The sequence below is a fragment of the Zeus faber genome (genome assembly GCF_960531495.2).
Source record: "Zeus faber genome assembly, chromosome: 19".
Classification (NCBI taxonomy): Eukaryota; Metazoa; Chordata; class Actinopteri; order Zeiformes; family Zeidae; genus Zeus; species Zeus faber.
In genome coordinates this window covers 6403963-6459666 of record NC_137206.1, presented here as the reverse complement: position 1 = coordinate 6459666, position 55704 = coordinate 6403963, and the positions used below count along the sequence as shown (strand labels likewise).

At 42.7% G+C, this 55704-nt stretch overlaps 1 protein-coding gene across 1 annotated transcript; it reads right to left on the bottom strand.

Moving 5' to 3' along the window:
- Nucleotides 1–10258: 10258 nt before the first annotated feature.
- Nucleotides 10259–47468, bottom strand: snx7 (sorting nexin 7). The gene is made up of 9 exons (XM_080020629.1): nucleotides 47286–47468; nucleotides 44219–44419; nucleotides 41354–41464; nucleotides 39837–39995; nucleotides 37758–37956; nucleotides 35357–35556; nucleotides 33631–33714; nucleotides 24550–24702; nucleotides 10259–11047 (listed from the first exon to the last, which is right to left on the bottom strand). The coding sequence occupies exons 1-9, from the start codon at nucleotides 47385–47387 to the stop codon at nucleotides 10973–10975; spliced, it is 1284 nt and encodes a 427-aa protein (XP_079876755.1). The 5' UTR covers nucleotides 47388–47468; the 3' UTR covers nucleotides 10259–10972.
- Nucleotides 47469–55704: the final 8236 nt, after the last annotated feature.

Here is a 55704-nt window from a genome sequence, read left to right as displayed (position 1 = left end):
ACACACACACACACACACACACACACACACTAGTCTAGATACATTTTTGTTGAAATGGAAAATGACATCCATGCAGTATCTTACGCACAATAGTCTATCACACTATGCCACTGACATCTTTTGTCCATATTTTCACACAGACACACACACACACACACAGAGCAGGATAATGTAAAATGACTCCAGTCTCCTCTGCTGTCACAGTAGAACTTGATTCACTTCCTCGGGTTTACTGGTGTACCTTTATATTTATGTGTGTGTGTGTGTGTGTGTGTGTGTGTGTGTGTGTAACAACAGAATAATATCACAATGTCTAATATGTAGGGGACAATATTGATAGAAAATCGATTTGGCTACAAAATAACCCACGGTGTGTAAATCATGCAGGGTTTTCAAATTGTCCTAGAATGCATTTCCCGAATGTTGCCTGAACATTATCCCGTCTACACAATCCATTAGTAAGTTTAGTAAAATTTAAAAATGATGAATACATGAATATGTGATGTAATTCATGTGGTATGGTACTAACCATATGTCAAACAAGCAAAGCAATGAAAGGCTAGCGGGGGAGATACGGCTCCCCCTTCGAATAGTAACAAGTGGCTCTGCCACTACAAACTTTGGCTCAGGATGGGATGCCTGTGAGTCGAGGACAAGCAAGGTTAGTGAGGAATGCTGTGTCCTCATCTGTGGAGGAGACAACCATTATTGGACGAGCAATATCAGGTACAGCGGCTTTGTTGGCTCTAACATCTCCTATAGAGATGGGGTCAAGTACATTAACGTAAACAACACGGTCCGTGGTTGATGTCGGCACAGTTAGCAATATGCTAAGCTAAAAGGCCACCCAGTGTTAGCCGAGCACTAGCCAAGCCAAGGTCCAAGTTCCAAAATCCGAAAAACAGTTCAGGCAAGGGTCAAAGCCAGGAAGTAGTCAGGATATCACAGTGTCAACAGTCTGAAATGCGTAATCCAACATCAGGTAAAGTTTGGAAACGATTCAACGAAGTAACGCACAGGCAAAGACGTCACCGGAACCGGAAGTGGTAAGTGGTAGCTTCCGGTTCCGGTGACGGTGTAATTCCGATTGCGAATGTGAAAAGTAATTGTGATTGTGATTATATTGAGTTCAATTAAACTGCAGAGGAGGTGAGGACAGCATGTGACGGTCACAGCCCATCAGTAATAAATGAAAGTGAGGAAATAAAGGTACTTCCTCCATCGCTAGTGGCTACTGTATGGATTGTTTAGGAAACTGTACACCATTAGTGTACAACATGCTACTGACCAGAGAGGTGAGTTTTCAGTTTATTCAAATGTATGATGGAAATTGTCCTCATGTCCTCGTGTAGATGCCAAAGAAAAAAAACAATAGAAACAACAAAAAAAAACAAAACAGTTCCAATGTAACCGGCTACAGTGGAGGCTATAAATTGTTCAATATCATCATGAGGAAGATAAAAGCTCCGCTCCTCCCTCACGGCTCATCTCCTTCCCGCCAAGGCCCCTTCCCTGGCCTCGGGGGTCCAGGGCTGACGGCTGATGACAGAGTGTTAGGTCGCATATCGATCTCGGTAAAGTGTGCCGGCAGTCGTCCGTGTCCAATCCACACTCCTCTCCTCAAATGGCGAGGTTTGTCAGTAGGTTCCGGAGGCTTGGGGCACGGGCATCTTAAACATTTTGATGCTATTGTGAGGAATTCACGCCATGTTCAGACGTAATCGCCTCAGCACAGATGTAGAATACGCTAAATATACATGTGGGGTGTCACCATTCCCAATCAAAATTGAAAAACAACCGAAATGAGCATTCGGAGTCACAAGCAGGTTCGCCATTCTTCCCGTATTTTCGTGGGTAATATTGTCCGACATCAATGTGATCTCTGATGTAACGTTATCTGAAAAGAGGAGCTTTGAGGGGGGTGGGTGGGCGCAGGAGCCCGAGTCGCAGGAGCCCGAGCTCGCAGCTTGTGCGTTATAATAATTTAAACAAAAAGTGTGCTCCGATTCAATAAAATATGATATATTTTACAATATGTCCACTTGATTTGTCCACTTGAGAGGGCAGAACAGGCAGCGGTTGGGAAGTGATGGTATGCGCTACATAAGAGTAGATAATGTTATTAACATGATTTGGATTATGATATCAAAGATAATAATGTTAAATGGAACAGCTCCCAAGCTTTTATCTATGAAACAGTGTGGAATATCGTTTTGGTGGCATTGCATCCATAATGCTTTCATCTGAATGATTCACTACGGTTTTGTACCTTATTTTCGGATTCCCTAAGAGCACAGATCGCCAACACTTTTTTCCATTCCTGACATAATCTGAATGGGTGCATCCCACACGACTTGGCTGGAGGCCGATGTAGGGACCCAGATCTGTTGTCACTGTGACGTAATGGAAGCTAATGACCACAGCCTACCGCTGGCCCTACATAGGCAGTGCTGAAAAAAAAATACATACGTTTAAATCGTGATCGTAAAATTTAAACTCGAATCGAATCGTGGATTTGAAGTGTCGTGACACCCTAAATCGCCACTAAACACCCCCTCCCGGGGGCTGGCACAGGCAAGGCAGTCCATGGTGGCTGCCAACCCAATGACTACACTTCCCTCACTGAGACTGATTGCTGGGAGAGAGTGGAGGGCATGGAGGCGGTGAGAAGCAAGGAGAAGTGTTTGTCAGGAACAGTTTTTTATTTTATAACGCATTAATTCCTGGTAACTCCTGGTTTTCTGTTATGTGAATGCCCAGTCTGGAAGAACACAAGTGTTATGGTGAAAGCAAATTGAATCTTTTTAAGTTGAAAATCCCAGTTTGCAGCCTTTTCAGTGTAAACATTTTTCTTCAGCGATTTCAACTAATGAAGGGACAGTCGGGACACATCGTGCAGTGTAGCTGAAGTGAAGTGCCATATCCATCATGGACTGGGACAGGCCAGACTGGACGAGTTAGAACAAGGCAATGGCGAGGGGATGCATTCATGCCTGTGTAATGCCAGCGTTGGGCTGTGGTCATTAGCTTCCATTATGTCACAGCGACAGCAGATCTGGGTCCCTACATCGGCCTCCCGGGCAAGTCGTGTGGGATGTTCCCATCCAGATTATGTCAGGAATGGAAAAGAGTGTTGCCGATCGGTGTTATAAGGGAATCCGGAAAGAAGGTACAAAAGCGTAGTGAATCATTCAGATGAAAGTATGATGGATGCAAAAAAAGATGTATTAATTCTGGCTAATTCTTGCTTTGGGGGGAATTGACCCAGTCAAACGTAGAGACGCTAGACGTCATTTTGATAGCTATCTTGAACTAATTCCGGTTGAAATTGAGTCTGACTGAGCGCAGTGCTCGTTTTGTCTGAGAATCACCTGGGTTGGGTTTTTTTTTTTTTACCTGCCGTAATTGAATTTAATAATTATATTATGGCCTGAAATACAAACATCTTAATAACAGTGAATCATAATGAAAATGTGTTAAAATGATGGCCATTACACTCGTCTGGCTATAGAGATCAACTACACTTTCCCTCTCGCATCAAATCAAACCACGTTTTTGCCGAGACTCACCTGATGTTCAGTTAGTAGAGTTTCACTATCCAAGCCACATACTGTATTCTTGAAATCGATAATCTGGGACAATGGGACAAATCGCTCTGCTGGCCCCCGAACTCGTCGCCCGTTTCCAGATTTTTCATGTGACCCTCGGCAAGAGCCAACAACACTGCAATGTTCCAGTCGGTCTGCCTGTGCAAAATCGAAATTGGTTGACACATCTAAGGAAGCTGCGCCATGCCCAAAAACATCTTTAAAGGTAATTAAAGTAAACCATTTCATTTTGTCCGCCCTGGATCTGCCAATACGTGCCTGTGGCTGCGACCTTTCCCCATTAGTAGACCTTGTACGTCATGAGTGTTGCAGACATTTCTGCCTTATGCCGAGGCCCCTGGTGAGTTTTACACTCTTGGGCAGTAATTGCGACGACACACAAAGGTTACCAAGATAGGTTCGTTCTGCAAGCTGCAAGGTAGATTTCTGGCAGAGGAGGGTTTTTCAATATAGGAAGACAAAGAGAGAGAAAAAGACAGCAATGGAAGGGTCAGACATTTTTTTTCCCATCCCTCCCCACTCACTCAATTTCTTCTCTATGCCCTACATAATGTCTTTCTCCTTTGCCAGAGTCCAGTTGACCAATTAAATCATTCTGCCTTGCTTTTCGAGGGTTCTGCGCTCTGCTGGAACTCGCTCGCTAGAGCCATTACTGAAGACCCCTCCAAGGCATGACATGAAGGGACTTCAGGCCTTCAGCCACAAGAGATCTATCTTGAAAGCTTTGTGAGTGTGAAACACGTACGATGCTTAGATATTCAGCAGAAAGACATGGCTATTGTTCTCACAACCATCTAATGCCGGGTATACTGTGCACAACGACTTTAGCTCTGATAGTGATTCCCAGACAAATGTTCAAGATCTTAAGGAAATTTATAAGGCAGTCTCATCTTAAGAGTCATTGAGTCGTTTGATTTGAGGGAGCGAGGGAGGGGAGGGAGGAGGGGAAGAGAATGTTGGTTTCATATTATCTTGTAGTCTTGAATAAGCCGCCTATAGCCTCCTATAGCGTGTTGTAGAATCCCAAGACGTATGGTGGCCTGTGATCACCCGTCCTTGCTGAATCCTATAGTGTATGCACAGTCTTAAATGCTCCATTGCTAGGATTTTAGAAGTATTTTCCAAAGTATTTTGGTGTATCTATCCCATAAACCAGACAAACTATTTCTAAAGAGCTATATGATGACTCTGCATTCAGGAAGAGTTAGAGGTTCATAAAACAAGTCCATCAATGAGAAGTTACTGTCGATAAAGCGCTAGCCAACAAGTAGTAACCACAGTGGCAGTTCCATTTAGCACACACCACCAAGTAGCCACGCTGAAACAAGCCCTGAGCAGATGGACCACATGTCATGACAACACATTTTCTCCTGTCTGTGTGTGTGTGTGTGTGTGTGTGTGTGTGTGTGTGTGTGTGTGTGTGTGTGTGTGTGTGTGTGTGTGTGTGTGTGTGTGTGTGTGTGTGTGTGTGTGTGTGTGTGTGTGTGTGTGTGTGTGTGTGTGTGGGGATTGGAATTTTTATACCTGTTGCTTGTTGATTGTTCTAACGAGCAACAGGCGTTCAGCCACACTGATCCTGGGCCCAATCACCTAGACCCAAGACAGGTGTGGCTGCTCAAACCACACCACCCCCACACCACACAACACCAGGCAGACCTGCGAATATAATGTGATTATGTGATCACACAAATGAATGCGAATTTGGCCAATTATTGCAATATAATTTATGAATTGGCTTGTTTCCTGCAATATGTCCTCTTAATATTAAGACATATTTAATAAAACATAAAAAATAAAAATAAAAAAACATCCTTGTCGCTGCAGAATTCCACTTTCTTTTTACCACTGCAACCTTCCTGCGAGATAAAGAAAGATGCAGCAAATCCAACTTGTGTCGCCCATTAATCCCCAAACCACTTATTTTTGTTGGCATAACTTACACCAGAGGTAATTGAAATGGTGTGAAGTGGTGTAAAGTAACAAAGTAAAAAGTGATTTGTTACTTTACTATTTCTGTCGACTTTTACATTTACTTAGCTACATTTAGCCCCCAAAAAAGAAAGTTTACTTTCACTCCAATACAGGTACTCCTCACTTAACGAGCGAGTTCCGTTCCTAGGACCAGGTCATTAAGCCAATTGGTCAATAAGCGAGGATCCGTGTTAATTCATGGTATGGGGGCGTGGCTGGTATATAAAGTGTATATCATGTATATAATATATATAGTGTATAAAGTGTGTATGTAGTGTATATAGTGTATAAAATATATAGTGTATATAGTGTATATAGTATATACTGTATAGTGTATATAGTATATATAGTGTATATAGTGTATAAAATATATAGTGTATATAGTGTATATAGTATATACTGTATAGTGTATATAGTATATATAGTGTATATAGTGTATAAAATATATAGTGTATATAGTGTATATAGTATATACTGTATAGTGTATATAGTATATATAGTGTATATAGTGTATATAGTATATACTGTATAGTGTATGTCGTATATATAGTGTATATAGTGTATATATTGTGTATACAGTGAAACTTGTCAGTAAACTTGTTGCTTATGATATTAGTGAAATTCAGTTAGGTTAGGTTGTGAGGTTCATGTTATTAAATCAAGGGTCATATCTAGCCAGTGAGCTAAGTGTAAACAAACACTCTCCAGCCCCTGTTCAGAGCGGCCAGGTCTGCGGTTTTCCCGCGGAGTTGGGATACTTTTGAAGCGTTGAAGCGGGTTGGGGGGGGGGTGGCTGGATTGGTCATGGAGACCTGCGAGACCCGCGTTGAGTTTTGTTTTTGTTGCATTGCTACTGAACAAGCACAGGCATGTCCCAGAGAGCCACAACCAGAGCAGCGTGTTGGAGAGCGACGACCACACAGCAACGGCCTCCTCCGGCGGTGAAGTCTCTTATGTCGGAGTGAAAAATGCGTTTTACCGAATGAAGTGCCTCACTGCAAAAAAGTCTGGCTTTTTCTTTTTCCACTGCATTTACTTTAACTTTTGACACTTAAGTACATTTAATACAACAAAATTACTTTGGATGCTTAAGAACCTTTAATGCCAACTCCTTTAAGAAAGAAACCAAGAAATGTTTTACTGAAGTAGCATTCTAACGAGTGACTTTCACTTTTATCAGAGATGATTTTTAGTAAGGTATCTCTACTTTCTCTACTTTGTCAGCCACTGTCCGGCCAATCACAACAGACCCTGGAAGTCTACCTTCCCGCCAAGGGTATTTGATATCTGATGTGTCAAATCCAGGCTGGAATATTTGCAAGGTCGTCGAGCGGCAAGGTCGTCAGGACCTGCGCCGGGTATCACTTTGGTGGAGAGAGGTCTATCTCTAAAGACCAGAATTTGCAGTACTCAGAACTCAAGGCGGCACAAAATGTAAACAAACGGAACCGTGGTTTGTTACCACGTTCAGTGCAACACTGGGTGTTCACAAACACCCAAGGACGAAGCTCTACATTTAAAAATAGGTCTTTGAGAAACTTGTGTACCGTATTTCCATTTTGCGCAACAACCCTCTGCATTCACATGGGACGACGGCGAGATTTAAGTAGGACGCGGCATAATTAATTTAGTCAATAATTGGGGAGGTTTCATGGATGAATTCATTAATGCATACCCACACGCATATTTATACCAACAGTCAACGCCTGTAGGCATCTCAAGAGGCTCCTTGATACTGCTATACTTGGGTTGCCTTTACCACACACGCACATGCACACACACACACACACACACACAGACACACACACACACACAAAAGCCAAGTATGGCGGTACTAGCACACTTGGCTTGAGCTCATCTAGGTTGTTGGAATATTCATTGCCATATGGCCACTGCCGGGCGTATACTGTAGCCACAGAGAATTATTTTGATTCTGCGTGGTAAATTATGGATCTTCCCCCTACGCCGTGGTTCTACCACAAGAGGAGGAGGAAGAGAGAGAGAGCGAGAGAGGGAGGCAAAAGGAGAACAAATGGAAGTCAGTGCGAACACGTTTCGCTTCAGTTTTAATGGACGTGCACTAATGCACTAGAGTGCACTATTCAACTGCTTATCCACGTACGAGCCTGCACATGTACGACCATGTTACTGAACCTATTGGACTGTACGTGCATGAAACAGACATGCGGCGAGTGCACTGTACGGTACTGCTGTTGTCTTCCTCATTGAATAGGGTGCAACGCAGGCGCTGCTTTATTTGAAGGGCACTACTTCATAGTTAATGTGGTTGAGACACGCAGGGGAACCTACTTTGCGGCGGCGGCAGGACTTGCCTCTGCGGCCGCACACACGTGCACATGCAAACACGCTCTAAACGCTCGGTTAAAAGTAGAAAAAAATAATAATTGTAATTGTTTTTATAAAAACATTTTTAGGAATAATATATAAAAGGTAGTTGGTAGTTAAGGATGTTTAAAAAAAATAGCAAAGAAAATGAAAAAAATTAAATAATGTGTCACACCCTCCATCTTTTTTGTATATCAGACAAATAAAAAGTATGGAAATAATCAGTACAATTAGCATATAAAATATTGTATTTCCAATTAGGTATGAAGCTTGATTTTTGCTATGCATGATTAACTTCACCAAGGTATTACAGTTTACGTGAATTGTTCATTTTATATTGAGGGACAAACTGTTTCAAGTGAACAACTAACTTCTATCATCAATTTGGCCACTTACAATTGTAATATCGTTAGTTTTTTTTTAACAAACACACAAAAGGTGTTATTGGGGTTGAAAAAAAAAAAGGCTCAAAAATGGCACAAAATTCTTGTGCACACTCAAAAACAGTGTTACCAAGACAGGTAGCATGTATTTGTTATTGTGCCCACGCCTACTCTGCTGGGTCTATCAAAAAACAACAACAGCAGCAACAAAAACCCATTTTGCTCAGAAGCCTCTGTAGGTGGTCTGTACCAACTATCGGTACAGACCACCTACAGAGTGACGACGGGGTCGGCGGTGTCAGAGATGTTGAGCTTGAAAATTCCAGTGTGGTAGAATTACAACCATAACTGTTGAATTGATTCCATCGAAAATGGGAAATCAGAAATGACTACGTGGAGACCTGCAGTAAATACACACCTCAAATAAAACCAATGCTGACGGTGTGTGTCGCCGTGTTATTGTGACGGTAGGGCTGCTATCTTGATCCGCCTCGACCCTTCCAACTTGGAAACGGGTGTTCCTTCGCGGTTTTCCCAAGTAGGAGCTCGGAGCTGCGACTTCAATGGACCGTAACATAGGTGATGTGCCGCTGCACCCGGCATGAGCCGTTATAGGGGGAAAAAATATATATATATAGCTTGGTTTCATGCCAAAATGGTTCAGAAGTCATGAAAGCAAACATAAGTACACATTTGGCTCATCTGTGGCGCTCGAGGGTTTTTTTTTATGTCAATATTGTGATTGTGGGATTAATTATGCAAATACTGTCCAACAATAAGCAGTATTTGGCACACACCAAAATTGGGGCTTGTAAAGCATTTTTCTTTTTTATGAATTCTGTGCAATATTTGTCGGATTGTTGTTTTGATGTACTTATTTATAGAGCTTTTCTTTTTTTGTTATAGCTGGTACATTGTCAAGTTACATTTACATTTACATTTAGTCATTGATCAGACGCTTTTATCCAAAGCGACTTACAATTGTTCAAACACCGACGGACGCAGCCATCAGGAGCAATGAGGGGTTAATTGTCTTGCTCAAGGACACTACAGCCTGCTAGCAGGAGGAGCCTGGGATCGAACCAGCGACCTTTAGATCACTAGACCACCAGCTCTACCGCCTGAGCCACCATCCCCCCTAGTTCTTCTTTACCTGTCCAGATAATGATTGAATCAAAAGAAAATACTCAAAATAACATCTATAGTTGTGCTTCGTAATGTAGTCCTAAAGTTTAGACTTTTTTTCTCTAGTCTCTGAGTCTTGAGACTTTATAGCAAAGGAAATTACAAGCGACGCATAAAAGCATATATCTTCGGTCAGAAGGGAATTTGTAGTGGTTAGAAAAGTTTGGCTCTAATTTAATTTGCTTTAATTGGTACAAGTCAGAACAGTCATTTTGGCTCTTGAGTCGTGAATGGAATCTTCACAAAAGAATGATTTAACCCCAACCCTAACCCATTAATTTAGGAAGAATTCAAAGAGTAAATCAGTCACATTCAGTATGAATCATGCCAAACCCCCTGCGTTCCAAGACTGGTATCTACACAGAAGCTTGGTCAAGCTTTATTAATTTTTAATGCACAATGGCACTGAAGACACATTTGTTGCTGTTCTAGAAAGAAATCAAATCCTCCGTCGCTTGTTTTAATGTTCTCTCCTTTTCTACAGCGTGGAGGGCCTTCAAGTGACAGGGATTGGTGGTGTACAAATCTGTGTACTGTATCTGTTCTAGTGTTAATGGTTTTACTTCACTCAATATTTTTTTGGTCTAAAATATATATATATATATATATATATATATTTTTTTTTTATGTTCCCCAAAATAAGTTTGACATTTAAAAAAAAGACATTGGCCCTGTAGTACCTCTGCAGACCCCCTACGGGTCAGGAACCCCCGTTTGAAGACCACTGCTCTTGACAATCCAGCAAATGCAGTCCACTCAAGCTCCTTGAGTCAAATCTGCCTTTAATTATTAAGCCATTACAGTATTGCATCGATCAAGGGAATCATTGCTTTTAATAAATTCAACAATGATAAAAGAAAACTAAAAAGTTGAACATTAAAGAAAAAAACAAAAAAAAAAAAAAAACAAGAAAACATTTCTCATAATCTCGTACTTTAGGCCTCAGCCGTCAATAACATTGTTGGGCCGACTGAGCTTTAACCTATTCTCCTGGAAGTTGGAGAGAGTGAGGAAAATAACAAAACAAAAAAAAAAAACACCCACCCTTTAGTGTAAAAATATTTAAGTATTTCTGCATAGAACTGTAGTGTTGCATGTTGATTCGTCTCGGTCTTGATCCAGGGTGAAGCTACTCCTAGATCCCAATCCCTCCCTCAAATGATTCGCGAGAATTTCTATTTGGAACGGCAAAAAAAAAAAAATTAAATAAAAACGGGCTGTCAAACTGAAGAGATAAGAGTCAGGAATCTTTGGCTTGTTTCCGCCCCCTGCGGACCGTGGGCTCCAGGCGCGTGCACCGTATGTACAAACAGGGCGTTTCCCAACTTCACATGGATGAGTCGAAGATTTTATTGTCGCTGAACACGGGTGGAATCAGGTGCGAGGGGGCGGGTCAACTGTGACAGACGAATGAAGAAGAAGAAGAAGAAGAGACGGACTTCCGGGCTTCCGGGCTTCCGGGCCCCGCTGCGCGACGAGCTAACAGCCCTCCTCGCCGTCGTCCCCCGGCTTCGCCCTCTGCGACAGGAGGAAGGACTCCCACACGGCGAGGCACTGCGAACGAGATAGAGGGCCACCGTGAGCTCTGGCTTCAACGCTTCAAAAACTTGCGACTGTCCGAGACCACGTTATCATCAGGTGCCTCTGGGATAATGCCTGGGAGCGAATCAAAACTGATTACACAGTAGCATATGGGCAAAAGCAAAAATCACAATATTTTTGACCAACACCTCAATTTTGATTATTTTAAGATATTTGGGGGGTATGATTGGTGGTTTCATAAGCTATTTACACACAAGAAAGACAAAAAGTCATCTAATCTGATGACTTTTTACTGCAAGTAATGCTAACTTAACTTGCAATAACCACCATCCCATTTGATATATAGTCTCATATCCCGATAGATATTATTGATATATTGATATACTGTATATCCGGCCCTCGTTATACCATCTGGGAGTGAACCGGACCAAGGAAGGCTGAGGTACCAGCCTCTCCTTAAAATCGATATTCTAGTGGAATTTACACAGAATGCAACAGCAAACTTCTTTGGATTAAAAAAAAAACATGACATTAAAATAACTTTGTTGTCAAACTATTGACACAATATCAAATTATTACTAAAACAGCCATAAAACAACCAAAACCAGTATATTTAATTTTCTATAACCCGGCTCAGATGGAAAACAACAAAATGTTACCATAATTATGCAGACAACACAAACATTTACATAATCATTTCACCAGGAGACTACGGTCCAATACAATCACTGAGCAAGTGCATTGAACAAATCAACGGTTGCATGTGCCAGAACTTTCTCCAATTAAACAAAAACAAAACCGAAGTAATTGTTTTTGGAGCCGGGGAAGAACCTCTAAAAGTCAGCGCTCTGCTTCAATCGGTGATGTTAAAAAGCACAAACCAAGCCAGAAATGTGAGTGGAGTCATAGAGTCTGACCTCAATTTCAGCAGCCACATTAAAACAATTGAAAAAGTCAGCCAACTATCACCTTAAGAACTTATCAAGGATTAATGGACTTATGTCCGAGCACAATTTGTAAAAACTTGGCCATGCATTCATCTTCATAGACTAAACGACTGTAACGGTGTCTTTACAGCTCTCCCTATTAAACAGATCAGACAGCTGCAGTTGATTCAGGACGCTGCTGCTCGAGTCCTCACTAAGACCAAGAAAGTAAATCATATCGCTCCAGTTCTCAGATCTTTACACTGGCTTCCTGTCCGTCAAAGAACTGATCTCAAAAAAGTACTGTTGGTGTATAAAGCACAGAATGTTTTAGGGCCAAAATACATTTCTGGTCTTCTGATACGTTCTGAACCCTCCAGAGCTCCCAGGTCGCCTGGCGACAGGTCTGGCTTCCGTCCTCAGAGTCAAAACTAAAGATGGAGAAGCAGCGTTGTTCTATGCACCACATATCTGGAGCGAGCTGTGAGAAAACTGCAGGTCTGCTGCGACTCTCAGTTCTTATAAATCAAGGCTGAAGACTTTTCTGTTTGCCTCTGCCTTCTACTAAACCTAATTTAGTTTTTATTTATTTCTTGCACTGCACTATAACTTTTATGACTTGATTTTATGCATTCTATGTATTCTGTTTTTTAACTTTAGGCATTCTATGTATTCAATTCTATCAAGTTTATATCAAGTGAGCTTTTATTTGAACTCTTTAATAATGTCCTTTAATAATGTGGTTCTTTTGCACTTTGTCTTCATGCCTTTGATGTTTTATGTAAAGCCCTCGAATCGCCTCCTTGTTGAAATGCACTATATAAATAAACTTGCCTAACCTTATAAAGACTGTGGTGTGGGGAACAATTGTTTGAAGTGTTCACCAAGTCTGGGATAACGGCGATATCGGATTCGATGTCGTTCTCGGCGTCGGAGAACGGACTATCACCGCGGAAAATGAACTCCAGTACGTGCTGCTTACACTGACTTGGATCTATCGCACTGGTCAGATTTTGGTCCGCGATATGATTTAGATCTTCCTCCACCCGCTTCTCCTAACCCATAACAACCTGGAGGCGAAAGTTTTCACAACCAAGTGAAACCGGATCCTCGTCTTGTTAACGGAAGTGATGTCAGCGTGACTTCTTCGATGGTAGACGTTGGTACACGCCCCCTCCACAACGATGTCTCCGTGTGTGTGTAAAAGCAGAACCATTTAAAGGTTGAGCTCTATCACATCACATGGAATGTGGAGGAATGATCTTCACCTGGACGGTCACTTTAAAGGAAACCATCGATCTGCGCTGTTCAGCGTCTCGGTAAGTGAACTGCGTTTCCCCATGGAATCTAACGGGAATATTTAACTCCACGGTTTAACATTTTTCTACCATTTATAAATCAACCTCGGTTTTGAAAATCAATGAGATTAAAAAACCCCCACAAAGGAACACGAATCTCGAAGAATCACATTTTCCTTCTAGAAAAGTCCCCCCCCCCCCAACCTATTTGCCGCGTGTGGCGATTTAGAAACGTGTGACAATACGGGTTTTGCTGCGGTGGGTCACATATAGTTAGCCCATCTCGTAACGTTGCCACCGCCGTCATGCGTTGCTTTTTGACCACCTCACCCCATGATTTATAGCACTCCCACCTCTTCTTGATCTGTCAGTTCTCCTCTACTCTTCTTGGTGTGATGCCTCTTACACCCATGGCCATCTCATCAATGGAGTTGCATTCTCACACTGACAGATGCACAAAGTGTGTGTGTGTGTGTGTGTGTGTGTGTGTGTGTGTGTGTGTGTGTGTGTGTGTGTGTGTGTGTGTCAGAGACAGATGTGTGTTTGTGTGTGTGTGTGTGTGTGAGAGACAGATGTGTGTGTGTGTGTGTGTGTGTGTGTGTGTGTGTGTGTGTGTGTGTGTGCCTGCCTAAGACTAGACTTAAACTGAGTTGCTCATTTGCGCCGTAGAGCTAATGATTCCAGAAACCTGTATGTGTATGTGTGTGTGTGTGTGTGTGTGTGTGTGTGTGTGTGTGTGTGTGTGTGGGTGTGTGTGTGTGTGTGTGTGTGTGTGTGTGTGTGTTGGAGCATGCTCTAATGGTCACAAACTTCCCTTCCAACGTGTGAACTCTGGTGCTGGTCTGTCAGCATCCATACATCAATAATGAAAGATGAAAATAAAAATTCTCCTTGGAGATAGCTTCCTGCAGGAAGGAGGCTGAAAGTCAATGAGCTCACAGTGCGTTTTCCGTTTAACTGGCAATTTCCGTCGGCGGAACTCCTTGACCGTGCGCCTCGTTGACCCGCCATCCTCATCTGTTTGCTGTTTGGCAGGCACAATGATGGATGTGGCAACCGGGGGCCCTGTCCAAATCCATTTCCTCTCAACGAATGCCGAGACAACTTGCCGCCCTCTATGTTTCATTTCTGCGTATGCACCTCAACCCCATCCAAACATAGCGGTCAAAATTTCTGCTGACTTCTATACCTTTCTTACGGTCTACGGTCACATCAAGAATTAGCAGTGTAAAATCCCTTCATCTATCTCTGCCAGTCGGCGGTACCAGTGCTAAAGCTATACAGTTGTTTAGTATGCTAGCTAGGTTAACGACAGATAGTAAAACAAACAAAAGGAAATAATTAGGGCCGACCTATATTTGAATTCCAAAGAACTATCGTATCGGTTGAAATTTCACCGATAAAGGCACTATCAATGGTCACTTTGGAGTCTGTTGCATAGGCGAACGACAAATCGCCACAGTCACTTTATTACATTATATCGGAAAAGTTTTTCCCAGTGGTTCTCTATTCCTACATTTTAGCTTCCTCAGTAATTGGCATTTCTAAAATATTAATGGTGGGGATTAGACGTGAGTCGAAGTCAACTGCAAGGGGATAAGAACGGGCGGCAGGGAATTCACCGGGCATACGTTCAAAGTGGCTGGTTAGAGTTTGATCCCACCATTACTTAAGAGTGTGCTTGTACTTTGACAAATCATTTAACTCCCTCATGCATACTGCGTGTTAACATGTGGAATTACAAACTACTGCGGCCTCTGAAGGGCTTAAGCGGTAACCATTGTGTCTTGAGTGTTGAACCCATTGACAAAGTGCTTTAAACCACGTCCAGTGGCCGGTAGATTATGGCTTCAGGAAACCTCAAACTAAACCCAAGTCAATGAAAACACCATCTACTGGCTGAAATCAGCACAAAACGTCAAGGGAAGACACTGACGTAGCTTAGTGCTTTTATTGGCCCTCTATGTCACAAAGAAGCTGAACAGAACAACACGGCAGGTGGTGTCACCCTTGTTATGTATGGATTTCATCGATTGATCGGTAGACCTTAGCAGTAACCAACTGTCCGACCAATCAGAGCAGGAGTTACTTCACCTAAAGCCTACATCCACAGAAAACAAGTACTTGGAATTGTTTTAAGTGCCAATAAATAGCAGAATTTGCAACCTAGAGAATTGACATCAACAGCAAAAAACGTAGCCATGCTGAGGGAGATGGTTTATATTTTCTGGGTCGTGACTACGGCTCATCTGTCAACAAAGTCAATACCAATGATTCCAAGAATGACGCAAATGTGAAAATATTCAAGATTGTTACCTTCAGATATTATGTGTTGGGAATGCAGTAATGATAAGAGTACTTTGGCAAACTAGGATTTCATAGGCTGTCAAAAACCTTGAATCTGTTGTTCCATGCTCGACCACAGTCTAGCTCCTACATCTCAGTTGACATCTAATTTTTACAGCTAGCTAGATCTAAAAGTTTTCCGCACACTTAGGAAATCACAATGGGTCAAGTATTTACCTTTGACTTAACTAACATGGAGCTTTTTGTGACACATGGCACAACATAAGAAATCATAATGTTCTAGACACATGCTTTACAAAACACTCAAGTGTTGGAGTAAACATATAATTAAGAATCATGATCATCAAGGGGTCGGGCATTTTATAAAGATGTGATAATAATTCATAATTACTTATGTTTGTAATGCATGTATCAACATATTTACTCGTATGTAGATTTTTTGGTGCAATTACCCCTTTAATATGCCTGAAACTCAACGTACTGATCCCCCCCCAAAAAAAAAACTTTACACCAAGTTTAAATGGCACTACTGTTGAGAGATTAAGCCAAATTCGCATCAAGTCAGGTGACTTCAAACAAATAACCCTATTCTTTTTGCATATAAGTAAATTAGCTGCAGTTTCCATTTGGAAGCCTAGCACAAAGCCTTTCAGGTGAATGTGATTTTCAACAAAAACCTGCTTATCTGCAAAAAAAATGAACGCATGCCTTTCTTGGCCCTTTCTTGGTTATCTCAAGCTCAATGAATCGTGTTTTGGCCGGAAGGGGACTGATAAAGCAGCGGTCTTTTCAGCAAAGCCGATTTAGACATTCTAAGGAACAGCTAAATCCATTTTTTTGACAGTAGGATTTACAGAGGGTGTCGACAGAGCAGAACTCCCGGTCAAAGGCCCCCAAAGATAGTGAGCAGAGAGAATGGAAATAAAACCTGTTTACTTCAACAGCTAAAGCAACTGTAAATTGGTAGATTCATAAAAGGCTATTGGTTGCACAGTAGTACTAGTAGCCTTTTTTAGTTATTTTTTATGATCAAGAGAAGAGAATTTCTTTGCAAGAAAAGATGCAATTCTACTGCTTCTAAACAACATTGATAGTGGCTCAGAATTCTATGTGAGCACAGACAGTATAGACAAGCACTGTCTGTAACTTGTGATGAACTTGTGACTTGCAAAATGTGATGCATGAAAAGACAGGTGATTTCTTAGAACGGATGCTCCAAATCAGGCAGATTTATTTTATCCAGTGCTGCAATCGCAGAGATGTCCGCAGTCTGTGATGCAAACCACATGCCTCACATGTATCTTTTAATGTTTGTTTCCTAGCTAGTAGGCTAGTGTTTGTGAGAATCTGCTTCATCACTGGTCGCAATGGCTTTTCTAATGAGAGACAACCTATTGTTTTTATGCTTTCGCTTAGATAGGTATATTTCCCCAGCATGGTGATATATCTAGTCTTGGCTCAGGTGGTGGTTACTATCTTACACCGTCAACAGAAACACAAAGTGGTGAACTCATTGGCTGACATTTTAAAAATCAATACACAAACTGTAATGTCGTTGGCCAAAATGTAACCAACATGCTGCTTTCTGCCTTTGCCATTGTTGCCTTCTGGGAACATACAGACTGTACAAATCTTGTTTTAATCTTCACAGGTGAGAGCCTGCCAAATTTGAAATGTAGTTGTCTTGAAATGAGTATAACAGTTGGTCAGCCTGACAAGAAAACATAACTAAAAACCCATACCACCCTGGGTAAGTGGTGTGCCAGCTCAACTAAGACAGGGGAAATTAAAGCTCTGCTGAGGGCACTGAAAATTGCCGGATCTCTACAGCAGTGGTTCTCAATTGGTCCTCAGGTTGGAGATTTGGCATTAGACCCCAACATAAACATTAGAACCATTCCAATCAATTTCACAAAATGAATAGTGCAGTGATTAAAAAGTGCAACACAGCTTAAAACACAGCTAATCGAAAAGCCATTGAAACAATAACAACAAATTTCCTGAGCTTCCAAAACACTTAACTGGACAGCAATAAAATTCACACCTGTCTTAATGAGAACAATGGGAAAATAACAGGTGAATTGCTTTGTTTTGGCAAAGCGGATGTATGCACACTGTCCACTCAAAAAGCTACATGCGACCCAGTTTTGGATGGGGACCTGCATGTTGAAAACCACTGCTTTAGAGTAATTACATTTTCATATGAACCCATCATTTAAAACGTGTGCTGTGCTGTGACATTAAGACAATTAATATAAATAACTACATTTAATGGTACATTTAAACAAAGAAAAAACAAGTGCGGCAAGACGCCTGAATTTGGAGGACAGAGTGGTTGGGGAGATGCCGACATGAATTATCAATTCTGCACAGTTGGAGGCAAATCTTAACTCCTACCTAGCGAAGTGAAAATGAAAAAAACTAATATTTGTAACTTTTTTTAAAACTTAAATTTAATGTACCTGACATGCATTCCATATACAATTACTCCCCTCCCCCCCGGTTTCCTCTCAGGCTCTCATTGGCTAGTGCTGATCACTGATCTCCAAACCTGCCGTCACGTCTCAAACGACAAGATCTTGTGCCGATATAATCAAACGCGCTTGAAAATATTGGGATGTCTGAGACGGCTAAATAACTGCAACACACTGCGCCTCTGACCTGCTCAGATGTGGCTCATAACGACCTGGCTGTCTGCGGCATCCAAAGTTTCCTCCTTTTCCTTGTGGGTTTTTGTGTGTTTTGCCCCTTCCTCTTTGTCTCATGACTTATCCTTTGAATCAACATTATGAAAAATCTATTTTACACATTGTTTTCCTTTCTTCCTCCTCTAAAAAACCCTTAACATTCATATGTGGTAAATAACGTACAATGACAATTTGATATACATTACCCTTATGATAAAAAAAATAATAAATAAATGAAATGTAGAAAAGTGTCCCAGAAGCACTTTGTGTATGCTTGCCCTGTGGGGCTGGCAGAAACATCGATGTAGACTGCTTCAGCTCTTTCAAAGGACTAATACATACATTGACAATCATTTAAAGTCTAGGGAAATGGGAAAATACTGCCAGGGGCAAGGACAGGAACTATCAAACACCACAAAACCAATGTGAGTTACATCGTGGTACGCCATGAGCATCCATTTAAAAAAAATAAAATAATAAATGTCTGCCATTATTCCTTTTTTATTATCCTCTGAGCAATGCCAATTAAGGTCTTGCTCTGATAGCTGATAAATGACAGATATGGTCAATGCATATTCATGGAGAATATAAAATATCCTCACTGGACATTTACACAATCGAGTACAAATTCTTGTTCGAGCTTTAGAAATTTAAATTAAAGATGTGAAAGAATTTTAATTTCACATCCCGGGCTGGCATGGCCCTGTAAATAAATAAAATAAAAATCATTAAACCCACATTTTATTTTTATAAAAATGAAAAAGTGTGCCTATTAAAACTGGCTTGATAGAGTTACCAAGACACGTGAAGCACACAAAGCAGTCGTTGTGGAGTGAGGAGTGGATGTGACGTGCAACCCAGAGCGAGGGAATTATCTGGTAAGAATGTTTTGATTTCATTTTTATCAGTCTATTTTCAGCAACCTAATAGCAAGTAATACATCCAAGATCTTTGTAGATCTTGCCCATGACCTCAGGTTGGTACCAGTTATCAAAGGACCGTGCAAAATTTTTATCCAACCATGTGTAAGACGCTGAAATTCCTCATACATGGGCAATTGTAAGATTGGAAAGGCTTCGGCCAAACCAGAAGCGAAACTAAAGATCCTGTGTGTGCACGGCGCTAAGTTGCAAAGCAGCAGGCACCCAAGTGTTGAAATTACACATGCACTCTGCTGCAACAATACAATTTAAATAGATAACTGGCTAAGGGTTTAAATATAGACAATGATTGATGCTGCCGTGTGAACGTAAGAATTCAACAGTGCTTATAAATACAGCCAGAGCCTACAGGCATGGCTACACTGAGATCAGTTTGGATTTTGTCCTTGCCTTAAGTGTTTCGGGAGGGGGGGGGGATTTGACGGATCCTGTCTACCGCCATTCAAGGTTGTATACCGCATCTACATTTTGACACAGCCTACCTCTTTATTCTGATCTTTAATTGGTTGGTAGCTATAACCAATTAAAAGTTTAGGTTTATGACAAAAAAAAAAATTAAATGGTAATAAAGCATCCACTGTATTAGGTTCACCCGCTCCATCAAACAGGGAATTTGTGGCTGGTATTCCATACATAAAGCGTGACAAAGTGGTTTACCAATTTCAGCAAATAATGCGATTGGTCACGCAAGATGGCAGTATCATGGTTTGAGAAACTAGCTGGTTTACAAAGAATGGTGGAGTAAGCTATAAAAATACAATGAAGATTGGTTCTGTGAGCAAAAAAACATCTTTAATTCAAATAGAGAATAGTTAATATAACGGCCACAAATACTCAAATAAGAAAAGTATAAAACAGTGGTGCATGGAGGCCAATCGACACACATTGTCTTCAAAATTCACGACACTCTTATTACGCTGAACTGTGTACCATATTACCATAGTGAACAAATGGCATCTTATAGTCATTTCTCATCCTTATTAAAAAAAAAAAAAAAAAAGGTTCCTGAAAACAAAACCATCGCCGGAACGAACCCCATCTTAGAAAAAGAAACACAGGCGAGCAAATAGGCAAGGACCTGACCTTTCCATCTCATGTTCCACCCGTTACTGTTGCCATGTGGTTACCATGGCAATGTGTTTTTTTTCCGCTTCATGCATCATATTATTCAGAGCAGAGAAGAGTTACGCCTGCACACTGCTCAAAGTAGGGTGTGAGGGGCAAGGCAGACTGTGGCGCTGCGACGAGTCTTTAAAGTTCAAGAACCCGGGTTTGCAATCAGTGCTTGGTCCAAGACTTTTACACTGAATTGTCGTCATAATGCCGACAGACCAGTAGTTACTAGTGCAGATGGGGGTATCTTTTCTACAAGTCTTGTGCAACAAGTTGTTAAACTGCACAAATTAAAATCTAGCTGGAGAAGCTGCTAATTACCCAGAACATGTATATCTCTTATGAGCAATGGGTTTCTATCGAGTGTATGTGGAACAGAGCAGTACAAAACCTGGGCACATACGTACAGAGCGCTAATAAGAGCTAAAATATCAGCATTTCCTTCTGCTGCTATGCCTATGCAATGATATTTGATCACAATCTTTAGATCTGCCACAGCTTGTGGTATTTGTAAAATCCTGAGCACTGCAGTGGCGCGGGATTAAAAAAGGATGGTGGTTATCCAATAGCACATAGAATATTTTAAAGGAAAATAGTAACATAAGTGTATCAGAGCTTTAGCTGTACTGTATATGCAGGAAGATATCCATAGCCTCAAGGTAAAAACAGTGAATCTGTGAAACTGTCTTTTGGTCTGTGTAAAGGGAAGATATCATTACTCCACATACAAACAGTCGGTCACAATCTTGGACAAAGTAAACAGTGCCTGAAGACATACTTGTGCAGCTCTTGATAATGCCATGTTTTCTTCTATCGTCTTAACAGCACAATAAGCTTTTGGCCATCTAAGATTTAGAAGTCAGATTAGACAATCAGCTCTTGACGTGTCTTGGTCACCAGACATACTTACTACTACGTACTTTGGACGATTTCCAGTCATGATTTCCAGTCCTGCCTTCAGGGTACTGAGAAGTGGGGAACAGTCAATGCCTTTATATGTACTCAATACTCAGATTAAGCTCAATAGCCGGTTAAGGTAACAATGTGACTAAGGTGTTTACATGCCTCTAGAATAATGCAATTACTGAAAAACTGAAAAATGGAATAATTGAGGATAAGTGGCAATGTTCAGAAAATTGCCTTGACCAGATTGTGATCGGCTTATCCAAGTGCACGTAAACGCACTGAGTGATCATGAAAATGTTAATTTTGACCCTTGTCACACAAGTAAACAAAACAAAAGAATTTGACATGCGAGACCAACTGTGTCAAATGGCAAAGAAGAAAGGTTTCAAAACGCTGTGTTAAAACTTTCGGGGACACTGTAGGGTGTGGTTTCCCACAGGGTGGTCCCTTACCACAGTACATGGGGTTAAACCAACGTGGCTCAAAATCGCAGTGGTTTTGTGTCCGTTGGTTTTTCCACCACCTTTTTCTTTCCTTCCCGCCATCGTTCCTTGCCATTCTAGCTCACTGACTGGCTCCCCTTCCCTCCATACACTTCCCTTTTCTTTATTATTCTCTCCGTCTATTCTCCATCCCACGGATTCTCCGTCACCCTCGTCCCCTCTCTCCCCCAGCTCTGTCTCGCTCCTCCGCATTCGCCCCGGCCGAGTCGTCTGTAGCTTGGAGATCGCTCAGCTGACAGCGGTGCACAACACCGAGTGGGAGGGGAACGCCAGCAGCAGGTGCGTGGAGGGCCTGGTTGCCAGTTTGCGTTTGAGTGTGCATTTATGTGCTTGAGTGGGCGAGTGAGGGGGGAAAACTTGCCCATGCAGCAACCCCTCCCCGCCTCGCGAAATTGCCTACACCTCTCGTTCTCTTTTATCCCCGCCCTCCATTTCTTTCCCTTCTAATGCACTTCCATCCAGTAGTTCTTTCTTTGGTGCCCGTCTCTATTCAAGGCCTATTGGAAAAGGTTTCCGCATAGTCTGCACAAACTAAACTAAACTAAAATATAGTGGACGTTACAAAAAGTAATTTAACATGGGAATCTGCTGTAAAAGGTACCAAGTATCACACCAAGTACGGCTTGGCCTGCAAGAAATGGAGATAAGCATACTGAGGAGGTGGTGTGTGCTAAATCAATGTCACAGCAGGAAATAGCCCAAGCACTTTGTAAGGACAATGCGATGGTTGTTTGAAGTTGGTGCAAAATGACAGAAAACTTCAGTAAAACAGGGTTGGTGCAATTTGAGTACACTCAGTTTGGAATTTTGGATTTCTTAATGCCCTGTAAGTACTTTTGCCCTCACAGCGTCAATAATTTTTTAAATACGTATTTCTGCACAGCTGATGATCAACGAACAATGGCAGGGGCATCAAATTCCTGCATGAAGCCGTTTCTCCATGCGCTCCAGACGTCCTTCGAACAGCTTCCTCCCATCCCATCACCTTCGAGGTCAAGTATCCCCATCTGTCTGTACAATCCATCAGTCTATTCTTTCCTCTCATCCCTGAGAAACTCATCGCGACACTGCCTGGCCATTCTACAACATGCCTCACCCTTCACTCCTGTACAATGCACTCCTTTATACTTAAGTCTATTCCCTCATCTCCTCTCCTCCCCCAACCCGGTTCCATCGCAGAGGTGACCACCCCTCCCAGGTATGAGCTGCTTATTATATTCTTATAGGTCGCCTGCCTTGATGAGACTTGGATAAATCATTCACAGGCCTGGTGGCTGCACTAGCCGCCACGTTCACACCTGAATAACAATATCGCTGCCTCGGAAAGACTGGCCAACCCCACTTTTCCCTTTATTTCCCTTCAACTCCCATGGAATGCCACTGCTCTCCTCACCCTGCATTACGAGACTTATAAATTGTGGAATTTATGGTAGCAGGTCATTACAATTAGTGACATATTGATTGTCATATTGATTTTAAACAGTTTTCTTTTTTTAAGCATTATATACTAGAACCTCCTCATTTGCGCAAAACCCCAGCGGGACTGAAACTTCCAGCTGACCGAAACGTGAATGAATATGCGTGAAACACTTTTCCTGAGTGACGCCGAAGTAGTTTATTTAAACTGCGAGCAAAAGTCACATGACTAAATATATTACACCCTTTCGAAAAGGAGATTTTCAAGGATAAAACAGCCCCATTGGACGGCATTTAAGAACAGTGAGAAGCTGCAGCAGAGAGGTAAGTTTCTCCACAGTAAAGTGTAAAGCACTGAGTTACCTTAGTTTATCTTAAGGTATTTCACGCAAGATAAACATTTAAGATATTTTAAGTAAGTGAGCCGTAACATGTTCCGTCACTCCTTTTTCCATTTAAAAAGTTGAATCTTCCATTCTGGTACTTAATATCACAGCATGCAGGCGGGTGGAAGCTCAGCTTGATGTACCTTTTTAATTATTTATTCCCCCCCCCCCTTTCAAAGGCGTCCAGGAGAAAAACTCTGTTTACCATCCACTCTCTTGAATATGTCCCCATTTCGGTTCTTGCGCACATCCAATTATCTTACAATATTTATCTATATGAGCGTGTTTTTCGGCGGTCGCTATGGTGTCCGTTGTCTATCTCCCGAAACAACTATTTCCGTGTCAAATATATGCAGCGGAATCCCTGGGTTTTGTGGCACATTCGCATTTTGGATACGCCCATCATCCGGGTTAAGGTGCTTACATTCCGCAATAAAATCGAATGATTGAGGAGAAATCCAGGTCTGTTAATCAGTTGCTATATTCGGAATATTGCTTTAACCAGATTGTGATCGGGTTTTTGAAGTACAATTTTCATTTTGACCATTGCCACACAAGGCAAACAAAACAAAACAAAATAACTTTACATGCGAGACCAACTGTGTTAGCTAAGTTATCTAAGGACTCTTAGATAAGAAACTTCTAATTACTTTTTCAGCACAATTTACCCATTAACAAAGAAAAAGTAACTGACCCCATCGCTTCCTGTATCCAATCTGCAGACAAGTACACAAATTTCTGATGAATCCCGACCAAGGTTTTAGCACTAAAATTCCTTTAAATTACCCGCAAAAAAACAAAGGCACCGTTGATTACGTAGTATCAGAACTTGTATCAGGACATGCGTATTAATACTCCTGTCTGTGCCCCTGACCAAGGCTCTGGCAAAAGAGCTGGAGTTAGTCTCCGGGCACTGCCCTGCGGCTGCCCACTGCTCCAAGCTATAGGATGGGTTAAATGCAGAGGACTCATTTCGTTGTATCCTACTCGTACAATGACAATGGAGAGATTCTTATCCGGGTTCAGCTCACCTTCTCATAATATTCCACGTTCTTCTCAGCCGTGGAGACGAAAGCCGATTTGAGGTCAGTCCTCATGCTGCTCTGCCAGCGTGACCAGTCTCCTCTAAGGGCATTGTTTGCCCACTCTAGACGGTCCTCCAGACGGTCTGCCTCCTCCCTATGCTGAAAAGAAATATATATAATAACAAATAAATCAACAAATGAGGAACGACATATATATATTAAACCCCCCTCCAAAAAATAAAAAATAAAAAAAAAACCTACCACAAAGGACAGACATGGAAATGGGCTTGGTCTCTTTTCCAGGCACCCAAAAAAATCCCTGTCCTTGGTAGTTTTTTCATACATATTCGCCAAATGATTTGTCATTCAGGAGATGCCATCAAATTGGATTCTGGCAGTCAGCCTAGGCAGTACACGCAAAAGTTATATTATTTTCTGATAACCTTCAAGAACTTTCACAATTTCTTGAAGCAACACACTTTCTGGCGTTTGGAATAAGCGTGTTTGGGGAACTCAAATTCTTTAGTGAGATAAGGCCTGCAAAGTAGTCGCTGGTTGGGCGAAGGGCTCCTCCTGCGAAGTCCGGGGTACCATTTCTTAACACTGCAACACAAACTTTTGCGATGCCGATATGAGCATGGAGGACCAGGGCATCAAGGTGGGCATTGAGCCAGTGTGGCTAAAGCAGACAGATGAAGAATCTCATGTGACTTCAGACCTCTTAACCCTTATTCCCATCATGGCATGGGAGTTAGGAGGTTCCGGCATCTAGGGTTAAAACCAAGGGTGACAGACGCCGTGTCTGAAACGGCATATCAACAGTACTTCCCATTAGTGGTTAGTAAGTCTGAAACCCAAGCATGCTCAAATAAAACGGTATGCATGAAAAGTACCAGGACCACTATTCTCTGTGAGATATTGTACTATACAAACACTGCACTGTCATTTCGGACGCAGGGAGAGCCTTTTCCCCCCGGTCTCCGGACCGACCTGCCTTTTAAATATCTTCTTTTACCGGAAGGCATATCCAGACATTTTAGCAGTTTTATTTTGACATTTCATATTTTCTCCACTCATCTGACAACATAAAGGCTGCATTGACTCGGCGTACTGCTTTGGATTTCCCGATTACGTTTGCATTTATTTGATGTTGTTCGCGAAGCACTTTGTCATATGACAGAAGAGGATGCGCTGTTTATTTTAGCCATGGAGAAACCCCTTCTTTCGTTGGCCTCCGTGATAAGATCCTAGGGATTTTGAGGAACGGCCGGCTATGATGAACTTGACGTGGACCAGGGCATGTTGAAACCATGCCAAACCAGTCACAGGCAAAAAGCGATTCGAAGTGTGACTTAGAAGGCGCTACAAGGTAACAGGTAACCAGAATGTGGGTGGACATTATTTTTTGTGAAAATAGTCCCACTTCACTGTTCTGTGGCCGTGTCACATTGGTTGAGACGGCGAATCCAGTATTTCTGTCCAGTGCCATAGAAAGTGTCATCACGCTGCCAAAATGTTCTACCGTGAAAGCCGCCTTCACGCTGGATCCGACAAAACTCATGTCAAAAACGGACTGAAAGTTGTTCATTTCTTATGGAACGTGGAAAACACGATGCAAACAGACATTTGATTTGTGTCAGACCGAAGGGCCCGATGCATTTTCACTTTTCAATTTGTGCGATACGTCTGCGTTCCGACACTCCAGCCGGAAGCCGCTGTTGCTAAGCAACCAGCAAGCTTGAGTTATGGGAACCTAGATTAAAGACTAAGTGTGTTTAAAATGTCATCATTAATGTTAACACTGGTCACTACTATACTCGCCATCAATAAATAGAATAAATTTCGTGCACGTAATGTATTCATTTTTGCGATCTTTGTGAACACTAAATCAATTTTTCCACCCCTGTTTTCAGCCCTTTTTCATTCCTTGAAAGGGGTGTGGTCTAGCACACCAATCTACATGCCATCGTGCGGCTGTCCTGGAGCATTTCCTCCAACATATCTTAAATTAGTGATGGGAAATCTACACAGTAGGGTCTATTGTTGAGTACAGCGAGAAGGCGGCTTTAAGGACCTGAAACATTGATTTTCCGCCCTGCGTTGTAAAGATCTAGAAGGGTCTTCAACTTGCATTAATGACGCTACACATTTTAATCGATATCGCGTTAATAATGCAACACACTTTTAACGCAGTTCATTATTTTGACGCACTTAGCGCATTTTCCTAGTTTGTCCCAAACGCACTCATTTTACTTTCACTTTCAATGTTTGAATGATGCAACTCTGCCTCCGGAGACCACTTTTCAAAGTCCTCTACTGTCTATGTGCATCTACATGCTCGAGTAATGTCTAATAAAACTCCCAATTTCCACAGATATTGAAATGACATTGTCTGTAACAAGCAGAGTGGCTGTTGGTTTAGACGGAATCACCTGATGCTTTTTGGACAGCGGCATGGTGTGTAGCACATCGCTGCATGCGGTTTTCAAAGTGCAGTAACTCTTTGACTACAATCCTTTTTAACCAACAATAAAATAAAACGTTTGAATATGAAAGGCTTCACGTTACAGACTTTAATTTTGTTTTCCATTTTATTGTTTTAATATGTTGTTGTTTTAACAGGTTTGTCTGTCTTAGCATCTGGCTCAGCGCAAAGGATAAGGAGGAAAATTGTTGAAAGTTGCAATTTAATACATTAAAATGCCATTAAATACATTTTGATGAAGATCATTTTGTGTTTCTGTTCTTCATAAAGAAATTATAGTATGACTGCGGTATAACTCAATGAACTGCTTTATTAATAGAAAAATCTTTGAGGGTCACATTAGAAACGAGAGTCAATTAGAAACTCGATTAATTGCGATTGATCACGAAAAACATATCAAATCTGTTTTTCGTGATCAATGCCAATATCATCCAAAGATGATCATAAATAACATTTATATTTGACTTGAAAACATGTTTTTTTAAATTTTTCAGAGTTTCCCATGAATGCAGCACCGCTTCCCGCTTGGAAAGATGTGTCCGTGTCTAAACAAGAGCGTAAACAAACATGGATGGATTTATAATGCCCAGTGGGACCTCTGCGCTTGCTTTGGTGAGTAACTGAAGTGAATGCACGTGTGGCGGTTTCGGATATTTCAATTAGCAGCTTGGGCATGGCACCCAAATGAGGCACCGAAATTGGCGTTTGCGATGCGGTCTGGTAGATACCGAACCTATAGGAACTGGTGCCATAGTGGTACCGAGTTTCGGTACCCAACCCAACAGGATCGCATCGTCATGATTTGAGTGTGCACGGAATGGAGGGTGTTCACAGACACCTGCTGCATACAGCTTACAATAAAATACGATTTTATCCAATTGAAATAGTGAATAAAATACAAAATCAATATGTGGGCGGTCAATGTTGATATTGTGGTGGGTCGCCACACATAAATCAATGTAAGACAAACACTGTACAGGGAGTCCTCACTGAAGCGCCTACCTGTAAAACCACCGTTCAGACGTACAACCTGCTCTCTGACCAGTCTGTATTGTACACTGCGTACAATACCACGGTGTCTCAGTGTCAAGCATTTCATCGTGCATCACCCTTTATATACTATATGCACTGTATATACACTATATACACTATACTGTATCTACTATATACACTATATATACACTAGCCCAACCCCTTACCATGAAATAACACAGGTCCTCACTTATCGACCAATTCAATTAGGAACTGGTCCTAGGAACGGAACTCGGTCGTTAAGTGAGGAGTACCTGTATTTTGTATTCAATGAACTATATGATTATAGGTAAGAATTTGTTATCTATATATTGAAAGCTGATAAAATATATACAAATACACCATTTGATATTTCTTTGAATTGGATGCATTTCAATTATGAAATGTCCAGTTTGTTCATCTGCTCGTCCTGATCATGTTCTTTCATGACCAGCTGATGCCTGTAGGAGACAATGACATCACTGTGTTGATTCTTGACGTCGTGTCGTCGCCACGGCAGATCTGCTGCCTCCTTCCCCTTAAGGACCAATCGAAACAAGCCTCATGGCTTTGTTGTGTTATCCCGACAGTCGTTTTTTTATGGATTTTGGCTGCTGCAGCTTTATTTTAGAGCTATATTTTGAAACAAAGCTGTCTAATAAAAATCAATCACACTAACACATACTACTAGCTGCTTCTGTAAAGTGTGTACATGCAACCATGGTATTAAGTATTCAAGTATTTTTTTTAATTAAAATGCTTTCTTAAAAAAATATAATATATACTATATCATACTGTTTTACATGTACATTACATCTTGTATATTACTATAATTAATTGTGTTTACATCTTATATAGTATACTTCATTGCATTTTTGCATACTATTAGCCCCACTATCTAACCATTTATTACTAATATTATTATCATCATCAATCTCTTTATTGGTGTAATTTTCAGTATTATGAAAATCATGACCAGATTCCAGAGTATCCTCATCACTCAGGTATCTACCAACGGAGCTTTTCTCTACAGGAAAGTCAGTCACACAAGTAGAAAGAGATGTGTACACAGACTACACACTCTTTCTATAGCATTTTGATATTTGGACCACTTTTCCACCCGAACTCTGCTCTGCCCCCCGCCCATGGGGATCAATAAAGTACAGCCTGACCCCTATCTTGGATGCAATTTTGAGCATTTTGGTGGACACAAACAAGGGGATTTGTTGAGCGCTGCAGTAGTTTGGGGCCCGTGTGCCTCAGAACACTGTGTCAATTATTTCCCCCCCCTTTTTTACTTTTCATTTTTATTTTTTCTAATGTAGATAAACACATCCCATTCTGGGACAAAACGTCTCCATCCCCAAAGGAGCGGTGATGTTGGACTTCTGGGAGGGGCAATTGTGCTAAATCAGATTAACATCCAGGCGGCCATATGTGAAGGTTGGTAAAGGTGAAATATTAAGATTAATGACCTTTATGAGTTAGTGATTTTTTTTATTTCAGTGTGGTGTAGCTACAAGTTGGGGGCGGGGGGTCAAGTGTTAGTCACCATGTTAGTATGAGTATGACAAGTGATGCAAATAGAATTGGTGTTAGTCCCAAAGCACAAATGATGACGTTGCTCAGACATGCAAAAAGCCATATCAAACACATCACGTATACAAAATAAATAAATAAATAAAAACATTTGTTTAATAAAAAACAACAGCTGATTTTCTGATGTGGACTTGTCTCCATTGCATTAAGAGGTCAACATGCAGTTATACAGATGTTTTGATGTTTGGGGCATTAGAACATCATGACTGACATACTGTCTGATCCATTGTTCTTCATTACTGATTAAAATGCTTCTACATGCCAAAAAAATTTATCCCACATTCGTTGCAGATATAATTACAGATACTAGAAGTGACTGTTAATATCAAAAGTAAGGAAATGGTTCATCACAAATGTCAGCCACAATTCAACTGGACAATTCCTACGCCAGAGGAAACGTTCTGGGACTAAAACCAACATCAAGAGCCAGTAAAGCCCTTGATACTGGTACACGCAGCAATGTTCATTACGTGGAGCGGCCTGGACGGATTAGATCCTTCAAACAATGTGACGTTTAAACTGACAATGGCATTTCACAAAGCTAGAAACAAACAACGTACGCTTCCCACGGGCGTGCACGCAGTCGTGGACTGTACACAAAACAAGCGACGGACCTCTTTCGGGTTACCACAGCAGCATCGATCCAGCCACCTTATCAAGACTGTGGCTGTCTAGGCAGCTTTATCTATCACAATAAGTGTGTGTGTGTGTGTGTGTGTGTGTGTGTGTGTGTGTGTGTGTGTGTGTGTGTGTGTGCACAAGCTTGTTCCTGAGGAGAGTAGGTCAGTCTTTATCAGATAAAACTCAAAATGCACCACACGCGCAAATATAACTCCACATTTATGAGGACCGAAGGTTACCTCACATGTCTTGCCACCAGGGTTGGCAGCTGTCCAGAATTCAGGGACAAGTCAGAGCGTAAATGGTGGACAACTCAACGGGGTGTTGGGTTTCACGCGGTGCTTTGCAGCCAATTATCAATGCAACCAGCGGATGGATAAATGGTCGTAGTTAGCATCAAAATTAGTTCTAAATGTAGCTGCATTTAATCACAACCAAGATCTATATTTTTATTTTTGCCCTTCATAGACACACAAGATGGCTTAAATAACTCAGCTTATGAGGCGCTGGAAGGTGTACTTCCCAATTTTCACAGGAGCTAGGCCAGCTGATTCCCTCCGCAGCCATGCATTGAGCTAACACAGTTGGCGTGCGGCTCATCACTATACTATATAGTATCGTAGTATATATACTACGATACTATACTGGACACATGGGGAATTGGTATCAACCTCTTCGTCTGAATCTGGGGGAGATGGACAAAAAAGTTGCCCCAAAAAAAACTTGAGCATCACCAACTCTTTTACCCTTTAATATACACAACTTAAAAAAATGGAGGTACGCCAGTGAAACGTAATAAAGACAGTAAAACCATCAATGTCCAAACAAAGAAATCCAGTGCCACACACACACACACAGAGACACACTGACACAGACAGGGGTAGCTAAGGTTGTCAAGTCAGTCTGCTATCTTATGCATGGCTGGTTTGGAGATGAGTTGGCGGGGGGTTAAGGGGGGTTTATTGACAAGCAGTCTGGTGAGACACTGTCTTGTATGCGTCCACACGATGCCAGCCCCGCACCGATCGAATGAAAGTGCATCTTTGTGTGATTTTATTTTTGTGTGCGTGCTCGCATCAGACACCGTCAAAGCAAGCGAACAGTGAGGTTTATGCAGAGTGCCTTTGTGTGTGTGTCTGTCTGTGTGGGTGCGTGTGTGTGTGTGTGTGTGTGCGCGTGCACGGCCCACACAGGCCTCTTTTACACATTTGAAACAATATTTCTTGCCAAACATGCACAAGCTGTGCAACGGAGACAAACACTGGATTCTACCGCTAGAATCTAGTTTGAGCGCTGCGCAGCAACCTCTGAGCTGCTCCTCCTGAACTGGAGCAGCACCACCCTCCGATGGCCACGCCGGATCATGACAAAGTGAACCCGTTCCTCAAGGAATGGGTTGAATCATGAAAATTAATTTTTACTTAATCTATTTTTATTTTATTTTTAAACACCGTGCCTCAGTTGACTGTCACATTTTACAGCCACGCCCCTTTACATTGGACATTTACTTTGACATGAAAAGTATAATAAAACATGAATAAAACAACTATGGTTTGGTGTGCCGTGGGATTATTTTGTTGTGGGAAACAGCGGCTTGGACAACGCCTGCGTTGTCGGTGATCGTGTAAATGCATTTGATATACGGATACAACCCATTCAATTTCCACAACACAGCTCCCTGCTCCACAGCACAGTTTCAACACAAACCCATGAGGGGACGTCGCTCAAACTTGCGCATCTTTGTGGAGCCATGGAACAATATCTGCGTTGAAAATGGCCGGGAGTATTCCCGGTTTTCAAAAAGAGGTTTAAAAAATGTGTGTTTTTCTTTTTTTTTTAAGCCTACATGTTTGGACTGCATTGAAGCACCACAGCAGCAGGGGGGCATGTTTCTGGGTAGTAAAGCCTTCATAAAGGTTGTGCTATAAACAGTTATGGCAACCGACAATTTAATAAGGTTTGGGTTGAAAAAACATCTTTTCATTCCAACTGCTGCAAAACGGGCAAAATCAACCAAGTGCATACAGACCCCCCCAACCAACCCCCAACCAACAATGACAAATGCCAATGTTGAATCCTCTATTCATATACAAGGCTGTTGTTTCTTTACCGAGAACCTTGCAGAAGATATTACCAGAAGAAACAAATCCATTTGACATTTCCCTTCTCAACAGTGTGTGTGTGTGTGTGTGTGTGTGTGTGTGTGTGTGTGTGTGTGTGTGTGTTGCTCGTTGATTGTTCTACGGAGCAACAAGCGTACAGCCACTCTGACCCGGGCCCAATTACCTCGACCAAAGACAGGTGTGGCTGCTTAAACCACACCACACTCCATTAATTCATTTTAAACAGTTTATTATCGACAGGAGTGTGTGTGTGTGTGTGTGTGTGTGTGTGTGTGTGTGTGTGTGGGGGGGGGGGCTGACTGACGCCTGCTGTGAAGAAAGAAGGGAAATGGAAAAGCGGAAGAAAAGTTTGCACTTAAAAGGTAATTAGAGGCTGAATTCATCACGAAAGTCAGCGGGTAGAGGAGGGAGCTCTGATTACAAAGCTCACAGATAGAACGATGCCGCTGAAGTTGACAAGTTGAAAAACATCCATGTACACACTGCTGCGCTTTGATCTACATCGGGATGAAGCTCATCCTGCTTTTAATTCATGCAGAATTTAAAAATGCCTTTCCCGGCCGCTTCATTATAGATGAATTCTAGACGAGGAAGTCCTAGACTAACCCCGTGCAGGACCCCCTTTCACACATCGTTCCCCGTAAATTACTGGGATAACCTTTCCAGCACCGCTCGTGATTTTCCACTATTGACACATGCAGCTTACATTCCAGAACATCAACGAACCCCGACCCTAATCCGGGTTTAATTTAAGCCTTCACGTAGACCTACATTAGCTCTATTCGTCCTTCCAGAAAGTGTATTTTATAAAGGAAGACTGAGGCAAGTTTCAGACTGTTTCAAACCAGGACTGAGGGAGGCCATTTCAGTGAGTCCCCATAAAAAGTGTGATTTTGACGTCAGGCCTCATCTGCGTCCGCCAAACATTACATCGGTGGTTGTACGGCACCAAACGCCGCTGCTGCCGCCGTGAAAGGGCTTCTTCCTTCTTCCTCCCAGCGACAAGACGGGGATATTTAGGTAATCCCCCCAGAGTCAAACACCTGCCCACACACACCCATACCAGGTCATATGTGCTCTGCGGGGCTGAGGGCTGACTTTATTAAACATAATATTTGAGGAATTTAACAGGGGGGGGGTCAAACACACAACCGCAAGCAGGGAGTGTGTGTGTTTGTGTGTGTTTGTGTGTGTTATGCGTTTCCGTTTGCAGATGTGTGCTGTGCTGACAGGTTGTGTTGCGCTTACCGCCTCTTGGTCGATTTTCTTGGCGGTGGAAGAGGTCAGAGCTTCCACCTCAGCCTGGAAGGTGTCCCTCCTCTTCAGCACCGCCTGGAGACCAAAAAAAGAAATAAAAAGCTCAGTTGTGATACGGGGGTGGACGGGGGTCAGCGCGGGCACTCAGAGCAGTCTGCGGGTACACAGTAAGCTGCGGTGCAGCGTGTGTCCTCACATCTTTCGACGAGAGCACCACGCTCTGACCCAGTCGTCCAGCATCACAATGTGCATCTTGTCAAAGTGGCTCAGATCCATATACTGCACACACACACACACACACACACACACACACACACACACACACACACACACACACACACACACACACACACACACACACACACACACACACACACACACACACACACACACACACACGAAAATGAATAATTTGCTCGCAGTCAATGGCACATTCCATTGAGCTAAATTGTTGGTCTGTTTGTGTCCTTAGATTAGAATAAGGCACAACACTGATGTGGGATGGACACTTCGATCATGTGTTACCATGACTACGGGCATAAAAAGGAATCTGGGCTTGTTCCGTGAATGAAAGCCGGGCTCCATGGCGACCACTGAGTGGACGGATGGATGGCTGCGTCCAGCAGCTTATGATTTAATACGGTGACGATTAGAGCTGGGAAATACCAGAGGCTCTGTGGCTTTCATGAGGTCTGTGAGAAGAAGGCTTTAAAAAAAAAAAAAAAAGCATTTAAAGCATTGCTGAAGAGCAATCACGATCATCCCAATATTGCACTGATCTCATAAGAAGTGAAAGCGAAATTGCGATTTCTCGTTTGACAAAAACCCCAAAGCCATGTTATTGTGATCCATCATCACTAGAAAGAAGAGAAAAAATATACACATTATTCTTGCCAACGCCATCGTCAATTGATTGCAAAGCAAATGATCGCGGTGCTGCATTCAATCATCTTAACGTAACAAAAAAAAAAATCAAAGCTCTTCGCCATATAAAACAAAAACAAAAAATTTAAATGACAGATAATTATCCTCACTGCATAGAACAGAAGACCACACAACTCAAAAAGCAAGTCTGTGACATGATCGCCTTCTAGTGGCAGATATCAGCAGCTCACCCGGTGTGTGACAGTTATACGTATCGCACCACAGTCACAGGGCCTTAGATGCTCCCTTTTCCATCTTGAACCAGGGCTGGGTTTTGCCTAAAACCTCACGATATGATATGTATCACGATACAGAGGCCCCCATCAATACGCATCGCAATACATGTTAATTTTGAATAATGACCATGTCCTACACAGTATTCACTTACAGCTGTACTTTATTATTCTGTATAACAGCAAAGTCAAAGCCTTAAGGATAACACAACTTAAAACGCTTAAAATCCAGGCCCACAGAGATCTTAAAATCTTCTCCACCAAACTGTCCAACCTGAGCTGTCCCTCTAATGTACTCCTTCTTAATCCTGTCGATAATAAACTGTTTAAAATGAATGAATGAGTGTGGTGTGGTTTAAGCAGCCACACCTGTCTTGGGTCGAGGTAATTGGGCTCAGGTCAGAGTGGCTGTACGCCTGTTGCTCGGTAGAACAATCAATGAGCCACACCCACCCACCCACACACCCCCACACCCCCACACACACACACACACACACACACACACACACACACATACACACACACACACAGACAAAAGTGCCGCGCCTCCGACCATTTACCTTGAGCGTGTCGGCACACAAGACGTAGTCGTGCAGGGCCGGTGCCAGCACCTCGGTCAGCTGGGAGATCTGGGCCTCCGCCTCCCTGCTGCAGTACTCCACACAGCCGGCTACGGCTTTCAGCGGCTCCACAAGCTCCTCCTCTGACTCCGCCCACTGGCTGTAGACGGGGCCACACTGCCGCAGCTCATCCAGGTACTCTGGGGAGACGCAATTAGTATGTAGTGCGTCGCCAAATTTTGGGCAAGGTGCAGCTCTTCCCACAATGCAACAGAAGGAAAGAAAATGTGATTGCCATTGTATTGTGACAACAGATACATCAGGCGACACATGAACCAGAAAGCAGCGCGGGGTTTCCTCCTAGCTGGCTGGGACTGAATTGACCACCGCCCAACTAACATAAAAAAATAAAAAAATAAAATAAAAAACACACTTGTATCAAATAATCAAATAATGGGCTCAATGGGCCAACAGGCAAAAACATGTAAATTAGCAAACTCAGTCATCAATCAATGAGGTCACTGTCGTCTTCCCCCTTCTCAGCGTCTGCAGTGTAGTTTAAAAAGGTACAATATGCAATTTTTGACCGAAAACTCAATGATTAAAAAACGACTGTAACTATGTTATATATATTGTTGAGTTGTGTACTAACACTATCCCAAATGTTTCCAACAATTTTCAAACCTAGATGGATCCGTAATTTGAATACAGGTAAAGGTCTGTTTCATTAGGTCGCCTGTCAACGGCATCATATTCCCTTCACCCCCCTCTACCTGCTATAAGTCCTGGGCCGACACGGAGCACTGGACGACACGTCGGAGTGAGGAGGGGACTCCATGAAGGTGCTAACCTTAGCTAGCCGCTGAATTGTACTATTGTTTATTCATTGCTGTTTACTGCGCGTTCTGACACGGAGTCAGGTCCGATCGATTTTCATCGGCAATGGTGCAAAGAAGACAACAACCCCCATGACACAACCCTACTTCACAATCTCTTCCAACTCCCTCTTTTGTTATTGTTTTGACCGAGAGACCCCAAGCGAGAAATGACATATTGTACCTTGAAATGTATTAGTCATCGTTTCTCTGCCCATTAGGGATGACTAGATATTCGACATATTCTTCAAATATACTGTAAAAAAAAAAAAAAATAAAATAAAACAAAGCATTATAGCAAGCATTATATTTTTGTAATTAATGTATTTTTGTAATTTATGATTTTATTATTCTACTTTGTAAATGGATTTTTATTGTTGGCTTTGCTTGTTTCTTTTTGATGGCCTTTTAATGTAAAGCACTTTGAGTTGCATGTTGTGTATGAAAGGTGCTCTACAAATAAAGGTTATTAGAATAATCATCATCATCATCATCATCATCAACACTTAAAAAAAGAATCCACTGCATTTAAAAACTTTTCTCAATCTATCCTTCGACCAAATGAAATATATTGTGAGCTTCCCCTTTGGAAAAAGGGGATTTAACATTTTTTTAAGGCTTAAATGTTTGCCCCATTGGAGCACGTTTAAGCACAGTGGGCCTCATTCACGAACAAATCGCAAAAAGTTGGGATTCAACAGCATGCTCTGACTGGAACTTGTTCTTACTTTAGAAGAAAATTTAAAACTGCGTTAGACCAGTCGTAAGCACAAATCACTCAAATGTCAGAATCCTTGAAAATGATATAACTGAACTTCAACTAAATGTAAGTGGCATATTAAAACCATAATTAGTGAAAATTTGGAAATATTCAATATCATATATATATATATATATATATATATATATATATATATATATATTTACTACCAAAAATAATTCAACATCAATTATTTATGTTCTTTGCGTATCTTGATTGGTGTGTGTATGTGTTTTTATATGTTCAAGTTTAGGATCCTTAAATTAACTCTGTACTTTGTGAAGTTGGTTTACTTTACACATGCAGGATAAAAAGGATTCACATTAATCTCCAAGCAGGTGTGCAAATGGCATATTTGGCTTCATAGATATATTTATGGATATTCCTCTTTGTTTACCTCTGAGGCTCACCAACAAGTTCCTTATAAAGAGAAATCGAGGCGTGGCTTATGCTTATTAGCAGTTTCCCGCACGCCCCTTTCAGTTTAGAGTGGTTCAGATTTATCAACATACGCACACGTTTAGGAACAAACGTGGCTGACATGCAGGCGTCATGACTCCGGTGGCGTAGCCAACTCCTTCGAGCACGAGGGAACATTTCAATGCAGAAGCTGCAGCAGAGTGGTAAGTTTCTCACCAGCGAAGCCTTTACAAATGAACAAACGTTATAATAAAGGCCTCGCTGGAAAAATGACAAACCTACCCTTAAATTCCTCAACTGGCAAAAACAATTTTTTAATAAAATTAAAAAAAATCCAGCCACCAACCTTTCTGTTCCTTGATAATCCTCTGGGTGACTTTATCCAGGGAGGTCATCTTAGTGCTGAAGTCGTCTGCGTACTCCTGCATGGCGGTGAACTCCTCTGGCCGGTCCTTGACCCCCCAAACCGAATTGGCCACCGCCCGCACCGTGTCCCCCATCCGACTGAGGAAACCGGGGCCCTGCTTCTTGTGGGCGGTCAACTCCTGTGACAGGGATGGGGAACTTTTGATTGAAGATTGTTCAATTTTTGGGGGGAAAGTGTTCTAGTTCAGGGGTCTTTTTCAGCCTAAGGACCCCTAGGTGGATAGAGAAATAGGAACCCCCTACATATATATATTTTTTTAATAAAAAAATATGCATTTTAAGTACGGCCTAAAAAAACATTTGTGATGCCTTATTAAGCTATTAATATACTCAGTTGTGATACTTACAGTTCCCGTGTGTTCCTGTAGTCTGTGTGGAGAAAACACATTGAAATCCACTTTCTTCTTTTCACAAATATAATAAAGGTTTCACAAATCTGAAATAGGCTTTGAAATGCTGTTTTATTATAATTGAGTCCAGGTTGATAAGTACGGTATTTTTATTTTTATTTTTGTCTAGACCTGGTCCTTAAATGGCCTGTGTGTGGAAGAAAACAGTGAAATCCATGTTTTCTGTATTCACAAATAAAATAGAAGAAATAGGGTTTCACATTCCATTTAATATCAATACAATAATACAAACATGAAGTGTGTCAGAGACGCAGTACATTACTGAAAACTTTTGAGATTTTTGAATGTTACTAAAAAATGGGAGGTTTCTGAACGCACCGTCATATCTAACTGTGAATCGGCTTGCTTTCAGCTCATTAGTGAGATCAAATAAAAACGCAGCAGTTCTAATGTTAATGGTTGAGGTTACCTCAATACAACTCTTTGTCTAAAATACATTTTTAACATTTTCACTTAAATAATTTGGACAAAATAATTGGCCCTGCCGTACCCACAGTTGAAGACCACTGCTCTTTTTAAGAACTACGTGTCCGCAGCCCGGTGGTTGGGGAGTTGCATGTGAGATTTTGGAAAAGCGACCTTTTTTAAATTTGTCATAATTATAATAAAAAAAAAATTTAAACAACCCCAAAAATAACGCAACCCACGATTTATTTCAAGTGGCTTAAAGTTGTGTGTTGTAAAGCGGACTCCACCTGTCCCTTTGCCCCCACTCTCCCTCTGCGTACGGGTGGGGTCGCCCAGAGCGTGTGAGAGAGGAGAGGTGCAAACACTGGCGCGGCTTTACGGAAGGAATGAGTTATGTATTTTAGAAAAACATCAAACTACGTCAATATAAACTGTATTGTCTCTATCTTGAAAATTTATCGCTACACCATAAAAAGTGGGTGTGCCGCCCGGCCCCAGCATTTACGAACCACTGTGCGGCACGTAGGCATGTCATAGGCAGAATCAGATATATCAGACACTGATCGCCCAAGGCCCGATCCTATTAAAAAGCCCAAATTAAGCCTAAACTGTAATCTCACGTCTGTTGTCTCGGCTACTCTGGTCGACGCCTAAAAGATGAGGACCCTGACTTGGTATCTGTGGTGGAAAAGCGGCAGCTGCTCATCCCTCGTGAATTCCGTTCCCATCCGCCTGATACGCACAGGGACACACACAAGGTAAAGATGGCCGCCGTTGCTTCTAAATAGTCACCTTGGCCCGAAGTAAAAAAAATTAAAATAAATAAAATAAAATAAACGCAGCTGCGCTAACCTTGAGTGTATCCAAGTCTCAAGACTATTTGGACTGAACTTGCGAGGCGTTCCTGAATTTAAAGAGAGACAAAAAAAAAAAAAAAAAAAAAAAAAAAAACCCACAAAAACACACCACCAGCATGATTTGTGTTTATATTCCAAACACTGAATATATACAAGCAAGAAAAAACAAAATGTCAGGTTTGCCCTGTTAGACCTGAGTAATAAATTATATAATCATTTCTCAGAATGAGAATTCGAAGACAGTGCTGCATTCACGTAGCCAATTACTACGAAGTGTGTGTGTGTGTGTGTGTGTGTGTGGGAGACAGACAGCGTGAGGCACACCTGCTCGGTGAGGAAGACTTTGAAGTGCTGGCTGAAGGAGAGGAGAGGATGCTGGGAGATCTTGTCGAGGAAGCGCTGAAGGGCCCTCCTCCGCGTCTCGATGAAGTCCTCGTTGAAGCGCTCCACCATGCCCTTCATCACAAACTTTTCCGGTAAGGGCTGGAAATTGGGGGCGGGGGGGGGGGTGTACAATACACAAGTCACTAGAGTTCAAAACTATTCATTTTTGCCTCAGCACTACAGACTTGAGCCAGTACCAACACTGGTTTAAAAGGAGGCTTTGTGTGGGAGGGGTTAGTTCCCGTCGTTTATCGACTTCCCGTAACACGACCTCGCTTGAACGCTCCACCATCGAGAGGATGACCGCTCTGCCGCAGACTGACTCACTGTGTTGAAATGCAATTCAATGACGCAAACGTTCATGTCTTAAAAAAAAAAATAAAAAAGAAAAACGTCTTCAATCTCCTCTTTGGGAAACAGGACATTTACGCTAAAGTTTTGAGGAACAGTAATACAACGTTTTATCTATAATTACTTTTTGCATTTGCAGCAGTACATCCAAAGCTCGTCTGTAAAGCTGGCTACAGTCGGTCGCCAGGAGGAAGTAGGGAAACTTCCCGTTTGTAGTCTCTTACATGAGCGCGGATATAACTGACAGAGCTGGTTCGTGGAAGTCGGACACCCTGAAAAACATGATAAACACGCACAGCTCGCCACCATTTTTTATTCCCTAGAAGATGTACGGAGGTCAGACGTCGTAGGTCGCGGTTCTCACAATATCTTTTTTGGTGTGAAGTGACATGCGATTCAACGGGGCAAACATTTGCGCCGTTGAATTCATCTTTAATCTCCTCTTTGCAAACGGGAAATTGTACGTTATAGTCCCACGTTTTGAGTTATATATTTTATTTAGAACTGCTTTTTGCAGCTGCCGTACAAAGTACATGCAAAGCGCAACGTTGGCTACAGTAGGATGCGGAAAAACTTCCCGGTTCTAGTCTCTTTCATCAGCACGGATGATGTAAGAGGTGTGCAAAGCTCCAAAAAAAATAAGGGATTAATTCATGGTTCGCAACATTTCTTTTCGACTAGAACATGTATGGAGATCTAAAACTCTGACATTATTGGTCACGGTTCATAATATTTTTTTTTATGCAAAATGACATGCAACACGTCCACGTTTCCCAAATTGTGAGAATTTTTTTCTCTCCCCACACGATTATTCTATTATTTGTATTAACTTAGGAGTAGTTCGGACATCACGTGATGACACGACGTCAACATCAACTTCAGCCGTCGTTGAAACAGAGATGGTGGTCGCTGAGCTGGCGGTCGCTGAGCTGGCACTGCAGTGTGACTTGAGCGTTGCACAAGATAACGCAGCGCGACAGGTTCAGAACCTGCATCGACCAAAGACCTTACGGCTTTGAGAGAACAGACGGGTGGAGCACCCAAACAAATGGCAGCAAAAACACCATCACCTCACGGATCAAGGGCAAAAACCGGTGTCTACCCACATGGATGATGAGCGTGGGGTGCGCTTCCTCCAGTCTGCCCTTGAGCCACAGGAAGTCCTGGTAGCGCCTGCGGACCTCAAACTCGCTGGAATCGAACTCGCTGCGCGTGGTCTGGGGAGGAGAGCGCGGTGTGAGCTCCTTGCATCAAGAAGGACTTTGAACAAAACATTTGGACGTTTGGTACAGGGAGACGTTTATAAACGGCCGTTAGCTGCTCAGTCAACTAACACGTGGCCCACCGCACACTAGAGGGACATTTGGGGGCTTTCGATTTTTTATTTTCTTTTGCATCATTTGAAAGTGAAGAATCAAGAGCTTCAAAGTTTGACAGTCACGCATTCCATAGAGACTGCGACACACACCCCGCTCGCTTCCAGCCCCACCCACTGAGAGAGAGAAAGAATTCAAAGTGCCTTACATAAAACTGATAAAAAGGAAGGGAAAATTAATTAAAAAAATATATAAAAGACATAAAAAGAATAAAGACAAAAGAATAAAAAGTCAGTGTTTTAAGTGATGTTTGCGTGCCGAGGAATACATCCTTTTGGGTACTATAATAGACACTATTTGCTTATATGATAATGCCTGGAATAAACAACAAATATTAAAACATTATTAATATTTGTGACGAAGATACAGCATTTAAATGGGAATTCTACTTTGAACTTGTTGACCTGTCTTTGCAGTGTCGCTGTGGCCGGCTGATGCATTGTGTGCTGACAACAGCAGTGGAAGTGGCAGATTCCACACCTCCTGCGTCCACACAGACGTACGGGTTTCAGGTCCCAGAAAGGCAGAAACTGAATGAGGAGACTGCTGCTCTGACTGCGTCACCCACTCATGTTGTGGCCTATGTATTTCTTCCTTCATAGGAGTAGAATATTTGTTTCACAGTTTGAGCAGGGTGCTTTTTAGATGGCCAGGTTAAACAACGTGCACGTAGACAAATGTATTATTAACAGCTTGATTGTGGAGGAGAGGGATAAAGATCGGTATCGGCGGGTACTCGAGGTTGCGGTTATCGGACGTGAAAAAGTGGTATCGAGCCATCCCCAGTGTGAACCAAAAAGGTTTCACACAAAAATGTGTTGTTGTTTTTTTTACATTTCTCTGCATTCATGTGCACATGGCCTGTATCTCACGGCCCTAAATGTAAAAAAAAAAAACAAATAAAGATTCTCTGTGTCAGAGTCTTGATACAATATCGTGGGGGATAATATTGCAATACTATGCTGTATCGATTTTTTCCCCCCGTCCCGGTAGTCCACAGTAAGTACAATTTACAGTATTGTGGCATTGATAATAAAAGTGGCAAACAGTTGTAACAGCAGTGAAAAAGTGGCATCCGGTGTAAAGCAGCAGTCAAACAGTGGCATCCAATGATAATAGCAGTCCATAACAGTAGTACGAAGGCTAATGGTCCTCATAAGTAACCACAGTCGTACTATTTAAAGGGTTCCTACACATTTAACATTTCAAAATTCCATACTTTTCAGACTCAAATTTCAAGAATTCTCAGTCGATTTTGACAAATTTGACACCTGAGTATGAAGAGCTGGATGTTTATTGTGTCAATAAATGGTTTTGAAATCCCAACTCTTTACATGTATATTGCATTCTGGCTACAGATGCTAGTATGTTTCCAAATAACTGCCAGAAGATTGCAGCGAGGTGCTGAAGCTCATATCAATGAATTGACTGTTTCGCAGGCTGTGACGTACAGGGGATGGCCGCCCTGCGTAGCAGTGCAGCGTTCGGTCGCACGCTGCACTCCTTGCCTCGCGTTCGACGACATCGAGCTCGCTCTGGCCCCACGCTCTGTCTCCCACACAGTGGTAAAATCTTTGGGCTGCCTGCTCAAAACGCAATAAAGAAAATACAATTCTGAAATTTATATTTTAGAAAATAGAATAGGGGCAATAGTCTAGAAACACAAATATTCTCAAATTTTTTTCCCATATACTAGAAATTACTAAAATAAAATTCCACGCTGTGTTGGAACCCTGTATTCATACTTCCAAGGTGGTATAAGATGTCGGTGTGAGAAATATAATCCAATCAACGAGTCGAATCATCAGTCGGAAACCCGTCAGTGTACTGAGGTTCTCCAAGTCGAACTGTCTTTTTATTTTATTTATTTATTTTTTCTTCTCGTCGGTCAGTGGGCTTTACAATAACAGGCGGTACTACTACTCTTACTGATACTGCCTATCGATCTGGTACTTTAACGGCACTCTTATTGTTGTTTTTTTTTGTTTTTTTTTCAAGAGAAATACTAAAACAAAATAAGAGCAGAAATAATGCTGCTACTTTTTCTGTGCATTGCGCATGGAGAGGGGGGCGATCGGGGCGCGACCAGCCCTCGCCGTGCCATCGTCACGCACTCGGAGCAGGGCCTCCCCCTGCGAGTGTGAGAACCAGGCAGAGGGAGCCAGCCCCGACAGACAGACAGACAGACAGACAGACAGACAGACAGACAGAGAGACAGAGAGACAGAGAGAGAGAGAGAGAGAGAGAGAGAGAGAGAGAGAGATGTCTCTTCTGATAATTGTGAAAATGCTTCTTAGATGAATATCTAAATCTCATTGCAATTTAGAAACGGTTATAGAGCCTAAATATCTATTTTCTTAATTTCTCCAGTACCATTAACAGTACCAGTTACGTCAGAGCTCATCCGTACTACGGTCTGTAACAATTTAGCTCTAGGACCCGTTTAATACCGGGTCTCTGTACCCAACCCTGGGAGTCCCTCCCCCCACTCCCCGAACGGTCTAACAGTCCCATTCAAGAGCCGAATCCGATTCGACCGACAAAATTGTGAGTCGGGCACAGACCTATCATTTCACTGACACGAACGCCGCTCACCCGGGTCAGCACTCTGTACACGATGAAGGTCTCAATCGCCGTCACGTGGCTCTCGGGGTCGGCCACCGTGACGAAGAGGTCTTTGGCGTCCAGGCCCCGCTCCTCTCCCTCGCCCTCCTCCAGCCGGAACTGGTTGACCATGGAGCCGGGGGAGTTGGGCATGGAGGCCAGCAGCGGACTCCCGTCGGCCAGGGAGGCGTTCTGACACACAAGGCACACAGACAACAGCGTGAGGGCGACGCAACGCGAGGCCACGATGAAAATGAGGTCCAAAAGGGTGCTCCTAGGCTTTAGGATTCAAAAAATCCCAAAGATTTGTTTGTCACATACATACTGCACCGTGCACCGCGTCTCGAATTCACGCTGCGGGTTTTAGCACCCGATCCGGGAGTTATACGTAAAATTCCAAACATGGCTACCATTACATTTTGCGACCTGCACGTGGCGCGGTGTGGTCCAAAAGCTCCTACACCTGGTGAGGACGGCTACGGAACTAAACACATCGGACGTAGCCGGTTCCGAGGAAAACCCATTGCATGAGTTGAGGACAGCTTAAGTTTGTGAATAGCTGCCCGAACGGCCACGTTTTACTGCGGTTCAGTTGCATTCCGCGATACGTTTACACCAACAAAATTGCCGGGAGCCACATTTGGCGGATCGGATTCTGGGGGGTTTCAAGCCAATCGACGTTTCATTTTGCTTCAAAGCAGCAAATCAGTTGAGAGCCAATCGGGTTGTGTTTTGCCGACAGCGTGTGAGTTGGCATCATGACATACTTTTACTAAACTTCAGAACCCAACATCATTTTACTGAGCTCATTCATTCAATTTGCCATTGACGGTCTATGGCGCAAAAAAAAAAAAAAGGCCACTTGCATATCAAGCAGCCCTCGAGCACGTGGGTGAGGACTTCCGGGGAACGGTGAACAAGAGTCAGAATAGTCGGTCGTATGAATAGAATTCTAACGATTATCATTTATTTCTGTCAAAATTACTTATTTGGACTGAATGCGCTGCGTAAAACACTCACATTCAATGTGAATTATGCAACTGTGTCAGTCAACGATCACCCACTCTTTTCTTTTTTAAAGACTGCAGTCATTAAAAATAGTTGTTCGGTGCGAACAAACTCGTTCAGAAGTCGTGGGTCACTAGTGTCCATTCTTCACATACTACGATATTTACTGCATTTCATTGGTTCTGTACCTGTACTCTTCTAGTGACAATAAGGTTGAATCTAATCTAATCTAATATTTCATCCGATTTAGTATGTCATGCTGGTACTGGAATTTTTTTCTTTTTTTCTTTTATAAAAATGACCGGTCTCTCTTGGTAGCCAAGTGCCCTTTTATTCTGTGCAATGGCCTAATCTGCTTTATTTATTGTTATGTTGTTATGTTTAGTATTTTCAGTGGCAATTTTTGCCTTAACTTGTTCCTAACATTTAAAACAAACATTTTAGGGAAAATGCAGCATCTGTCTCATTTATGCGCATTTGGGAGATGTTAAAATGCAGATTGTGTTCATGTCGGGGAGCCCCGGCGTTTCCCCATTTATTATTGTTTTTTTCTGTAGGTTTAAAATTGCTCGGGTCAACTTGAAATGGAGAACGGAGATAATATTAACTTGAGAGAGAGAGAGAGAAAAAAGTTTTTTGAGAGATCTAGTCTCACATTCACATTCACTTTAGAAACACCGAGGCCGTCTACAAAAAGGGCCAAAGCCGACTCTATTTCCTACGGAGGCTGAGGTCCTCTAACATCTGCCGGACGATGCTGAGGATGTTCTATGAGTCTGCTGTGGCCAGTACCATCTTCTTGGCTGTCACATGCCGGGGCAGTGGGCGGAGGGTCGCAGACAACAACAGACTAAACAAACTAACCAGGAGGGCCCGTGACGTCGTAGGAGAGGAGCTGGACACCTTGACGACTGTGGCAGAGAGGAGGATGCTGTCCAGGCTTCAGTCCATCTGGGACAACGTCTCACACCCTCTCTACGACACGTGGGCCCAGCAGAGGAGCACCTTCAGCAGAAGACTCCTCGTACCCAGATGCACCACAGTGCGCCACAGGAAATCATTCTTGCCTGAGGTCATCAACCTCTACAACGCCTCCCTCAGAGTCAGACACCCCCTCTCTGTAACCTGACCTCAAAACACGGACTTCCACTTCTGCACCTTCTTCTTTTTGCACATTTTAACTGTACATTTTACACTTCATCATGTGTATATAGATATGTCTAATATTAATCAACTAATAATCAAAATAAATTAGTAAATGAATACCTTCGAAAACGAATTCAGCCTTTCACATATGAGACTTGTGTTGTCATTCGGAGGCTTTTCTAGGAAAATGAAATTGCGCTATTTATCTGTATCCTCCCTCGTCCACAGCGCGGTGGACGAGGGAGGATTTCCGGTGAGCGAGATTCCCAAAAATGGGGTGGTTTGAAAAATGGGGTGGTTTGAAAAATGGAGTGGTTTGAAAAATGGGGGGTGGTTTGAACGGAGTCCCACCGGGAAACTTTCTACTGTGTCGAGGTGATCGAGTCGGCTGGAATGCGACGTGTTAACCCGTCACATTCGATGTCACAGGATTTACGCCTTTGCCGTTTCGCCCTCGGTGCTTATTTTCAATTTGTAAGTCGACCTTTCTGTCCAGTTTGTTACTCTTTGGCCGGAGTGACTCCCGAGGCTTTTCACCGATTCGTTCGCCCCCCCCAGTGCTCCGAACAGCCTAGAACCGGAGAAAACAATGATCGCCGCCCCGAACCTAAAAGTCAAAAAAACAAAAAACAACAACAATGGCGCACCAGTCAAAAGTCAAGAGAAACAACAACGCAAAAAAGTCACAAAAAACGACTTGTGTGTTGTTTGACAGACGTTTGGGGCCCGTATTTAAAAAAAAACAAACAGCCTGGGATCCGAGCCGGGGTAATGAATCCCAGATGTCCGGGTATTAGCGTGACAGCGCCCGAGTCCGCGACCCCCAGGAAATACTTTGCGTCCACGGCCGATCCACCGGCGACGCGACCCACGCACACGCGGGCTCCCTCTCTCCGGAGTTTACCTTGCTGAAAACTTCCAGGTCGTCATCCTCGTCCAGGTCCAGCATCTCCCCGGGAAGCTCCGGCGGGGAGACGGCGGCCGACTCGCCCGCGGTCGCGCTCATGTCGACCCGGGCTTCGAGCGCGTCGTCGCGGTGGGAGTGCGGCGAAGCGTGCGGGACGGGGCGCCGGTCGGAAACGCGCGGCGCCGGTGAACCGGAGGGGCGGAGGGCGGGACGGAGGTGGGGACGGAGGGAGGGAGGGAGCGGGAGAGAACGCAGCTGAGAACTTCAGGAGTTTTTTTAAATTTTTATTTTATTTCTTTGATTTTTATTATTTTTTATTTTTATTTTTATTTTTTATTTTTTTTCTCGCCGGTGCGCATGCGCGGAAGTGCGGGCGGCGGGGGCTCTTCCTGTTTGAACTTTTCGCTCGTGTGGACGACGACGACGCGGAGCTGCCGCTCGAGCTCGTTAGCGAAGCGCAAAGTAATTGATTAACAATTAAAATAAAAACATGAGAACGAGCTGATGAAGCTGTGCATTGAAAACACATCTTCTGGGTTTGTTTTTTTTACTTTACTTACGTATACATACCGAACAAGACAAACGTCGTCGTCTTTGGCTCTCGTAAGTTCGCAACGATAACGACACAATACATTAGTTTACAATAAATTATAATTACTTTGTTTACAATAAATTATAATTACTTTGTATATGAAGTATGGATAGATTTCCTGTCCCTTTGTGAAATTTACCGTGGGGTTGAATCGTTTCATTTCATTTATAAAGTGACAAACATTCGCAAATTGTCTTGGAATTAAGACATTTCATCTCAAATCTCAAATGCAAAGTGTCTTAGTTTCCCTGTCTTTCTAATGTAGACAGAGGGGCTTGTATGTGTGTGTGCATACAAGAAACGTTTTGCTGCTTTATATTTTATTAGGTTTTTATTCATTTGATTATATTCTTTATCGAATTTGTAATATGACTATGAAATGTCATTTGACATATATACATATACATATATATACACACATATACATATATATATAATATATTGATATATTATATATAATGTTTGTATTGTGTATATATATATATATATATATATATATATATATATATATATACTATAAATATAATACAAATATGATCAATAATACATCAAATCTTACCATTAATCATACCATATATTCACATATTAGTATGATACTATATCTAATATTAATCAACTAGTAATCAAAATAAATTAGTAAATGAATACCTTCGAAAACGAATTCACATATGAGACTTGTGTTTTGTCATTCGGAGGCTTTTCTAGGAAAATGAAATTGCGCTATTTGTCTGTATCGTCCTCGACATGTAGACAGCGTTTTCAAACCTTACTCGATCCAGGGCAACGACCTTTCTGTATCGCAGCGGCATTGCTGCGGGTGCCCGTCGCTCCTCGCGTACCCACGGGGGCTGCAGGGACGCTGTGCATCGGGCGAACCGACTCGTCTGCCCGATGCACAAGTTGTCCCCTCCCGTCCTGCGATCACACGCTCCGACGGGCCCGATCCCCTGAAGCCTCATCCGCATTCATTTTTAAAACCAATTTCCCTACTCATACTGTAGGTAAATGCAGAGTCCGGATGTGTGACGCCCATGGTCCACAAGTGATCGTGGACGGGACTTTAAGTCGACGTTCTTTAGTCGTGTCGTCCTCACTGTAACGCCGTTGTTGTGGAGCGCTAATCACACCGTGCGCCACCCTCTGCCTGTTGTCTTCTATTACTGATATTACATTATGACATTTTATATTGGAGTCACTCGTGCTGTGCACATAGATCGTGTGGTGTTATTTCTTATCTCATTTTCACCTGTTTCTCTCTCTGGACTGCGCTGGTTTTTATTTGTTATGACCTTTTTTTTTTTTTTTATTCCTTTATTATTATTATTATTATTTTTTTTTTGTTGCTGCTTGAATGTCCCCCCCGGGGCATTAATAACGCGTTATCGTGTCTGATCTCGCTCTTATCTTTTCATTGGAACGTGGCAACGGCACCGTTGGCCTGACGCTGTTTGGACCGACAGATGTCGCTGCCGGACAACGTTACGCCCCGGCGCCGGTCGATCGGAGCGGAGCGACGGGGTCGTCCTGTGTTGCCGGCGCAGCGACGCATTCAGATGTCGCCGTGTCTACGTTTGGGGGAAAAAATAATAATAATAAAACAAACACACACAGGGATTTGGCCAATCGGTTCACCTCATTTCACCGCGTCCACCTCACTGCTGTATTACTTTGCACACATTCATATACCGTGATATTTATTAATATTATTCTCAGTTCGTAAACATTGCACAGCATATATTGCACAACAAATATTGCACAATGTACATAATTATATACATTTGTATACATTTATGCATATGGTTTCTGTGGATCCGGTATTTATTTTCTTTTTGTTGCTGTACTGTATATAGATTTGCATTTTTTTTATGTACTTTCTCACTCATTTTTTATTCTTACCTTGTTTCATTTGTTTGTTTGTTTATTTATTTATCTATTATTTTCTATTTGTACTATGCCCAGCCAAAATACTTGTTGTATGTACAGTGCAATATGTATGTGACGAAAAATTCGTTTGAATCATTGAATTTTGAATCTTGAATCTGATATAGGTATATATAATACATCGGTGATATAGGTATATATAATACATCAGTGATATAGGTATATAATAGGTATATAATGTTGGTGTTGGGAATGCCGTGTGTTTTCCTTTCAATCATTTGATTTATTCCAGTCAGTCATTGTATTGATGTGTCATTTCAGTGCCTGGTTGAAAATCACCAATTATTTCTAATGGACACAAGATAATCAATATCTATTGATTGATTCGCTCTCTCACATAGTCATTCTCTCTCTCTCTCTCTCTCACTGTCTCCCGCTCTCTGGCTCTATCTATCGATCTATCTACATTATATATCTTCTCTATAGTCATTCATTATGTCTCCTTCTCTCACGCCTTCCTCTGTCTGTCTGTCTATCTATATATCATCTATCTATCTATCTATCTATTTATCATCTATCTATATATCATCTATCTATATATCATCTATCTCTCTATCTATCTATCTATATATCATCTATCTCTCTATCTATCTATCTATCTATCTATCTATCTATCTATCATCTATCTATATATCATCTATCTATATATCATCTATCTCTCTATCTATCTATCTCTCTCTCTATCTATCTATCTATCTATCTATCTATCTCTCTCTCTCTCTATCTCTTTGGTAACCATTACTGATGTCTGCCCTTGATCTACAGCCCACAGTAGTCCTGTGTAGCTGGAGCGATAGTGTCCATCTGACGATGATCATTATTCAATGTTGTGCTCAGAATTGCTCTCTGACCAACACCCCCCCCGCCCTCGCCCCCATCCCCAACCCCATCTCCACCCCCATACCCACCCCCATCCCCACCCACCGCCTTCTCCTCTCAGAAAAAGCCCTGCATCTCTCTCTGTTTTTTTCCATTTTCAGCTTTTTTTTCATCACCAGCAAAATCACCGTTCTTCCTCCAACCACCCTAACCTATAGAATTCACAAAGACACACACACACACACACACACACACTCATCTATTAAAACACACAGCGGGACATTCCTTTATTTAAATTTTTTATTTTTGCTATATAGGCTTTATTTTCCCTTAACATGTGGTGCTGATGGAATTCCACAACAATGTGTCCTTCCACTTCTTACGATGGCCCTGAAGTGCAAATAACAACAGCAAACAACGAAACACAACAACAAATATTAAAACACAACGAATATAAAAACACAATGGCAAATAACAAAACACGACAACTCACAAACCACGACACCAAATCTGAAAACACAATGACATCTACTCCTACCGCAAAAGGAAGATGCCTGTCGTCGAGGAGGAACAAAAATGGTCTTGTTTTTTTTATTAAATAATTGATGTAATTATTAATACAGTAACAAGCAACCAAGCGGCTTTATTACTATATAATAGATGTAAAAATATAAAATTTTGGAAAAACTCACAAAAGCTGAAATTTTAGTAAATTCTAGTAAATGAATCAACGCTTGATGCTGCCTATTCATGGATGGGAGCCTGCGTGTCCCAGAGGAAGTTGTGGCTATTCAGAAGGTTAATGTTTCGGCGTCGAGCTGATTGGATCCGCCCCCAGGAACTACGTTTCATGTTCAGTTTCTCATGTTTATAACAATCCAAGTTACATGAAAAATGTTGCATTTGTTTGCCAGCTGATCTTGACCGCCCCGATGTGGCGACCACGCAGACGCACGCCAAGTCGCAAACGCTGGGAATGCCTCGAGTGACGTGCGCAATGGACAGTTCTTACGTGAGGTTGGGGGGCGACCGGACCTGACGATATCCCCTAAATCCTCCAATTAGCGACAATCCTCCTTGTGAATGGGCGCCTACCTTTTCCAATCGGAGTTAATGTCGTTGTGTTTGCTGGTTTGTTGTTGTGTTTTGTTTTTTGCCGTTGTGATTTACGCTTCAGGGCCACCGTAACTTTTTTTATTTTTTATTTTTTGCAGTTTTTGCAATTCCAAACAACGCAAGCGGCGGCGTGTGGAATATTGAACAGCTGAGTTGAGTTGCGCGGCAATGACGCCCGTGGCATCGCCTCAGCCGGATGAATTAACATACAGGAAGCTCTGAAAATGTCGGGGCCATTATCGCACATGGCCTTTTCCGGGTATTAAAAAAAAAAAAAACACAACTCAAAAAAAAATGGAAGGCGGCCGCATATGTATGCCATATACGCAAATACTATGCATATTTGTGCATCTTTAGGCTTGCACTTGGGTGTGTCCATTATTATTTGAGTGTGTGTGTGTGTGTGTGTGTGTGTGTGTGTGTGTGTGTGTGTACCCCCCCACCACCAGTCATTCAGATTAGAGGCTTCTATAATGGTTCTACAAAGGTCATGGTTTTTAATGTGTGGAACTAGAGGCGGTATGAAGCGCGGGGACGCGGGGAAAGGTCAGCGCGGCGACGCAATCGCATTATCTCCCTGCCATTTCATAGGAGTTCGGTCTGTCTGATTGATTTTTAAAAATAAGGCTTCGACCCGGTACGCGCCTGTGTAATCTTCCTCTTCAGTTGGTGATGCTGGCGCCGCCCCCCCCCCCCCCCCAACCCCACCCAACGCGAGGACGGGGTTTTATCTGTGCGTGTCTTTAAGTGTCTCCGTGGTAATGGACACACACACGCAGTACATTTTAACATATGGCGAGGGCGTGGAAGTCAGTCGCGTGTTCACATGCGTGTTACGGACTCTGGCGGGACCCAAACGCAGGACATGGCCTCGGGGGACGTGGACGGAAGGAGAACGGTTTATTTGCGGGCTAGTTCTGGCATGGGGGTGAGGGAGGGGAGAGGGATCTAGGCCGCAGCAGGAGCAAAGTCGGGGAATGGAGGTGGAAGCGTGGAAGCGATGCGGTGGCGGGCAGGCAGGCAGGATGGCAGGCGGTGGGCAAGATGGAGGACCCGACAGCGGACAGGGTCGGGTACAAAGAGGCGATTAGTGGGGCCATTACCCGGATCCGGCTGGCTCTGTCGGAGCAGGAAAGCAGCTCTGATGACCCAGAAAGGAGGCTGAGCTGGAACCCGCACTCCACTTGTCTCGAGGAGTCTCTGAAGTCTCATGTGCACGACGTCCTCCTCTGGGTTGCGGGAGAAGACCGAGGATTTTGTCCAGGTAGACGAAGATTGAGCGGTGGAGGAGGTCTCGAAGAACATCATTCTGCGCTGGTTAGGCTGAATGGCATGACCAGATATTGGAGGTGGCCAAGAGATGTGTTGAAGGCTGTCTTCCACGCAACCCCCTCCCGGATTCAGACTAGATGTTAAGTGTTCCTGAGATCCAGTTTGGAGAAGTTGGTGGCTTCCTGGATGGGTTCAAAGGCAGAATTGATTAAAGGCAAGGGTTACTTCATGGTGATGGCATTAAGGCCTCGATAGTCAATACAAGGTTGGAGGGAACGACCTTTGTTTGCAACGAAGAATAAACCTGCACCGACTGGGGACGAAGACGGACGGATGATTCCAGCGTCCAAGGAATCGTGGATGTAGCTTTCAGGATCAGAATCAGAATCAGAAACAGCTTTATTCGCCAAGTATGTTCACATGCATACAAGGAATTTGACTCTGACTGAAGACGCTGGAATAAATATGGAACAATTAACAGGTTACTTTATATACATGAGGTAGGTTGATATGACATTATATGCATGTCTAAAATGTACGGTATATACACCGTGTGTTTAGGTTTATATTGACAATGACAATATGTTAAAAACTGTTTAGCCTCTCAAATAATCAATCACAATCAATACCAATCAGCAATATGGTATTGAAATTAGCTTTCAATACCATAGTTCCCACCTGTGTGCCTGGATCCTTCCTCTCAGACCCGCCCCAGGTGTTTAGGGTAGGGAGGCACATGTCCAGCTCCCTCACCCTGAATACAGGAACCCCAGGGCTGCGTCCTCAGCCCCCTACTGTCCTCCCTGTACACACATGACTGCGTGGCCAGGTCCAGCTCCAACACCATCATCAAGTTTGCTGACGACACCGTTGTCGTGGGCCTGATCACTGACGACGATGAGGAGGCCTACCGCGAGGAGGTGGCTGAGCTGTCACTCTGGTGCCAGGACAACAGCCTCCACCTGAACGTCAGCAAAACTAAGGAGCTGATGGTGGACTTCAGGAGGGGATTACAACCAAGGACCCACGCGCCGTTGGTGATTAATGGGACTTCTGTCGACAGGGTGAGCAGCTTCAAGTACCTGGGAGTCCACATCCCAGGGGATTTAATGTGGACTACACACACAGACACTCTGGTGAGAAAGGCGAGGCAGCGTCAGGAAGCTTAAAAAATTCTGGGTCTCGGTGAGGATCCTCAAGTTCTTCTACTCTGGAGCAGTGGAGAGCATCCTGACAGGCAACATCACTGCCTGTTTTGGGAACTGTACTGCTCAGGACAGGCGGGCCCTGCAGAGGGTGGTGCGTTCAGCCCAACGTACCACTGGAACTACCCTCCCCTCCCTGCAGGACTTATACACCAGGAGGTGTAGTAGCAGAGCTTGTAGGATCATGAAGGATCCTCACCACCTCCCACACAGCGAGAACAGAGAGACTGAGACAGAGTTCCTTTACCGCAAGCCATAAGAACTGTCAATGCTGAACTCACCAGGGGTCCTAACAAAAAATCATTCACACTGCCTTACTGTACTGTATGTCGCATACTGTACTGCGTATTGTATTATTTTTATGGGTTATTGCATACTGTGCTGTATTTCTGTTCTGTTTGGTGTTACTATATTGCTGTGTCGTACTGTTGTATACTATACTTTACTGTTATTTTTACTGCACATATCTGTATACACAAGTAGTCTATCCCATATACATAACTAAATTCCCTTCTATTTTGTACCCCCGTTTTGTTTTATCTTTTTGAGTCTTATTTCATTTTTATTTTATTTTATTTATGTTGTTCTATTCTCTAACTGCATTTTGTTTTAGGAATCAGTTCGTTTCAGTTAGTTGCTAGGTAGGAATTAGGTTAGCTGTTGTGTTCTGTTTAGTAACTATTGTGCATAAACTCTGGGAGAGGGGTTAGCGTTCGCTAAAGGACAGCCCACAAGGATTTCGCAGAGAATGGGTTGGCCTGAAACAGCAACCTGTAGTACCACTGAGGTGAGGCAACAATCTGGCGATGAATGGGTGAGAAGCTGGGGTTCTCATCCTGAGACGGTGACGAGGTGTGGATTGCCTTCGGGTCCGGAACCAGTGTCCGGGAGAGTGGAGAGGGAAGCAGGGGGAGACCGTAGACACAAGGGAAGAGGAACTGCGCCGAGACAGGAGGAAAACTGATACCAGGGGGCACGGCGGGGGGACGTGACAGCGTGCCCTGTACCAATGTGCGTGTACGGAGAAGCTCTATATCTAATCAGCGGATGTGATTCTGATCAAGGCGGCTCCCACACACTAAAATTTACTTTTTATTTGCTGGCCTTGTGGTGAGAAAAAAAACCCACGGCATTTAGTTTGCACACGTAGAAAACGACATTGGAATGGAATATCTGTACCAGGAAAAGTGGGTAGGTTTTTTTCTTCTCCTCCTCTTTTTGTTTTTGCTCTTGTGACGACGATGCCGTGCTGACAGCGTTCCTGTGTTGCCGTAGGACTGGCTTTCGTTTCACCCGCTGTCGCATTTTTTTCATCACAGGTTTCTGCTCTGCTTTCGAGGATCGCTTCTTGGGGAGTCACGGTGTGAAAAGAGTTGTTTAATTCCCCCCCCACTGACTTTCTCTCAATTACATACTCACAAGTATATAAGTGAGAATAGTGTCACATTTAGTATATTTGCATATCTTAAAT

Excerpts from the sequence above, each read along its gene's own strand:
- snx7 (XM_080020629.1), bottom strand. The coding sequence starts at position 47,387 with ATGAGCGCGACCGCGGGCGAGTCGGCCGCCGTCTCCCCGCCGGAGCTT. Across the intron at positions 41,465-44,218 it reads TGTACAGAGTGCTGACCCGG|ACCACGCGCAGCGAGTTCGA; the intron begins GTGAGCGGCGTT and ends TCTCCTCCCCAG. Across the intron at positions 35,557-37,757 it reads GATTATCAAGGAACAGAAAG|AGTACCTGGATGAGCTGCGG; the intron begins GTTGGTGGCTGG and ends GCGTCTCCCCAG.